Source organism: Chiloscyllium plagiosum, unplaced genomic scaffold, assembly GCF_037043375.1.
Source record: "Chiloscyllium plagiosum isolate Xiang-an unplaced genomic scaffold, Cpla_swu_hap1 HiC_scaffold_1, whole genome shotgun sequence".
Lineage (NCBI taxonomy): Eukaryota > Metazoa > Chordata > Chondrichthyes > Orectolobiformes > Hemiscylliidae > Chiloscyllium > Chiloscyllium plagiosum.
The window spans coordinates 100,621,407-100,693,495 of record NW_028270139.1 but is presented as its reverse complement, the minus strand read 5'-3'; the positions used below and the strand labels follow the sequence as shown (position 1 = coordinate 100,693,495).

At 43.7% G+C, this 72,089-nt stretch overlaps 1 protein-coding gene across 1 annotated transcript; it reads left to right on the top strand.

The window, feature by feature from the left end:
• The first annotated feature begins 27,545 nt into the window (after positions 1 to 27,545).
• On the top strand, positions 27,546 to 50,486 carry mrps30 (mitochondrial ribosomal protein S30). Its single transcript, XM_043688156.2, has 5 exons — positions 27,546 to 28,142; positions 40,982 to 41,127; positions 43,633 to 43,738; positions 43,923 to 44,099; positions 50,087 to 50,486. Exons 1-5 carry the CDS (start codon positions 27,575 to 27,577, stop codon positions 50,374 to 50,376), a joined length of 1,287 nt encoding a protein of 428 aa, XP_043544091.2. The 5' UTR covers positions 27,546 to 27,574; the 3' UTR covers positions 50,377 to 50,486.
• Positions 50,487 to 72,089: the final 21,603 nt, after the last annotated feature.

Below are 72,089 nucleotides of genomic sequence, written 5' to 3'. Positions count from 1 at the left end.
GAACTTAATGCAGGATTTAGTAGAATTTGCATGACACTGCTGCAGGTTGCATAAGCTTGAATGGAAGAGGCTGGTTATATTATCTCATCTCTGCATGGTTCCTGGGGACTGTTTGATTTCTTATTTCTTGTATTGATACTCCGATATAGTGTCTATGAATGGGAGCACACTTTCCAACCAGTCTGTCTCTGCACTAAGCAGCCTCTACTCTGAGATCTCAGTCTGTGGTCACCAAAAACCAACATCTGGACAGATATCTTAAAAGTCAAGTTTACACCTCCAGGAGCTCTGAGCATCTAACTCAAGGCCAAAAATCTGCCCTTGGCCCAATTGACTTACTTGCTTTTACAAAATCTGATCCAACAAAGCACCCTTCCTGGATGGACTGAGAACAGAAATTTCTCCCTTCCTTTCCCTTTAATCTAAATTAACTCAATTGATATTTGAGCAATTACAGTTTTAGTATCACTAAGCTACTTTTTTTTATTTATCTCAGTAATTTCCCTGAAGATTTGTTCTTCTGTTACTCCTATTATTTCTCTTACTACTTAGAGACCTAAAGACTATCCCAAGTCAGGTCATACTTTTCACTTCGCAACTCTAACCAAATAGATTCTTTCCTTGCCCCTATTTTCAACACTGAAATGTCTTGCTTAATTATTACTGACATCCACTTCACTTTTTCCCTTTTTCTGTCATGTCTAACATCTGCACCATGCTGCTAACCATCCCTTGATCCTCTCTATCTTCCCACTTCCACGCTAGATTGTATGTAGCACTCGGAGTAATCCAGAGACGACTATCCTCAAGATCTTACTTTTTAATTTCCTTCTGAAGCTTGCCACTTGCCTTTTTGCTTTCTCCATTTTTTGAACACTTTGTAAACTTGTCTATTAAGCACAAAACCCTCAACAGTTTTAAGCAATGTTTCCATTATAACTACTGCACTGTATTTCCACACTACTGTTTGTGCTTGTAGTTCATCAGTCTTATTCACCAAACTGAATGCATTTTCATAAATGCATTGTCAACCTCTCTTTGCATTTCTCATACTCTTTCTTAATCAGCTCCTATCTAATGTTGTATTACTCCTTTCTGTAGTATTATCCAACAATCTCACTTTAGTCTAACCTCGGTTGTAGGTAAAATTCTAGAATCCATAATCCATCATTAATGATGAGATTTCTAAATTATTGAAAGTGCAGGCTTGGATGAGAACATGTCAGCATGGATTTAGTAAGGGGAGGTCGTGCCTGATAAACCTGTTAGAATTCTTTGAAGAGGTAACAAGTAGGTTAGGAAACCCAGTGGATGTTATCTATGAAGACTTTCAAAAGACCTTTGATAAGATGCCTCTTGGGAGGTTGCTGAGTAAGGTGAGGGCCCATGGTGTTCAAGGTGAGCTACTGACATGGATTGGGGATTGGCTAGTCTGACAGAAGGCATAGACTTGGGATAAAAGGTTCTTTTTCAGAATGGCAGCTGGTGACAAGTGGGGTCCCGCAGGGTTCAGGTTTGGGGCTGCAGCTGTTCACTTTATATATTAATGATCTGGACAAAGGGACTGGGGACAGTCTGGTGAAGTTTGCCGATGATACAAAGTTAGGTGGACAGGCAGGTAGTACTGAGGAGGTGGGGAGGCTGCAGAAAGATTTAGACAGTTTAGGAGAGTGGTCCAGGAAAAGGCTGATGACATTCTACGTGAGCAAGTGCGAGGTCATGCACTTTGGAAAAAAGAACACAGGCATGGACTATTTTTTAAACTGTGAGAAAATTCATAAAGCCAAAGTACAAAGGGATCTGCGAGTGCTAGTCCAGGATTCTCTAAAGGTTGGTCAGGTGAATTGGCCATGCTAAATTGCCCGTACTGTTAGGTAAGGGGTAAATGTAGGGGTATGGGTGGGTTGCGCTTCGGCGGGGCGGTGTGGACTTGTTGGGCTGAAGGGCCTGTTTCCACACTGTAAGTAATCTAATCTAATCTAATCTAATCTGATTTGCAGGTTGAGTCCGTGATTAAGAAAGCAAAGATAATGTTGTAATTTATCTCAAGAGGGTTGGAATATAAAAGCAGTGATGTGCGTCTGAGACTTTATAAAGCTCTAGTTAGGCCCCATTTAGAATACTGTATCCAATTTTGGGCCCCACATCTCAGGAAGAACATACTGGCACTGGAGCGTGTCCAGCAGAGGTTCACAAGGATGATCCCTGGAATGGTAGGCCTAATATATGATGATCGGCTGAGGATCCTGGGTTGGTATTCATTACCGTTTAAAATATTGAGGGGAGTTCTAATAGAAACTTACAAGATAATTCATGGTTTAGAAAGGGTGGACGCTGGGAAGTTGTTTCCATTAGGTGGGGAGACTAGGACCCGTGAGAACAGCCTTAAGATTAGAGGGTGGTCAATTTAGAATGGAAAGGAGGAGACATTTCTTCAGCCAGAGTACGATGGGCCTGTGGAATTCATTGCCACGGAGCACAGTGGAGGTCGGAACGTTGGGTGCCTCCAAGGCAGAGATTAATAAATTCTTGATCTCGGAAGGAATTAAGCGCAACGGGGAGAGTGGGATAGTGGAATTGAAACGCCAATCAGCCATGATTAAATGGTAGAGTAGACTCAATGGGCCGAATGCCTTGCTTCCACTCCTATGTCTTATGGTCTTTAAGCACCATATTCCTCTTTCTGGGCAGCATTGGGCTCTTGTGTTGTGTTCTCAATACACCAAAGTCTGGAAAAATGGGTGGACAAAGGATTGGGCCCAGAGGTTGCCCATTCTGTCTGCTCTTCCTTTTGTTTTCATCTTTACTCACCTTTTATCCCTCTTGTTAATAGCTTGTTCTTTTCCCCTTACCTCCCAGAGAGAGCTTAGTTAGGTAGATGGCAACGGCATTCGAGTCAGGAATCAGGAGCATGGCAGTGGCTGGGGCCAGCGGGACTTTTGATGATCAGCAGAGGAGCGGCTAGTGAGCCTGGATGATGGTCACTGGCAAAGTAGATGGTGAGTCTGGTTGGCAGTCAGTAGTGAGGGACTTAGCCAAGCGTGGGGAGAGCTAGCCCTCATTGGAAAGCCCAGCATGGAGTGACTGCAGGCCCATGGCTATAGAAGAATTGTAATGTTAAACTTTTAACTTTTTTTTTATTTTTCTATTTTGTACCTAAGATTTTGTATGTAGGTACCTTTGTACCTAAGATAACACTGGGAATGCCGACTTTGTACACGTTTCACTGTACTTCTGTTCTTGAGTACATGTGAAAATAAATCTAATTCTTATTCTAATTCTATATGCTGTGCCTATCAATTTAGTTTAAACTCTTCCTGATAACATTAGTGAACCATGCCACAAGCCATTAGTCCCAGTCCTATTGAAGTTTTTAACAGGTGCCTCTGTCGCAGAACTAGTCCCAGTGGCCTAAGAATCAGAATCCCTCCCTTCTGCTTCAAGCCATGCATTGATCCTCTCTCTCTCTTCAGTCCATGTGGTACTGGGAGTAGTCCAGAAACGACTGATATTGAGGTTCTCCTCTTTAGTTTCCTTTGGGAGTCTGCTGGATCCCATATTTCAACCGTCTACTTTTAAAATCAGATTTACACAGAAATGTTGCAATAAAATAAAACAGTTACTAATAACCACCAAATTGAAGGTCAACAGATGTTTGTTTCTGTGGTAATACTAAGAGATTGTAGTTTGATTGAAATACTAAACAAATACACAATGGGAGAAGGATCCTGAGAGCAACGTGTTGTAGCAAAATTGCATCACAGAAGTTTAGAACATCAAAGGAAGCCATTTGGCCCAACTTGCCTTTGCCGTTTCTTTGTAACAACAATACATTTGGTCCAAATCTAGACCTGTACCGTAGATCTTTCACCATAGTCCAACTAAGTTGCACAATTAATTTATAATTTCGTGATACATGAGATTTGAAGGAAATGTTTCCTAGATACAAGAAGATTATATTTCAGATGAGGAAATTTAAAGATGTTCTTGCAGCCCTTTGTTGCTGTTAGTTTATATATTTGAAGATGCACAGATTAATACATTGGACACTCTCACACGACTACAGCTACAAGTCCTTTTTGTCAACAATGTTTCATGCTCTTCTTTCATTAGTCCAAAAAATGTAGTGAAACTATAATTGTTCAGCTGCTTTACTGTTCAAATGCAAACATTTTTACATGTCAGGTTCAAAAGCTTGAATCTATTTTTACTCCCATGGTACAAGTTATGACATGGGAATAATGATTATATTTCAGGCACCAGTCAATAGTATTGCACTGCTCAAATCAGGTGATTCAACCGTCCACAAACTTATCAATTCACCACCTGTGCTAATCCTTTGCTTTGATGATGATGTTGAGTTTGAGGCATTTGTAATGTTCAAAGAATTACCTTCATCGGGCTGAGAAACCAGATGTTGGTTTTAGAAGAACCTGCAGAGTGAATCATTAAATATATCTGATCCTATTTTATAAAAGAGAGCAGCTTTGTTCTTCTAACTTTCTCAGTTAAGGTTTTTCGATAATATATTTTCTGGTATTGTGTTCTCAATACACCAAAGTCTGGAAAAATGGGTGGACAAAGGATTGCAAGAAATGGCTTGAAGGCATTTATTTAAAAGAGTGACAAATTACAGTGGTTTATAGATCTCAGCAAATGTCAGCAACTAAATTGCATCATCATCACTGTGAAAGCATCAGTCACAGTCACCTTCACCTACAATCTGTCATTGGATAAATATTGTTCACTGTTGGATCAGATTCAAGATACTGGCTAAAGAGGATTTTTCTAGTAGCCTTTTGATCCTCCTTTGTCATGCAAAAGTGATCCTTTAATGCTTTATGGTAGAGTTGTTTGAGTAATGATAATAAGAAATGAAAGCTATAGACTTATCCCTAACAAACTTAATTAGCTTGTATTCTAAGAATGAGTTTCTTTGATGTTGCATGACTGCATCCAGTTGTGAGCTGGATCCGGTAGATATTCATATGTGCAAAATGCTTATGAATGATGGTGAATGCTGTAATTTACCCTCTTATTTTCTGGAACAGTTCCTGCCCAGCCATTTAAGGACATATTGCTTTCAGTGAAATATCAAAGTAAACTGATTCTTTATGGCCTGACCCTTTGCTTTATTTTCTACGTGACATTAACAATACCAGTGAAAGTTACCAAAATCATAACCGCATAATAATATCAAAGCCTAAGGTATTACAACTAACTTAGATGAGCAGAGCAACAAATCAAGGAAAAGCATGGAAAACCACAGGCTAAGGCATAGCAGTCCACAAACATGCCATTGCAGTGAGGGAGATAAGTGTGTGATGTTTTTTTCAATGAAATTTGATAACAGTCCATTATAAATGTACTTGCTGTGCTTCACGGCTATGTATTTCAGTTGCTTTCCTTGTTCTTTGTCCATATCTTTTATTTTTTCCAAACTTTATCCAAATCTATTAAAGTTGGCTCAACTTTAGTTGTTAACAATGGAAAATAAACTCCATGATCTAACAGCCTTTCAAGTGAAAAGAAAATCTTCTAATCCTCCTTTACTTATCTACATTACTCTTAAATTTAAGGTTTTTAATTATCGTTTAGCAACTTGTGAAAGTGATTTTTCATTATTATTGTTCCAAATACTTTCAGTGCTTCTATTATATGCCTGTCAATGTTCACTGCTTTAGACTGTATAGCCAAGTTTTCTCATCAGCTTAGGTTATCCATTCTGTGGATTATCTGTCAGGTTATCTGTTCGATGACAATCAATTTTAAAGATTGATACAGCATAGAAGGTCATTTCGATCACCATGTCTCTGTTGTCTTTTGATAAATGTTATTTGGCTCATATCATTCCCCAGTTGTTTGCTCATAGCTAGTTCAATTAAATTTCAATTTTGCTTTGCAAAGTTACCTTTGAATCTGTTTCCACCATCCTTTCGTGCCATTGCAGTAAAAAAAATTCCCTCATTTCTCCACACACTATTTTGCCAATTATCTCAAATCTGCATATTGTACTTATTTAGTTCACTCTGTGATTATCCCACTCAGTGAAGGTGAGAATACAATGGCAAATGTACATACTGTTGGTATTGACCCCCCTGCTAATGGAATCAACTGGTTGCTACATATCCTTTCAACACCCCATAAAACTTTGATCATTTCTATTGAAGTTCTGTTTAATTTTCTCTTCTCTAAGAAGAGAATACCCACCAGACTTTCTCTAGATTGATTCCAGAAATGAAGGCCTTGTTTCATGAAGAGAGATTGAGTGGCTTAGGCCTTCACTGTCTGGTATTTAAAAGAATGAGAGGAGATCTAGTTGAGTTACATATGATGCTAAAGGGGATTGACAAAAACAGAGATGAGGAGAAATTACTTCTCTCAAAAACTAGTTGAACTGTGGAATTCACTACTCCAAAGTGTGGTGAATGCCTAGACATTAAGTAAGCTTAAGAAGGAGATTTTTAGTTTTGAATAGTTTGAAAGATTAAGGAGAGTGAGCAGGGAAGTGGAATTGAGGCCTGCTCCTAGTTCTTATGATCTTAACTGAGGCTCCTCAGGCCTGGTATCATTCTAGAAACTTTCCTCTATACTATCACCAAGACCTTCACATCCTTCTTAAAGTGTAGCATCCAGAACTAGACCCAGGCCTAACTAATGAATAATAAAGATTTACAATTCCTTCCTTGCTTTTGTACTATGGCATTTCTTTTTTGCACAAAAAGCAAAACCATTTGAATCCAGGCTATTACTGACCCATCAGTTTACTATCAATCATTAGGGAAGACGAATAGTGTTGTTGACAATGTTATCAAGTGGCTTTTACTCACCAATAACCTATTCACCAGTTCTTGGTTTGGGACCACCAGGACTAATTGGTTGCTGACCATGTTCAGCCATGGTGCAAATATGAACGACAGAACTGAATTCCAGAGGTGAAGTGAATGTGATTCTGTTTGACATTAAAGCAATATTTGACCAAGTGTAGCATCAAGAAGTCCTAGTTAATTTGAAGACTGTGGGATTCAGAGACAAAGCTCTCCAATGATTGGAGTCATACCAGCACAAAGAAAGATGGTGATGGCTTTTGGTCTCAATTATCTCAACTGTTGAATGTCAATCATCTCAACCCAAGGACATAGTTGCATGGGTTTAGGACAGAAGGTGGCATTACCATCAGTAATATTCCTTCCATGGTAATGCTGGAATTGGGATGTACAATGATGGTTGCAGTGCTCAGTCCCATTTTCAAATCTTTAAATGATGAAGCACTCCTTGCCTGAATTACATGAGATCCGGACAATATTCAAACTTAACTAACAAGTGATAAGGAAAGGTTGCAGTGCATAAGTGCCTGGCAGTGACCATCCAAAATTAGCCAACCATCATCCCTTAACAGTCAATAATGTTACCTTCACTGAATCCCCCACTATCAACATCTTAAAGTAACTATCGTCCAGAAATGTAATTATACCTGCCGCACAATCTTATGGCTGGAAGACCTGTTTGAAAGTGGTATTCCCCATGGATCTGTGTTGGGACCCTTGCTTTTTCTGATTTACATGAATGATATGGAGATCGATATTGAGAGCAAAATCCTTAAATTTCCAGAAGATACTAAGCTAGGCAGAATAGTGAATTGCAAGGATAATGGTGAGCAACTTCAGAGGGACATTGACGAGTTGGCCAAATGAGAAAACACCTATTAGATGAATTTCAATGCAGAGAAATGTGTTGTGGTGGAAGAAACATTGAGATACAATACAGGCTCAATGCTACAACTTTCAGGGGAGTATAGGAGCAGATGGACTTCAGAGTTCACATGCATAATTCTTGGAAGGTTGCCAGACAAGATGAAACAGTTGTTAAGAAGACTTATAGGGTCATTGGATTTATACATAGAGGTGCAGAGTATAAAAGCAAGGAAGTGGGTGGCAGAGTGGCTGAGTGGTTAGCACTGCTGCCTCACAGTGCCAGGGACCCAGGTTTGATTCCAGCCTCGGGTGACTGTCTGTGTGGAGTTTGCATGTTCTCCCCGTGTCTGTGTGGGTTTCGTCCGGGTGCTCCGGTTTTCTCCCACAGTCCAAAAATATGCAGTTTAGGTGAATTGGCCATGCGAAATTGCCCATAGTGTTCAGGGATGTGCAGGTTAGGTGAATTGGCCATGTTAAATTGCCCGTAGTGTTCAGGGATGTGTAGGTTAGGTGCATTAGTCAGGGGTAAATGTAGAGTAATGGAAAATGGTTTGGGTGGGATATGCTATGGGTAGACTTGTTGAGCTGAAGGGCCTGTTTCCACACTAAAGGGATTCTATGATTCTAACTGACATTACACCTCTACACATCATCGGCCAGAGCACATTTGGAGTATGGTATTCAGTTCTTAGCACCTGATTTAAGGAAGGATGTTTAAACCCTGGAGAGAGTGCATTGAAGATTAATGAGAATGATACCAGGAATAAGGAATTTTAGATACAAAGAAAGATGAGATAAATTGGGCTTATTCTCCTTGGAGCAGACTTTATTCAGGTATTCAAAATTATGAACAATTTTGACAGGTAAAGAAGGATATTCTGTGTCCACTCAGTATGTCAGAAACTGGAGGTTGTCAAGATCGTCAACAAAGCTAAGAGTGAGATGAGGAGAGTTGCTTGGATTTGGATTGGCACGGGGAGAGTTGTGGAGGTGGATTCCATAGAAGGTTTTGAAAGAGAATTGGATGAATTCATCATATTTGAAAGTGATGAATTTAGAGGGCTAACAAGATTAAGTTAGACTATGGGACTAGCTGGGAAGTTCTTTCAGGAGCTGGTACAGATATGATGGTTCAAATGGCCTCCTTCTGTAGTGTAAAATTCTACAATTCTTATGATCTGAAGAACAGGTAAAAGTTTGGGAATTCTGCTGCAAGTAACTCACTTCCTACTCTCCAAAAGCCTGTCCTCCAACTACAAAGACACAAGTTAGGAGTGTAATGGAATACACCCTGTGATGTGTGTAGCTCCAAGAACAAACTCAATACCATCATGGTCAAGGCAGCTAACTTGATCAGCATCCCACCCACTACCTTCACTTCGACTTACACCACCACCAAGTTTATGCCATTTATAAAATATACTGCAAGGCTCCTTCAAGTGGACCATCCCAAAGTCATACACCATCCTAACTTGAATTGCTAGGTCAAAATCCTGAACTCCCTCCCAAACAGCACGATGGGTATACAACCACCAAACAGGGGCTGCAGCAACTCAAAATGCAACTCACCACTTGCAAATCATGGACAATTAAGGATAGGAAATAAATTCTGGTTTTGCTAATAATACACACAGGACATGAACACAAAAGAAAATCCAAGGCCTTAGGATCACATTCTAGTCACTGTCCATCATAGCTACCTGCTCTCACTACCTTCTGAGTTTGTCTGGAAGGTATACATACCCAGTTAAAAGTTAAATGACATCTATACTCCTCTACAAATCTTTAGCCACAGCATTCAGTGTAGCTTCAAAAACTCTTAGAGTCTAGTATTTACCTTGCTGTGACAAAATTTCATATTTTCCTTAATCACACTCTCTTAGAGTCATAGAGTCATAGAGATGTACAGCATGGAAACAGACCCTTCGGTCCAACCTGTCCATGCCGACCAGATATCCCAACCCAATCTAGTCCCACCTGCCAGCACGTGGCCCATATCCCTCCAAACCCTTCCTATTTATATACCCATCCAAATCCCTCTTAAATGTTGCAATTGTACAGCCTCCACCACATCCTCTGGCAGCTCATTCCATACACATATCACCCTCTGCATGAAAAAGTTGCCCCTTAGGTCTCTTTTATATCTTTCCCCTCTCACCCTAAACCTATGCCTTCTAGTTCTGGACTCCCCGACCCCAGGGAAAAGACTTTCTCTATTTATCCTATCCATGCCCCTCATAATTTTGTAAACCTCTGTAAGGTCACCCCTCAGCCTCCGATGCTCCAGGGAAAACAGCCCCAGACTATTCAGCCTCTCCCTATAGCTCAAATCCTCCAAACCTGGCAACATCCTTGTAAATCTTTTCTGAACCCTTTCAAGTTTCACAACATCTTTCTGACAGGAAGGAGACCAGAATTGCACACAATATTCCAACAGTGGCCTAACCAATGTTCTGTACAGCCGCAACATGACCTCTCAACTCCTGTACTCAATACTCTAACCAATAAAGGAAAGCATACCAAACTCCTTCTTCTCTATCCTATCTACCTGCGACTTCACTTTCAAGGAGCTATGAACCTGCACTCCAAGGTCTCTTTGTTCAGCAACTAGGACCTTACCATTAAGTGTCTAAGTCCTGCTAAGATTTGCTTTCCCAAAATGCAGCACCTCGCATTTATCTGAATTAAACTCCATCTGCCACTTCTCAGCCCATTGGCCCATCTGGTCCAGATCCTGTTGTAATCTGAGGTAACCCTCTTCGCTGTCCACTACACCTCCAATTTTGGTGTCATCTACAAACTTACAACCAATGCTTGTACTGCTGCAGTCAGAATTCATTATTGCTTGAAGGGATGTAGGATGACTTTAACCTGCAGAGGTTAGCTTTAAGTGGTACTAATCTCTCCTAATTTTGCACTGTGGTTCGGTTACTCAACAATTCAGCTAGTTCTGGCTGCAACCCGAAGTAATTGAAATGAATAGGTGGCACATAGTTTGTATTCTACATGCATTAAAAGCAGTAAGCATGGGCTAGATGTGTATCATGATATCTGTTTAATAAATTTTGTGGTGATCAGTGCAGATAATGAAGTTGCATGTATAATTTCTTCAGGCTTGACATTATTTAATTAGTAACACATATGCGTAATAATCTTACAAATACAAAAAATAGATTGACTAAATAGTAATTAATGTGTTTAGCTAACCTTCTTTTGTGTTAACTAATTGTTTTTTAGATTAGATTACATTACAGTGTGGAAACAGGCCCTTCAGCCCAACAAGTCCACACCGACCCGCCGAAGCACAATCCACCCATACCCCTACATTTTACCCCTTACCTAACACTACGGGCAATTTAGCATGGCCAATTCACCTTACCTGCACATCTTTGGACTGTGGGAGGAAACCGGAGCACCCGGAGGAAACCCACGCAGACACGAGAAGAACGTGCAAACTCCACACAGTCAGTCGCCTGAGGCGGGAATTGAACCCGGGTCTCTGGCGCTGTGAGGCAGCAGTGCTAACCACTGTGCCACCGTGCTGCCCACTAATTGTTCTTTGGCATCCTCCGGAGCATCCAGGCCCTTGTGTTTATTAATTATTTGCCACTGTCACTACTAGTGTAGCTCAGAGACAGATTCTAATTTCCTGGACCCTATTTTTGTATTCATTCAGCCTGTTCTGCACCTACTCATTTAATGTTTACAGCTGCTGTGCCATCTGCTGTTTGGAATGTTTGAGTTGTTCCAATTGACTTGAGTCTGCAAAGTCATCTGTAACATTTGGTGAAACAACATTACCAATCTGCCATCCACTGCCACACTCTGACACTGAATACATCAAATGATTAGCTTAGTTCTACTCAGACTCAAAATGCTTTCTCATGCATCAAATGGACTGCAACAGTTCAAAAGGCAGCTCATCACCACCTTCTCAAGGGCAACTACAGACAGGTAATAAATGCTGACCCAGTCAGTTACACCTACAAATGAATTTTAAAAATGAAACATAGGCTCACTCAAGCCCCAGGACTTTGGGACCAAAATATGGTGATGATTTATAACACCCACCCATTCACTAATTGAACATGTTCTGACTCCAGAAATGAACAATGATTCCTATAGTCACAAAAATTAAGGAGTTTAAATGATTCAAGGTTAACAGAAGGCACGATAACGCTAAAGCCTCCCTTTCCATCCGCCCGTCTGTCCGTCCATCTCTCCCCACTAAATATTCTACATATTCAATTAGTGAATGGGTGGGTGTTATAAATCATCACCATATTTTGGTCCCAAAGTCCTGGGGCTTGAGTGAGCCTATGTTTCATTTTTAAAATTCATTTGTAGGTGTAACTGGCTGGGTCAGCATTTATTATCTGTCTGCAGTTGCCCTTGAGAAGGTGGTGATGAGCTGCCTTTTGAACTGTTGCAGTCCACTTGATGGTACACACTGCTGCTATTGAGCATCTGTGGTGAAGGGAGTGAATGCTTGTGGATGCGGTGCCTATCAAATGGGCTACACTGTACTAAATGCTGTCAAGCTTCTTCAATGTTGTAAAGTTGCACTCATCCAGGCAAATGGGGTTAATTTGTCCTGTTTTTTTTTGTTCACAGGATATACCTGGGCACTTTTTGGGTGTGTGGTATGTTCTGGAACGCAGATCTTCAGTGGTATGACTGGGATGTTATCAGGGCCCACCACTTTTGCAGTATCCAGTGCATCCAGCCACTTCTTGATATCATGTGGAGTGAATTGAATTTGATGAAGACACTTCTAATGCGAGGCACCTCATGATATGGACTGTTGTGAGTTGTTCTGCCTTGTTTTTTGTAGTGATGTGCTGGGTTCCCCCATCATTGAGGACGGGGATATTTGTGAAACCTCTTTCTCCAATGAGTTACTGAATTATGCACCTGATCCAATTTGTTGACTGTGATATTATGAAATCCTTGTGAGGGTGATATCACAGACAGTAGTTCCCATTGTATGTCTCTTCAATTTCAGGTTAGGCAGGACCATTCCCAGAATGTTGAGACAGCCGTGATGGCAGGAAATTAATTGGAAGGAAGAAATTTTAACCTATTCCACTTATTGCAATGGATCAAAAGCCAATTTGACAGCATTCCCCTCACACAGAATTACACTCTCTGCTGACCTGAATGATCAGTTATATAGAGTCATGTATCAAAATGCCATGCAACCTGACTCTATCAATTTCCTGCCAAGAAAATTAGTTTAAAAATAATCTTGTTAGGTTTGACAAAAGCTGGAATTGTGCCCATGTGTAAATGGGACTTCCAGTGAAGTTACATGATTGAAGCAGGACAGTACAAGGGATATTCTGACTCTGTAACTGACACTTAAGATAACACAATCTGATTGCTTTTGGCTGCAGTTGAAACTTCAAGATAAATCATGGGGCATTCAGGAGCCATTTTGTAAGACTGATTGTGCCGAATCTGACATTGTCTGACAAGTATCATTTGCATCAAGTTTTTGAAGGTTTTTCGCCATGTGGTCTAACAAGAATTTTTTGTGTTTCCTCCCAAACTCATCTCATCAACTGCTCACTCTGCCCCTATGGCATTCCTCTAATGGCCCAACTTACCACGTGCCACATCCAGACCAACTTGCCACTCAACAAGTCAGGTATCCCTTGTGCCTATGCCATCTTTAAAAAGACCACTGTGCACTCAGAGAACCAATTGGCACTTTCCCTCACTGGCAAAGTGGCCACAAAGTCACATTGCTCACAGCATGTGGCCAGTATGGCTGACACTCTCTTGCAAGTGTAATCCCATTCCCTCACTCAACTTGCTGTTTAACCACCCAGGCACACAACTGATCTGTCCTTAGCTACAGCCCTCTCTAATCTGTCCCCAGTGCCCACTATAGATCCATATTGAGTCATTATCCACGAGGGGTACTCACATCACAGGCAAGCAATTGGACAATTCCAAAATGAGCTGTTATTTACAATCAGAAAAAGTCAACACAAACAAATAAAGTCTGCAGTTCACTCCCAAAATGCAAATAAAATGGTGATATGAGGACTATCAACTATTTACCAGTCCACAATGGTTTGCTGTACCCAGCTCTCATTTATTGGAACTAGGTGTCAATCTAGACCTGTCCGGCTTCTAGCAACTAACAAACTGAGCAAGAACTTTCTCCTTCCAAATGTCTTTGTTCTCCTCTTCGGACAACTGCTCCCATTTACCCAGCTCCACAGCATCTATCACATCACCTCATTGCCTGGTTTTGATGTGTAGAACACAGTGTACCATGATGATGCAGCCCTTTCTGTCCAGACTACACTGGAGAGACCCTTCCAAGCAGTGGAACTGGACCTTCAGCAACCTTCTCCACCAAAGCACCGGTTACAGCATGTGCACCAACTTAATGAAGGCACTGTGCTGGCTGAGTGACCAACAGCTTACATTGAAAAGGGAGTCTGCTGCACACTGACCCATTCCCATCCCTGACTCACATCAACCATTCGACTTATCACTTCATTCGGTGGAGTCCATCTGAACCCGAAGCTAGTTCGTTCTACATGTATTGCAAATGGGTGAAGAAAAAATTATAAATGAAATGGTAGCAGAAATTATGCAAACGTGTGCATCATGTATTTGCTCCTTCGGTATCCTAGAGTCCAACAGACATAGATTCTGCGCTTTCACCCATAAAGTTGACACTAAGTTCACCCATCTTGGTCATTGTTCCAGTTATTTTCCACTTGCATTTTGTAATTAGAGAATGGCAAGTGATGGTAGGGAACACAGCTTGCTGTGGACACAGTCAACACTAGGCTGTGCCAGGTCCTTGAGGTACTAACCTTTCACCCCACTCCTGCCCCACAGAGTCTCCATTGGCCCTTTCACATCACTCTAACCCAGTAGCCCATTTCCACCCATTGCTCTTGGGTAGAGACTTATGACATTGATCCTTTCCTTAACTTTCCTCCTTGCCTCTTGAGTTCTGACATTTGTTATGGACTAAGCCAGTCCCCTCAAAATACTTCAAGAAGGTAGCTCAGACCCTAACTTTTCTATTTGATTTAAGCATGTGTACAGTAGATATTCCAGGAGAAAATCAGCTGGAGAGACTACATAATTATAAACAAAACAGAATTTATTTACAAGATTACTGAATGAAACACAAAGAATGGAAAATAGAACACTGAAATAACTTATCCTACCGAACACGACAGGCTATCCCGACTTAATGATGCTGTTCCAAAATACCTGCAACAATCCCAGTAAACACCCCTTGGCACAAAAGGTTTGAAGTTAGAGAGGAAGGAGAGTGGCAGCTTCTTCACACACACACACTGTTGCTGAACTGTGAGAGCTGGTGAAATGGCCACTTGCCTTTTATTACACAAGTTTTCTTTTAAACGTGAAAGCTTTCTGCCTGAGGCACTATCTGTTAGCTGTAAACAACTGGGCCTTAAAATCTATCCAACTCTCAGACTTTGCAGAGTCTTGGCCATTTGCAACCTCACTGAAAAAAATCAAGGACAACATAACCTTGTCAGAATGAGCAGCCTCATCACACATTATACTTAATGCTGCCCACCCTGCTCTTTTACAATCCCTCCGTGGAGGCCACTGTGATGATCATTCTTAATCACTCCCCTCCCAGAGACAACCATACTGTTCCACTTGCCCCCTCATAGACTTATCACGTGATTAGTTCTCAGGTACCTTAACAGCCAAGGGCTGGAAAGAAGATACAGAGAAGTGATCGGATCTCTATCAATTTCAGAGCTATCTCTCTGTTCTTTGCAATAAGCCACTTTAAACCTGAAAAAAAAAACAGTTTTTCTTTCCTGAAGTAGTTACTGTAAGCTGTAACTTTTTATCGTTAAATCAGAGAACTTTTTAAAGTCAATTAACCACTCTGTGCCTCTTGCAAACCAATTTGGAAAATGAAAGCTGAGAAGCAAGAGCCTGCTCAACAGATCTTGAGAATAAAGAAGTACTGAACTGTTTCCCAGTTTTTCCCTTCAACTTTCATGTGTGTATGTGTTTGTGTAAAATGGTATGTTTATAGTGGATTAGAGTTTTAATTAGTATTGCTATACGTTGACAATTTATGATGGTTGAGGAGAAAGTGAGGACTGCAGATACTGGAGATCAGAGCTGAAAATGTGTTGCTGGAAAAGCGCAGCAGGTCAGGCAGCATCCAAGGAACAGGAGAATCGACGTTTCAGGCATAAGCCCTTCTTCAGAATTTATGATGGTTTACCTGTAGCTAGAATCTTATTACTTGTAATAGATAACAATTCTTGTTAAAGTACAGAAACCTGATCCATGCTTTCTATCAACATGGGTCTAAAGATCAGGTACATTAGGGAATATTTATGCATTTTTTAAAAAAATGCTTTTAACTTTTGAGACAACTCTGGGAATAGTAGAGCTTGATTTCCAGTGTGATACCTCAATGACACCTGACATTGTTCCCTTTCCCATCATTCCTGTTTTCTCTGTATCGTTGAATTTCAGTAGTCAAGGAAATAAACTGTCAGCCCTTCTAGTTCATCAAAGATCCAGACAGTCCACATTCATATCATTATCAACTTATACATCCAGCAATTTGCAATTTAAAAACATTTTCCACTGCCCGGTCAGGAAAATTTCCAACTCTTGGAGTTTGCTATAAATTTCCATTCCAGCAAATTCTGGGTTTTTGCCACACTTGACACATTTAAGATTGTTAGTTTCAGTTTACTGGAAATACATTCAAATCACCAATTATATCACTAGATTTAAAAATCTATTCCCCTAGAATATTAATTATTATATTTAATATCCAGAACAAATTATTACTAACTGATAAAACATTGGTGAGAGATAATCACGTAAATATATTCTGATCAAACATTCATGATGATTTATTTATCCACAATATATACTTAGATGCAGAAGATACTAGTTTTACTTGCCAGACAAAAACTGTGTTGCACAGTACCTCATCTCAAAAGAACTGAATAAGAAGTGGTACAATCTTAACATAACCAAATAATTAAATAATGAATTATCAAACATCAAAATAACAAAAGCTCAAGCACTATTGTGGATCATTTGGGCTGAAAGAAATGCATTGGTATCTTTGAATTACTTTTTCTCAGAGATGTCTCTTAACTCAAGCAAAGAGAGTAAGCCAAAAGAAGAGTGTCATTGCCAACTTGCAGTAAGACACACAAAGAGCAATTTTGCAAATTTCACCTGTGGTAGGCAGCACATAATTTCCCAACTATTAATATTACAAAGGCTTGATTCCGGTTCAATGAAAAGTGTGGAAGGGTGTGCCAAAGGTTTGCGTAAAGATTTGCAACTCGGGTGCCAGTTGTCATAGTTGTGGGTATGGGAAGTTGATTTGCAGATATTTCATCCATCTCTAGGTGACATCTTCAGTGCTTAGGAGCCTCCTGTGAAACACTGCTGTACTGTGTCTTCTGAAATGTATTTGGTTTTGTTCCTGCTACTTCTGGTTGCTTGTTGTAGTGGTCGGTATATTGGGTCTAGATCTATGTGCTTGTTGATGGACCAAGATCCAATATATCGCCCATTACAACGAACAACCGGAACTGGCAACTGGAAATAGCAGAAATGAAATCAAATAAATTTCAGAAGACGCAGTACAGCAGAGCTTCTGAAGATGTCACCTAGACAGGGGACAACATGTCTGTAAATCAGTTTCCCAGCTCGGCAAACATACCCATAACTACAATGGGGTGTGACAAAAGCAGGGTAGTCATAGTACTCAAAAACAATTAGGGATGGTTCATAAGCATTAGCTATAGCGTATTGAGATACAAGTATAGAATAACCTTTATTGTCACGTATATATAATGACTGTACTGGAAAGTTTATACATCACCAATTACAGCGTCGATTAGTGATGTCCATGTAAATAGTGATGTTACTCGGACAGAAATCAGTAAATCATAGAAAGAGAAACATGTGATGTAGGCTTGAGAACACTATATTAGAGAGGCATACACATATAGTGTTGTGCCTGAATGCTCTTTGCAATGCCAGGGTACATGTGAGCTCCAGCAAACAGGAGTCACAAGGCTCAACTCCACTGTCAGGCACCTGAGTTACAAGGAACAAATAGAGAAACATGGGATTTTCAGCCCTGACAGAAAAGATTTCAGAAGTGATGTTTAAGTGAACATAAAAGTGATCTCTTAATATTACTGAAAGTGGTGATAGAAGAACAGTTCCAAACTATAACGGCATGAAATAAGGATTGATTCCTGGAAATTCTACTGTTCACGGAATCACTAATGTCAGGAAAAACTTCGAACTAAAGCTGTGGAAGCAAAGCCCAACAATTGCCATTTAAAGTAATTTATTTGCTCTTGTTGTGGTAAACACTGACACAAATTCGTCAGACCAGATGGGTTGTTTATTTTAACTCCCACGCTGAATTTTTCTGGAATATAGTGAAGCACTAGGTAGTCAGAGAGTGACCTCTAGAGGTAGAATGATGAATTATGTTGGTAAATGAAGAAAAAAATAATTTAGATACACGCTCCACAGAGATTTAATGGCCATTTGAACATCTGACCACAAAATGGAACGAGGCTTATGAAACAAACTATATTACTAATAAAGCCATAAAATATTGGGAATACACAGAATACAAAACAAAATTACAGGTTATTGATTTCAGTTGGCCCTTCAACAGAACATTATGATCAGAAAAATTCTGATGGAAGCTCATAAACAGATACCTAACATACGGAATTGTGAACTGGTAAAGCAGGAATGAACTTTTCTCAACTGCTTTTCTTAAAGCAAAGCATGAAGGAAATACCAAAGGTGTAGTGCCATATTTATATTCAGAAACTTCTGACGAAAGATTTACATTCTGTCTTAATTTTCTTTTCAAATGTTGACTAATCTGCTAGAGAGTCGTAGTCATACTGAACAGTGTGTTTGTTTGAGACTTCATAATTTTCTTTTCTTTCACTTACTTTGTGTCTGACTTAGAGAGCTGAGATTTACTAACTGAGCCAAAGTTGATTTTTAGCATTAATATACAACTGTGAAAGTCATTTCTCTCAGATTATCCACCATAACTTTGATTCAAAATAGGTGTAAAGTAAAAAAATGGTATAAATATTGCAATGAAATGTTTATGGAAAAAACTCATGAAATAGATACAATAGTTGATTAGAAAAGCCAAGAAAGAATATATTAAAGTTAAAAATATAAAATATTCTGCAGGCCTGTCAACAATAAAAGAAGAATTGAGAAAAGATTGGGCTTCAGAAGGTAAATCAACAGATGATACTGAATAGTTATTTTGCCTCAGATTTTATTGAAGAAGGAAGCTTCGATAGTACAACGGCTGGTGAGTTAATACAAACAAATAGAGAAACATGGAATCTTCAGCTCTGACAGAAAAAAATTCAAAAGTGATTTTAAAGTGAACATAAAAGTGATCTCTTAAAATTACTCATAAGTGGTGATAGAAGAACAGTTTTAAACTAGAAAGGCAGGAAATTGGATTGATTCCTGGAAATTCTACTATTCACTGAATCACCAATGTCAGGAATAACTTTCAGCTAAAGTTGTGGAAACAACACTCAAGAATCGTTATTTAAAGTAATTTATTTGTTCTTGTTGTGGTAAACACTGACACATTCGCCAGCGGTGGGGAAGCTGTTGGAGATGATACTTTGAGATAGGATTTATTTACATTTGGAAGACAATGGACTTGTTAATGTTATGCAGCAGGGGTTTGTGCAGTGAAGATCATGTCTCACCAACTTGATTGAGTTTTTTGAGGAGGTGCCAGAAAGATTAATGAGGGAAAAGCCCTGGATGTTGCGTACATGGGTTTTAGTAAGGCACTTGATAAGGTACCTCTTGACAGGTTGATACAAAAGGTAGAATCTCATAGGATACGGAATGAGCTGGCTAGATGGTTATAGAACTGGCTTGATCATGGAGGACAGAGAGAGAAGGGTGCTTTTCGGAATGAAGAACAGTAAATAGTGGTAACCGCAGGGATCAGTGCTGTTTTTTGTACACATAAATGGTCTGGAGGAAAATACAGGTGGTTTGAATAGTAAGTTTGCGGATGACAACAAAATTGGCGAGTTACAGATAGTGAGAAGGATTGTCAAAGGATGCAGCAGGATATAGATAGATTATAGATTTGGGCAGAGAAATGGCAGATAGAGTTTACTTCATACAAATGCAAGGTGATGCTTTTTAGAAGATCAAACTCAGGTGCGAAGAAAGTAATAAATCGGAGAACTGTTAGGAGCATTGGCAAGCAGAGAGATCTGTGTGTCCAGGTCCATAGATCCCTGGAAGTGGCAACAGAGGTGTATAAGGTGGTCAAGAAGGCATATGACATGCTTGCCTTCATTGGAAGGGGCATCAAATATAAAAGTTGGCAATTATTTTACATCTGTACAAAACTTTAGTTGGGCCACATTAGGAATATTGCATTCTTTTCTGGTCACCACACTAGCAGAGGATTACGGGTGCTTTGGAGAGGGTGCAGATAAGGTTTACCAGAAAGTTGCCTGGTCTGGAGGATTTTAGGTATGAAGAGAGGTTGGATAAACTTGGATTGTTTTCACTGGAAAAATGGGGGCTGAGGGGAAATCTGATACAGACAGGTGTACATAGAGTGGTTAGACTTTTTCATAGAGTGGAAAGGTCAACTACAAGATGGCACAGGTTCAAGATGAGGGGGGAGATTTTAGGGGAGAAGTGCAGGGAAACTTATTCACACAAAGGGTGGTAGGCGCCCGGAACACACTGCCAGTGGGGGTGATGGAAGCAGGTACTTTAGCAACGTTTAAGGTATATCTTGATAGACACATGAACAGGAGGCAAACAGATGGGTAGAAACTGTGCATGGGCAATAAATGCTGAGTCTAAATTATTGTGTTATTGTAATGTATATTGATATGGAGCAGTCAGCTCAACACAATGGTAGTAGAAAAATAGAATCTTTGCTCAAAGATTACATAACATAACCTGTAGGAAGTGGTTAACTACAAAAGTAAAAAGTAATATCAAATATAAAGAAATAGCATATTTTTGTGCAAAGGCAGGTGGCAGGTCAGAAGATTGGACTAGGTGTAACAACAGTAAAGAATGACATAAACATTAATAAGAAGGCTGGTGTTAGAGGTACAAGACAATGCTCGCCAGAAATATCAAACTGGAATAGTGAGAGTTTCTATAAATATTTAATGATAAAAGTTAACGATATGACTGCTAGCCTAACAAAAAGTGAGTCTGAGAATTAAACAATAGCAAATGAATTGAATAGGTATTTTGGATCAGTCATCAATACAGAGGACAACAGTAACACCCCAGGAGTAATTGGGAATTATAAAACAGGGATGGACTTGGGAAAATGGCAATTACTAGATAAATGGTACTGAGTAAATTGTTGGAACTTTATTAACAAGTGCCTGGTTTCTGATGGAATACATCCCAGTGTTGTTAAAGAAGTGGATTGTGAGATATTTGATGCATTGTTCTTAATAGTCCAAAATTGTCCTAGATTTGGGGAAGGTCCCATTAGATTGGAACATAGAAAATGTAACTCCTATATTCAAAAATGGGCAGAGATGGAAAACCAAAAATTACAGACCTTTATTTAGTTGTTAATATGTCTACAGAATATTTTACTTCTAATGGGGCTAGTAACTCCTTAACTATTCACAATTTAATTAAATCACTTGGACGTTAGAATGGAAGGTATGGTTGCCAAATTATCTGTTGATCTAAAGATAGGAAGAAAACTACAAAAAATACATATAGTTAAGTGAGCGGTGAAAGATTGGAGAATGGAGTATAATGTGGGAAAAGGTGAAATTGTCCATTTGGCAAGAAGAATTTAAAAGAGGCATGTTATCTAAATAATGATGATTGCAGAGCTCTGAGGTGCAGAGAGATATAGGAATCCTAGTGCACAAGTTGCCAAAGACTAGCATGGAGAAGCAGAATATAATTAGAAAACTAATACCATATTGTCATCAGTTGTAAAGGAACTAAACACAGAGGTTGTACTTCAGTTGTGCAGAGCACAGGTGAAACCACATCTGGAGGAGTGAGGATTGTATTGGTCACCTTACAAATGAAGGATATAAATGCACTGGGAGCAATTCAGAGAAGCTTTGCCAGAATTTTGTCTTGAATTTTGTCTGCCAGTCAGAAAACATGAGGAAATGTTGGACCGATTTGGCTTGTATCTGTCAGAGTCAGAGGTGACTGTATTGAAACATTTAAAATCCTGCGGGATCTTCATGGGGTAATGTGGAGAGGTTGTTTCTTTTTAAGGGAAAATCTAGAATTTGGGGTTACGGTTTAAAAATGAAGGGATGTCCACTTATAATAGAAGTGAGGTGAATCTTTTTTCTTTCAAAAGATTGTGAGCAGCACGGTGGCACAGTGGTTAGCACTGCTGCCTAACAGCGCCAGAGACCCAGGTTCAATTCCCGCCTCAGGCGACTGACTATGTGGAGTTTGCACGTTCTCCCCGTGTCTGCGTGGGTTTCCTCCGGGTGCTCCGGTTTCCTCCCACAGTCCAAAGATGTGCAGGTTAGGTGAATTGGCCATGCTAAATTGCCCGTAGTGTTAGGTAAGGGGTAAATGTAGGGGTATGGGTGGTTGCTGGTCGGTGTAGACTTGTTGGGCCGAAAGGCCTGTTTCCACACTGTAATCTAATCTAATCTAATTGTCTTTGGAACTCTCTTCCTCAAAAGGAGGTAGAAGCGGAGTTAGTTAACTTAAATAGTTTTAAAGCAAATTTGAATAAATTGTTGGTAAGTAAGGGGTTGAAAGGTTGTCAATGGAATGTGAATCTGAGATTAAAATCAGAATAGCCAAGATCTTATAAAATAGCAGAGCAAGGTTAATGGGCCAAATGGTGTACTTGTGCTCTTTGTTTGTATATTTGTAATATAACAAAAATAGAATGGAATTTTATCAGGAAGACCATTTTCAATCAACTTTATTGAAGTCTTTGAAAACACTAATTATCATTTTCATAATGCATCACATGTTAATAGTGTGAATGTGATGTGCATGCATTTGGATGACATTTTTTCGGATGCCACGTGAGAAAAAGACAAAGGTGAGTGCAGTCAGGGCCAAGAATATGCAATAAATTTAAATATTGATAACTGGACGAAGAAAGATTAAATGAAGTGAATAAACAAAATTAAATTGTACAGAACATAGAAATACAACATTAAGGAGACTTCTCGTTCAAGGAGAAACTTGTGTCAGTTACCTCAGTTGGCCAGATAGTTAAGATTAGAGCCGTGCTGGGAAAGCAGAGCAGGTCAGGCAGCATCGGAGGAGCAGGAAAATCGGCGTTTCAGGCAAAAGCCCTTCATCAGGAATGAGGCCTTTTATTTATACACGTCACGACGCGTATTGAATTTGTTGATGCGTGGATGGAGGGGGATGAAAGTAAGGCCTTTGCTGAGGACTGATTATTCGTCCTCAGTGAGCAGGAGGTCTGGGGGACTGGTGAAAACCCGGCAGGTCTGGGAGCTAGGACCTGGTATAGGTGTGGAGCTGGGAGTGGGGGCGGAGCCTCTAATTGGAGTGGGAGTAGTAGGTGGAATGGGGGTGGATTCATTAGCAGGGGTGATGTTCCCCTCAGGGTTCTGGGAGGCTGTGATGGTAACAGTGCAATCTGTGGGGGACGTATGCAGGTGAGTGGTGTTGGTGGGGGCGGAAGTGGTGGCGATGACAGCAGTGGGGTGGGGGGGAAGGGGTGGAAGTCGCTGAATGCGTGACGTCAGTGATTACGTGAGGGGCAGAAGTGATGTCACACGTGGTGCATGTGAAATTGTTAGTGGCGGAAGTGGCTGCAGAAGCAGCGTGATGGAGGCAGAAGTGACGTCATTGATCTCTGTGGGGATGGTGACTGTACCGGCCTCGTGGCTAATGGCGGCCAAGCAGTTCCAGAGAGTGGGGAAGCTTCTGGAATGTTTGAGGAATGCTGGTTATGGAGGTAGGTATATAAAAGTTTGTTGTACTTACAGTTCTTGATGTTTGAAATGGTGTAGAAATACTGTTTGTTGAGAGTATGAATTCTTCTTATGATATAGGATATACAGAAGGGGTCCTTTGCAGCTCTGAGAGGGTGTGGCCCTCGGTTGAGGCATAGCTGACTGTAGAGAGGTTAGGTGGCGGCACTTGGCTGCGAGCGTGGAGCAGAGGATCCTGGAGAACCGTAGCTGGTGGTTTTGAATTTGTTGTCTGTACTGGTTGTCCTGTTGGATCCAAACTGTGCTGGTTTGAATGTAGTCCGGAGTCCATGTGTGATCAGTTGGTTGCGGAGGCAAGCTCTGAGAAAGCAGATATGGCTGTGGTAGTCTGTTTCAAGACATGGTTGAAGAGCTTCAGGGCAGAGGAGATGATCTGGGGGTTTGCAATGCATAATGATGTTCACAGCTTGGGCTCAATTCCCACTCTGGCTAAGGTTACTATGAACAGCTCCCACCAACTTCTCCCTGTGCCTGAGACATGGTGAGCCAATTGACTTCCTCTAATGAGAGAGCGGCCCTCTAGACTGCTAACACTGTGGCAACTTTACCTTTCACCTTGGTCATGATACAAAAGGGACATTAGCAACATGAATACAAAATTGGCTGAGTGGTAGAAACCAGGGAATAATGGCCATTGGATATTTTTTAGGCCGGTGAAAAGTTTGCAGTGGACCTCCACAGATTTGGTAATTGAGACCAATACTTTTCCTGATATATCCTAATTATCTGTGTCTTAGTGTGCAGGGACAATTTCCCAAGTTTTCAGCTGACATGAAGCTTGAAAAGATTGTAAACTGTGAATATAGCGTGCAACTCCAAACGTTGGTGGTGTGTGCACATAGGTAGTGAGTGAGGTTCAATGCAGAGGCGCCGGCGGAAGTGTGAGGTAATGCCTTTTAGTCATAAGAATACTGAAAGTCAACATAAATTTGGTGATACAATTTTAAAAGGGGTAGAGGAACAGCAGAACCTGGGTGTATGTGTGCACAGATCATTGAAAGTGGCAAAACAAGTGGAGACAGCAGGAAATAAAGCGTACATTGTTTTTGGTTTTATTAACAGGGTCATAGAGTTCAAGAGTAAAGAGGTGATGATGAACACCTTTTCAACTTTAGCTGGAGCATTGTTACATATGTGAGCATCCCATTATCGGAAAGATGCAAATGCATTTGAGAGTGCAAAAGTCATTAACAAGAATGATTCCAGGAATGAGAACCTTCAGGCATGAGGACATGTTGAAGATGTTAGTACTATTCTCCCTGCAGAGAAAACAGAGAGAAGATTTATTTAAGAGGGGCAGAGCACATAGGATGAAGCTGTTTTGTTTGCAAAAGAAACCAGAATGAGAGGGAATAGATTTAAAGTAATATGCAAATGAAGCAAGGGTGATGTTAAGGAAAACTTATTCTCATGATTAATTGGGATATCACAAAATCTCTGCAGTGTGGAAGTAGACCAATCAGCACACTAAGTTCATTCCTATGCTTCGAAAAGCATCCCACCCAGACCTATGCCTCTACCCTCTCCCTGTAACCCTGCATTTCCAGTGGGTGGTCCATGATGGAAACCCATGCAGGTATGGGGAGAATCTGCAAATTCTGCATAGACAGTCACCAAGGGTGGAATTAAACCTGGGTCCCTGCTGCCATGGGGCAGCAGTGCTAACCACTGAGCCACTGTGTTGCTCTGCCTGAAATGTGGAATGCACTGTCTGTAAATATGGTTCAATTGAGGCATCCAAGAAGGCATTGGATGGTTATTTGGATAGTGATGGTGTGCAGGAAAATGAGAAAAAGACCGGAAATTGACACTACATAACAGACTGGTGCAGGCACATTGGGCCAATTGGCCAACTTCTATTATACAGTCATGGAGATATACAGCACGGACCCAGACCTTTTGGTCCAACCAGTCTATACCAACCAGATAGCCTCAATAAATCTAGTCCTATTTGGCGCATATCCCTCTAAACCCTTCCTGTTCATATACCGTCCAGGTGCCTTTCAAACGTTGTAGTTATACCATCCTCTACCACTTCCTCTGGCACTTACTATCCTCTGCATGAAAAAGTTGTCACTTAGGTCCCTTTTAAATCTCTCCCCTCTCACCTTAAACCTATGCCCTCCAGTTTTAGACTCTCCAACCCCAGGGAACAGCTCTTGTCTATTTACCATATCCATGCCCTTCATGATTTGATAAACCTTGATAAGGTCACCTCTGAGCCTCTAACGCTCCAGGGAATATAGCACCAGTCTATTCAGCCTCTCCCTATATCTCAAACCCTGCGACATCTTGCAGCATCCTTGTAAATCTTTTCTGAACCCTTTAAATTTTCACAATATCCTTCCTACAGCAGGGAGACTAGAATTGCACAAAGTATTCCAATAGTGGTTGAACCAATATGTTGAAAAGTGGCAACACAATCTCCCAACTCCTATACTCAATGCACTGATCAATAAAGGCAAGCATACCAAATGCCTTCTTCTCTGTCCTTTCTACTTGCGACTCCTCCTTCAATTAACTATGAACCTGTACTCTAAGGTCTCTGTTCAGCAACACTCCCCAGGACCTTACCATTAAGCATGTAAGTCCTGCCCTGATTGGTCTTTCCAAAATGCAGTGCCTCACATTTCTTAACAATTCTGTATGCATTTCCACAGGTAGATATCAAAACTGCACACAGTACCGATGAAAGGTCGCTGGACTTGAAACATTAGTTGTCTTTTCTATCGACAGATGTTGCCAGAACTGCTGAATTTCTCTAACCATTTGTGTTTTTGTTGTAGACACGTGTGGCTATAATGTTCAAGTGTGAATATGTACCTCTATCACATGAGGTTACTTTTTTCATTCATTACCGTGACAAGGACGTCACTGGCTAAACCAGTATTCATTGCCCATCCCTAATTGCCCTGAAGGCAGTTAAGAGTCAACCACATTACTATGGGTCTGGAGTCACGTGTAGGCTACACCAGGTAAGGATGGCAGTTTCCTTCCCTAAAGGACATCAGTGAACCAGATGGGTTTTTCCAACAATCAACAATAAGTTTTGTGGTCATCATTAGACTCTTAATTCCAGGTTTTTTAAAAATTCAAATTCCATCTTCCATGGTGAGATTTGACCCCGGGTCCCCAGAACAATACCTGGGTTCCTGGATTAACAATCCAGCGGTAATAACTTTACTGCAATAAGGAACACACCTTCACTGTAACTTATGATTTGGAGATGCCGATGTTGGACTGGGGTGTACAAAGTTAAAAATCACACAACACCAGATTATAGTGCAACAGGTTTAATTGGAAGCACTAGCTTTCGGAGCGTCGCTCCTTCATCACCTGATGAGCGTCGATCCGAAAGCTAGCGTGCTTCCAATTAAACATGTTGGACTATCGCTCACTGTAACTTAAGAAGATTCAACAACCATCAGTAATGAGAACAACTGGGATGGACACAAATGCAGCTTTACCATCAATATCCAGAACATACAATATTTGTTTTAAATTCTTCTTTTTGTTCGGAAAAAGAAATAAAACGATAAAAAGACAATTGCATTTGTCAACCCCTTAGAAATATACAAAATCAGCAAAAGCTCTTTAACAACCTGCCATCAAGTACCAAAATCCTTTATTTTCATTGGATGGCTGTGTTTCCGTGTGAATTTCCATTGGACAATCCTGTCCCCATGTGACTCTTTATTCTTAATACTGTCCCTCTGTGAATTTTCATTGGATAGTTCTGTCACCGTCTGAATTCCCATTGGACAGCTGTGTTTCTGACGGAGATGCTAATCTGCCCTTCTCCCCAGACGGCGCTGAGGAAAGATGGCGGCGTGCACTCGGTGGCGGTTGGTGCGCGCGCTGGGTTTGAATGGCGGGCAGCAGTTGAGAGTGGGCCGCGCGGGGCTGGTCACTGAGGCGGCCCCAAACCCGACTCCCCGGTACCCGCCCGTCCTACCGTCCCGCACCGCCAAAAGTAAGTCAGCTCAAAGGCGGAGGCTGGACGAGCTTTTCCAGCGAGTTCACGGAGCCTCCTCCGTGTCCGAGAAGATCCGGCTCCTGACCCGGATCCAGCGGCTCAAGTACGTCGTGTATCCGCAGACGCTGTCTCTGGAGGCGGACCGCTGGTACCAGAGCTTCACCAAGACCGTCTTTGTGCCGGGACTGCCCGGCCGCCTGAGCGGCCCCGAGCCCGGAGCCGAGCCTGATCTCGGCCGCCTCAGGTCCCTGGTGTGCGAGGCGGTGTCGCAGGAGAACTTCTATGTGAAGAGGCGGCGGCCATTCCTGTACCGGGAAAGAGAGCAGACGGTGCTGCCGCTCCTCGGGAGCCTCGTGCCGCGGATCATTAGCTACTTGGCCGCGGAAAACCCGCTGCTCGGAGTCTCTTCCCTGGGTAAGGAGAGACATGGTCCGGCTACGCCGTCCGACCGATGTCACTGACTCCCCTTCACGCCCCGCCAGCCCGGCGCCCCCACTCTCCCCGCCAGCCCTGAACCCCCCCCCCCCTCACACTCTCTCCCCGCCAGCCCTGACCCCCCCCTCACTCTCTCTCCCCGCCAGCCCTGACCCCCCCCTCACTCTCTCTCCCCGCCAGCCCTGACCCCCCCCTCACTCTCTCTCCCCGCCAGCCCTGACCCCCCCCCCTCACTCTCTCTCCCCGCCAGCCCTGACCCCCCCCCCTCACTCTCTCTCCCCGCCAGCCCTGACCCCCCCTCACACTCTCCACGCCAAGCCCTGAGCCCCTCCTCACACTCTCCCTGCTAGCTCTGAGCCCCCACCGCCACACACACATCCCCCCCTCGCTCGCCCCGCCAGCCCGGCGATCCCCCCCTCGCTCGCCCCGCCAGCCCGGCGATCCCCCCCTCGCTCGCCCCGCCAGCCCGGCGATCCCCCCCTCGCTCGCCCCGCCAGCCCGGCGATCCCCCCCTCGCTCGCCCCGCCAGCCCGGCGATCCCCCCCTCGCTCGCCCCGCCAGCCCGGCGATCCCCCCCTCGCTCGCCCCGCCAGCCCGGCGATCCCCCCCTCGCTCGCCCCGCCAGCCCGGCGATCCCCCCCTCGCTCGCCCCGCCAGCCCGGCGATCCCCCCCTCGCTCGCCCCGCCAGCCCGGCGATCCCCCCCTCGCTCGCCCCGCCAGCCCGGCGATCCCCCCCTCGCTCGCCCCGCCAGCCCGGCGATCCCCCCCTCGCTCGCCCCGCCAGCCCGGCGATCCCCCCCTCGCTCGCCCCGCCAGCCCGGCGATCCCCCCCTCGCTCGCCCCGCCAGCCCGGCGATCCCCCCCTCGCTCGCCCCGCCAGCCCGGCGATCCCCCCCTCGCTCGCCCCGCCAGCCCGGCGATCCCCCCCTCGCTCGCCCCGCCAGCCCGGCGATCCCCCCCTCGCTCGCCCCGCCAGCCCGGCGATCCCCCCCTCGCTCGCCCCGCCAGCCCGGCGTTCCCCCCCTCGCTCGCCCCGCCAGCCCGGCGATCCCCCCCTCGCTCGCCCCGCCAGCCCGGCGATCCCCCCCTCGCTCGCCCCGCCAGCCCGGCGATCCCCCCCTCGCTCGCCCCGCCAGCCCGGCGATCCCCCCCTCGCTCGCCCCGCCAGCCCGGCGATCCCCCCCTCGCTCGCCCCGCCAGCCCGGCGATCCCCCCCTCGCTCGCCCCGCCAGCCCGGCGATCCCCCCCTCGCTCGCCCCGCCAGCCCGGCGATCCCCCCCTCGCTCGCCCCGCCAGCCCGGCGATCCCCCCCTCGCTCGCCCCGCCAGCCCGGCGATCCCCCCCTCGCTCGCCCCGCCAGCCCGGCGATCCCCCCCTCGCTCGCCCCGCCAGCCCGGCGATCCCCCCCTCGCTCGCCCCGCCAGCCCGGCGATCCCCCCCTCGCTCGCCCCGCCAGCCCGGCGATCCCCCCCCTCGCTCGCCCCGCCAGCCCGGCGATCCCCCCCTCGCTCGCCCCGCCAGCCCGGCGATCCCCCCCTCGCTCGCCCCGCCAGCCCGGCGATCCCCCCCTCGCTCGCCCCGCCAGCCCGGCGATCCCCCCCTCGCTCGCCCCGCCAGCCCGGCGATCCCCCCCTCGCTCGCCCCGCCAGCCCGGCGATCCCCCCCTCGCTCGCCCCGCCAGCCCGGCGATCCCCCCCTCGCTCGCCCCGCCAGCCCGGCGATCCCCCCCTCGCTCGCCCCGCCAGCCCGGCGATCCCCCCCTCGCTCGCCCCGCCAGCCCGGCGATCCCCCCCTCGCTCGCCCCGCCAGCCCGGCGATCCCCCCCTCGCTCGCCCCGCCAGCCCGGCGATCCCCCCCTCGCTCGCCCCGCCAGCCCGGCGATCCCCCCCTCGCTCGCCCCGCCAGCCCGGCGATCCCCCCCTCGCTCGCCCCGCCAGCCCGGCGATCCCCCCCTCGCTCGCCCCGCCAGCCCGGCGATCCCCCCCTCGCTCGCCCCGCCAGCCCGGCGATCCCCCCTCGCTCGCCCCGCCAGCCCGGCGATCCCCCCCTCGCTCGCCCCGCCAGCCCGGCGATCCCCCCCTCGCTCGCCCCGCCAGCCCGGCGATCCCCCCCTCGCTCGCCCCGCCAGCCCGGCGATCCCCCCCTCGCTCGCCCCGCCAGCCCGGCGATCCCCCCCCTCGCTCGCCCCGCCAGCCCGGCGATCCCCCCCTCGCTCGCCCCGCCAGCCCGGCGATCCCCCCCTCGCTCGCCCCGCCAGCCCGGCGATCCCCCCCTCGCTCGCCCCGCCAGCCCGGCGATCCCCCCCTCGCTCGCCCCGCCAGCCCGGCGATCCCCCCCTCGCTCGCCCCGCCAGCCCGGCGATCCCCCCCTCGCTCGCCCCGCCAGCCCGGCGATCCCCCCCTCGCTCGCCCCGCCAGCCCGGCGATCCCCCCCTCGCTCGCCCCGCCAGCCCGGCGATCCCCCCCTCGCTCGCCCCGCCAGCCCGGCGATCCCCCCCTCGCTCGCCCCGCCAGCCCGGCGATCCCCCCCTCGCTCGCCCCCGCCAGCCCGGCGATCCCCCCCTCGCTCGCCCCCGCCAGCCCGGCGATCCCCCCCTCGCTCGCCCCGCCAGCCCGGCGATCCCCCCCTCGCTCGCCCCGCCAGCCCGGCGATCCCCCCCTCGCTCGCCCCGCCAGCCCGGCGATCCCCCCCTCGCTCGCCCCGCCAGCCCGGCGATCCCCCCCTCGCTCGCCCCGCCAGCCCGGCGATCCCCCCCTCGCTCGCCCCGCCAGCCCGGCGATCCCCCCCTCGCTCGCCCCGCCAGCCCGGCGATCCCCCCCTCGCTCGCCCCGCCAGCCCGGCGATCCCCCCCTCGCTCGCCCCGCCAGCCCGGCGATCCCCCCCTCGCTCGCCCCGCCAGCCCGGCGATCCCCCCCTCGCTCGCCCCGCCAGCCCGGCGATCCCCCCTCGCTCGCCCCGCCAGCCCGGCGATCCCCCCCCTCGCTCGCCCCGCCAGCCCGGCGATCCCCCCCTCGCTCGCCCCGCCAGCCCGGCGATCCCCCCCTCGCTCGCCCCGCCAGCCCGGCGATCCCCCCCTCGCTCGCCCCGCCAGCCCGGCGATCCCCCCCTCGCTCGCCCCGCCAGCCCGGCGATCCCCCCCTCGCTCGCCCCGCCAGCCCGGCGATCCCCCCCTCGCTCGCCCCGCCAGCCCGGCGATCCCCCCCTCGCTCGCCCCGCCAGCCCGGCGATCCCCCCCTCGCTCGCCCCGCCAGCCCGGCGATCCCCCCCTCGCTCGCCCCGCCAGCCCGGCGATCCCCCCCTCGCTCGCCCCGCCAGCCCGGCGATCCCCCCCTCGCTCGCCCCGCCAGCCCGGCGATCCCCCCCTCGCTCGCCCCGCCAGCCCGGCGATCCCCCCCTCGCTCGCCCCGCCAGCCCGGCGATCCCCCCCTCGCTCGCCCCGCCAGCCCGGCGATCCCCCCCTCGCTCGCCCCGCCAGCCCGGCGATCCCCCCCTCGCTCGCCCCGCCAGCCCGGCGATCCCCCCCTCGCTCGCCCCGCCTGCCCGGCGATCCCCCCCTCGCTCGCCCCGCCTGCCCGGCGATCCCCCCCTCGCTCGCCCCGCCTGCCCGGCGATCCCCCCCTCGCTCGCCCCGCCTGCCCGGCGATCCCCCCCTCGCTCGCCCCGCCTGCCCGGCGATCCCCCCCTCGCTCGCCCCGCCTGCCCGGCGATCCCCCCCTCGCTCGCCCCGCCTGCCCGGCGATCCCCCCCTCGCTCGCCCCGCCTGCCCGGCGATCCCCCCCTCGCTCGCCCCGCCTGCCCGGCGATCCCCCCCTCGCTCGCCCCGCCTGCCCGGCGATCCCCCCCTCGCTCGCCCCGCCTGCCCGGCGATCCCCCCCTCGCTCGCCCCGCCTGCCCGGCGATCCCCCCCTCGCTCGCCCCGCCTGCCCGGCGATCCCCCCCTCGCTCGCCCCGCCTGCCCGGCGATCCCCCCCTCGCTCGCCCCGCCTGCCCGGCGATCCCCCCCTCGCTCGCCCCGCCTGCCCGGCGATCCCCCCCTCGCTCGCCCCGCCTGCCCGGCGATCCCCCCCTCGCTCGCCCCGCCTGCCCGGCGATCCCCCCCTCGCTCGCCCCGCCTGCCCGGCGATCCCCCCCTCGCTCGCCCCGCCTGCCCGGCGATCCCCCCCTCGCTCGCCCCGCCTGCCCGGCGATCCCCCCCTCGCTCGCCCCGCCTGCCCGGCGATCCCCCCCTCTCAATGCCCCCCGCGCTCTCTCCGCTAGCCCGAGAACCCACCCACTCTGTCGGCCAGTCCTGACTCTACCCCCCAACATTCCCCACAAGCTCTTACCACCACCAACCCAATACTCCCCGCCAGCCCTCACTATACTTCTTTCCCCCCCCCCGCCTTCCTTCCAGCCCTTACCACAAGGCCAGATCACTCAAAACATTCGTAAGCAGGAGCGCCCTAGACTTAACTTTGCAATTTGTTTTGGTAAGTGTACAGTGAAAATTACCCAGAATAATATTGTTGGGTTGACTACTAGATTTTAAAAGAATGAAACACAAAAGACAGAATAAAGAACCCCTACAGAACTCGGCCTATCCAACCAGACTTAATTGTGCTGTTCCGAATACACACAACATTCCCAAAAAGCAAACTCCCTTTAAAACCCAGTATAAATGGAATGCATGCTTACAGGTTGAAGGACAAAAAGAGAGAGAGAGTTTTCACACAACTCTCTGTTGGACGTTCCAGTTCATGACTGAACTGAAAACAGCTCAGCTCGGTTAAAGAGCAGAACACTCCCCTCTTTTATATAGGTCACTTCTAAAGCATGACCACTTTGGCCTGAAGTCTCACCTGTTTACAGGAACCGTAGTACTGCGTTTTCTGTCTATGGTGTGGAAAATTTCCAAATTACTTTTCGCATCTCGTGGGGCCATTTGTCCATGTCCAATAACATGGCCCAGGAAGGTGACTTGGGCTTTGGCAAATTCACGTTTACCTAGGTTTACCACCAAGCCTACCTTCCGAAATCAATTGAACAAGTCCAATCAATGCTGTAACTGTATCTTCCATGAGTGACTAAAAATCAATAGGTCATCAGTAATACACCACACTGTTGGGTAATCTGGCAATGACCTTATTAGTCAGTCTCTGAAATGTGGCTGGAGCATTTTTCATACCAAATGACATGACTTTGAACTGATTTAGTCCATTTGGCATTACGAAAGCTGAAATCGCCTTTGCTTTCTCTGACAGAGGTACTTGCCAGTAGCCTCTGAGCAAGTCCAACTTAGAAATGTAAGTTGCTTGTCCCACTTTTTCGTCACAGTCCTCTAACTGTAGAATTGGCTACGCATCAGTCTTTGTAACGGTGTTGACTTGCAATAGCCCACACATAACAGTTGGGTATCATCTGGCTTTGGCACCATGTCCATAGAACATAGAACAATACAGCACAGAACAGGCCCCTTTGGCCCACTATGTTGTGCCGAACATTTGTCCTAGCTTAAGCACCTATCCATGTACCTATCCAATTGCCGCTTAAAGGTCGCCAATGATTCTGACTCTGCCACTCCCACAGGCAGTGCATTCCATGCCCCCACCACTCTCTGGGTAAAGAACCTACCCCTGACATCCTCCCTATACCTTCCACCCTTCACCTTAAATTTATGTCTCCTTGTAACACTCTGTTGTACCCAGGGAAAAAGTCTCTGACTGTCTACTCTATCTATTCCCCTGATCATCTTATAAACCTCTATCAAGTCACCCCTCATCCTTCTCTGTTCCAATGAGAAAAAGCCTAGCACACTCAACCTATCCTCATATGACCTATTCTCCGTTCCAGGCAACATCCTGGTAAATCTTCTCTGCACCCTCTCCAAAGCTTCCACATCTTTCCTAAAATGAGGCGACCAGAACTGCACACAGTACTCCAAATGTGGCCTTACCAAGGTCCTATACAGCTGCAACATCACCTCACAACTCTTGAATTCAATTCCTCTGCTAATGAACGCTAATACACCATAGGCCTTCTTACAAGCTCTATCCACCTGAGTGGCAACTTTCAAAGATCTATGAACATAGACCCCAAGATCCCTCTGCTCCTCCACCTTACTAAAAACCCTACCGTTAACCCTGTATTCCACATTCTTATTTGTCCTTCCAAAATGGACAACCTCACACTTGACAGGGTTGAACTCCATCTGCCACTCCTCAGCCCAGCTCTGCATCATATCTAAGTCCCTTTGCAGCCGACAACAGCCCTCCTCACTATCCACAACTCCACCAATCTTCGTATCGTCTCCAAATTTACTGACCCACCCTTCGACTCTCTCTTCCAAGTCATTAATAAAAATTACAAACAGAAGAGGACCCAAAACTGATCCCTGCAGAACTCCACTTGTAACTGGGCTCCAGGCTGAATATTTACCATCTATCACCACTCTGATTTCGACCGGTTCGCCAGTTCTCTGTCCAACTGGCCAAACTTCCCACTATCCCATGCCTCCTGACTTTCCGCATAAGCCTACCATGGGCAACCTTATCAAATGCTTTACTAAAATCCATGTTCACTACATCCACTGCTCTACCCTCATCCACATGCTTGGTCACCTCCTCAAAGAATTAAATAAGACTTGTAAGGCAAGACCTACCCCTCACAAATTCGTGCTGGCTGTCCCTAATCAAGCAGTGTCTCTCCAGATACTCATAAATCCTATCCTTCAGTACCCTTTCCATTACTTTGCGTACCACCGAAGTAAGACTAACTGGCCTGTAATTCCCGGGATTATCCCTATTCCCTTTTTTGAACAGGGGCACAACATTCGCCACTCTCCAGTCCCCTGCCACCACCCCCATTGACAGTGAAGACGAAAAGATCATTGCTAACGGTTCTGCAATTTCCTCTCTTACTTCCCACATAATCCTAGGATATATCCCGTCAGGCCCGGGGGACTTGTCTATCCTCAGGTTTTTCAAAATGCCCAACACATCTTCCTTCCTAACAAGTATCTCTTCTAGCTTACCAGTCCGTTTCATACTCTCCTCTTCAACAATACGGTCCCTCTCATTTGTAAATACTGAAGAAAAGTATTCATTCAAGACCTCTCCTATCTCTTCCGACTCAATACACAGTCTCTCACTACTGTCCTTGATCGGACCTATCCTCGTTCTCGTCATTCTCGTGTTTCTCACATACGCATAAAAGGCCTTGGGGGTTATCCTTGATCCTACCCGCCAAAGATTTTTCATGCCCTCTCTTAGCTCTCCTAATTCCTTTCTTCAGCTCTCTCCTGGCTATCCTGTATCCCTCCAAGACTCTGTCTGAACCTTGTTTCTTCAACCTTATGCAAGCTTTCTTCCTCCTCACAAGACATTCAACTCCCTCGTCAACTAAGGTTCCCTCATACGACCATCTCTTTCCTGCCTGACAGGTACATACATATCAAGGCCATGTCGTATCTGTTCCTTGAAAAAGTTCCACATTTCAACGACATCCTTCCCTGACAGCCTATGCTCCCAATTTATGCTCCTCAGATCCTGTCTTGCAGCATCGTATTTACCCTTCCCCAAATTGTAAAACCTGCCCTGTTGCAGGCACCTATCTTTCTCCATAACCAAGGTGAAAGTCACAGAATTGTGGTCGCCATCACCAAAATGCTCACCCACTAACAAGCCCATCACTTGTTCCGGTTCGTTACCAAGTCCCAAATCCAATATGGCCTCCCCGCTGGTCGGACAATCTACATACTGAGTTAGAAAAGCTTCCTGGACACACTGCGCAAACACCGCCCCATCCAATCTAAAGAGCTTCCAGTCAATATTTGGGAAGTTGTAATCGCCCATGACTACTACCCTGTGGCTTCTGCACCTTTCCAAAATCTGTTTCCCAATCTGTTTCTCCACATCTCTGCTGCAATTGGGGGGCCTACAGTAAACACCCAACAAGGTGACTGCTCCTTTCCTATTTCTGACTTCAGCCCACTACTACCTCCAAAGGCAGATCCCCCTCGAACTGCCTTTCTGCAGCCGTTATACCATTTCTAATTAGCAATTTCTATGGGTGAGCTCTAGTCACTGTAACTCACTTTGATTATGCCATCCTGGGGTATGCGCTCTATCTCCTTCTGAACCTGTGCCAACTTTAGAGGGTTATGTCTATTAGGATGTTGCTTAATCGGAACAGCATCTCCTATCTCTGCATCATGCACAATTAGGTTAGTACTCTGTTTATTTCCGCATATCTCCCCATGTGATTCTTTCAGGTCGTTTCGATTTTCTTGTGGATGGTAACTCAATAATTTATCCCAATTTTTTGACAACTTCCTCATTATCCAATTTGACTTGAGGAATGTCCAATTCAGAATCCTCTGAACCTGATTCTTTCTTCCCGTGCTGTAATCATTGACACGTCCTCTTGCTTTCCTTCCTTATCAAAATATCTTTTGAGCATATTCACATGACACACTCAGAGATTTCTTCCTGTCTGGAATCCTTATCAAGTAGTTCACCTCATTCAATTTCCCCTCAATTTGATATGGTCCACTAAACCTTGCTTTTAAAGGCTCACCTGTCACTGGAAGTAACACCAATACCTTATCCCCAATTGCAAAATTGTGAATTTGAGATTTCTTATCTGCTGCTTGTTTCATTGCATGCTGTCAACTCAACTCTCCAGCTCTATTTAATCGTTCTCTAAAATTTGACATAGTCCAAATGGGTGGTCTCTGAATTCTGATTTACTAATTTCTCTTTAATCTTACCCAAAAATTAATTCAAATGGACTGAATTTGGTCAATTCATTGGTGCATCTCCGATTGCAAAAAGTGCAAATGGAATTCCCTTATCCCAATCATCTGGATAATTCCAACCATGTGCCCTCAAGATGATTCTTCAGTGTTTGATGCCATCTCTCTAGCACTCCCTGAGATTTGAATTGCTTTATTCCCAAGTTATCCATCACCTCTTTGAATAGTTTGGATGTGAAGTTTGATCCTTGATCTGAGTGGATCTTTATTGGAAGTCCGTGTCTAGTTTAAAAAAAAAAGTATATTTCTACAATCCTTTTAGCGGTGATATGTAATGGGGTTGTCTCTGAAAATCTAGTCGACGCATCCATTATTGTTAATAAATACTTATTCTCACTTTTTGTTTGAGGTAGGGGACCCAAGCAATCAATCACGACTCTTGTGAAAGGTTCCTCAAATGCTGGAATAGGTATTAAAGGTGCAGGTTTTATTACTGTCTGTAGTTTTCCAATTAGCTGACATGTATGACATGTTTGGCAAAATTCAGTTCCATCTTTGTGTAGTCCAGGCCAGTAAAAATGTCTTTGTATTTTAGCTTGTGTTTTCCTCACTTCTAAATGACCTCCAAGTAGTAGCATCACCTTTCTATACCCTACTGGCAAAACAATTTGCTGAATCTCTGCCCATTTTTCATCTGCTTGAATGTGTGATGATCTTCATTTCCTCATTAAGACATCATTTGTTACATAATAACACACAGGAATGTATTCATTTTCTTTGTAAATGCCTTTTAATATAATATGTTTTAACTCTATCTTTCTGCTGTAATTCAGTCAGCTTAGCAGAGCTAAAAATACTTGCATGTCTACCTATTTGCTCCTTCTCTGTTCCACTTACCTGATCAAAGAAAGTTTTGGATAACACTACGTCAACTTCTGTGCCTTTTGATTTCTCCTCATTTAACTGTGCCTCTGTGATCTTGTGATCACACAATCAGGGAAAATTCCTCGATAAAGGTCTTTCATTTCTCAGTTACCTGTGTCTCTACAGGCTTTTCAATTAGAGTAGGCAAAATGCCTACTGGTGAAACAGCTGTATCATTTGCAAGGACAGATTGTATTCTTGGAGCTGAGAGTTTGTCCACTACTCCTATCACAACTTCTCCACTCTTCCCTGGACTCTCTAGCCTCGCTTTACATAATTGAGTATTTTTTGTCTCACCATGAATTCCTGTTACCAGTACCTTCTCTGGCAATAGTCTCAGGAGTGCGTATCTCCTCATCCCTCAGCATTACACACTGAGAGGATCCTATGTCCTTAATATTGTAACTTCCTTACCTATTATTCCTGGCCTATGTGAATAAACTTTACTTTTGCATGTATATTTTTTAAGCAGATGAGGGGCTTGCTCCTTAATCAACCTCTGATCATCTTGTACACTGAGGCTAACTTCCCTTGTGTTTTTTGTTTCTAACTTCCAACAAAACTTCCAGGCTTGTCTGGTTTTCCTGTATCTGGCTTTCTCCGAGCCCAACAGTGTGATTTTGTGTGGCCCACTTTATTACAAAGAAAACATCAGAGCTTTTTAATTTCTTTGTCACCCTCAAGGGTTTCATTTTTACCATGTGGTAAATTATCCTTATGATCTTCACAGATCTACCTTTCCCTTTCCATGGAAGGATTTCTCTTTGCCCCAATTTCTATCCCTCACGGACTGAAACTGGAAGTCAAACTGTGTTTATGGATCAGCTCATAATCATCAGCCACTTCAGCTGCTAACCTTGCTGTTTTAACTCTCAGCTCTTCCACCTGAGTTTTCACTACTTCAGGCAGTGAATTTTTGAATTCCTCATTGAGCCTACCGTCAGCCTTTATCTCCAGCCTTTTTAAGCTGCCTTTCTATTTTAAATGTCAGCATTTGAAGTTCAAAAGCGCTCTCTTTCTCCCCGTCTTCTGCTTCTAATCATAACTAAAACCGTTTCATTTCTGCTTCCCTTTCATTATAAGAGTCCTAGAGATGTACAGCCTGGAAACAAACCCTTCGATCTAAACCGTCCATGCCGACCAGATATCCCAACCCAATCTAGTCCCACTTACCAGCACCTGGCCCATTTCCCTCCAAACCCTCCTTATTCATATACCAATCCAAATGCCTCTTAAATGTTGCAATTGTACCAGCCTCCTCCACTTCCTCTGGCAGCTCATTCCATACATCTACCACCCTCTGCGTGAAAAAGTTGCCCCATAGGTCTCTTCGAATTCAAGCTGCTTCATTTGCAATTGAATCCTTGCCATCTCCATAGATTCTTATGGTTTCTCCAGCAAATTTAAATGCTGACCTACTGCTGTAATTATCTCTCCTTTCCTCACAGAAGCAGGCAGTTCCAGTTCCAATTACTCTGCTAATTCTTGCAAGTTGGTCTTTTTGCAAAACCTCAAGTCACTGCATCCACATCCAGAAAACTTTTGGCGACTGAAAGAGCCATTACTATCTCAAGCTTTGTCTACCTAACCAAACCAACACCTGACATATAGACCCTAGCATCTACCACTCGCTGTTTAAAATCCCACAAAGAGCCCCCCAGTCTGTTATGGACTAGGCCAGACCACTTAAAACATTCTTAAGCAGGCAGCCTTAGACCTAACTTTGCAATTTGTTTCGGTAAGTGTACAATGAAAATTACCTGGAGTAAGATAGCTAGGTTGACTACTAGATTTTAAAACAGAAAAAAATTTATTCACAAAAATTACACAATGAAACACACAGAATCCCTACAGAGCTCCGCCTATTCAACTTGACTTAATTATGTTTTTCCGAATACACACAACATTCCCAACAAGCAAACTCCTTTTAAAACCCAGTATAAATGGAACACATGCTTACAGGTTGAAGGGCAGAAAGAGCGAGTGAGCTCCCTGTTGAACTTTGCAGTTCAAGACTGAACTAAAAACAGCTCTTCATACAGGTCCCTTCCAAAGCATCACCACTTTAGCCTGAAGTCTCATCTGTTTACATATAAACACAAAGCCTCTCAAAATCCTTTTCATCTCTGTGCCATACCAGACTGATCGGTGTCTGGCTGGTTTATTGCCCCTCTGGAAAAAAATCAAGGACAGAGTCTCCTTGAGACAATGAACAGCTTTTAGAAAAAGGGAACTAGCTTTGTGACACCATCATCCTCAAACTCCTTGCCATCCCTGACCCCACCCCCTCGTTCTCCCAGCCAGCCCTCTCCCACCCCCACACTCTCCCCGTCAGTCCTACCCCCACGCCCACACTTTCCCTGCCAGCCCTGAGCCCACCCCTCCCCCAACTCCCTCCTGCTGGACCCAAATCGGCGGTGACTGTCACACCCATCCACCTGCTGGCCCTGACCCCCACCCTCCAACTCCCCCTGTCAGCCCTCCCACCTCCCTCACTCTTCCCTCCCCCTCCTGACCCTCCTCTCTCACCCCACCTTCCTAGCCCCTTTCTGCTTTCTTCACCTTATTGCCCTGGCACCCCATCTCATATAGCTTACGTACTTACACTTTCACAGGAGCTGTCAAAGTAGTTTGTCATGCTAGATATTTAAATTACAGAATATGGCAACTGCTGTTTTAAAAGGAGTGTCACTTACCTTCGCAACCCCTATATATTCTGCAAAACAAGGGACCTGCCAGTCATTTAAAAAAAAAGCAGTGGAGTGGCATTTGAATGCAATTACCATTCCTTGGAAAATCTGTTAAAATGCTCTGGAAATGTTTTTAAAAAAATACTAGTCTAACTCCTGGTTAACGGCAGAACTGGCTCTGCTTCTGTATTCTCCTGAGCCCTGACTTTGACAACACGATCCAGCACCTAATTGGTGTGTTCTACATAGCAAGATCTCTATCAAGTTGTGACAACTTATCAACTAATCAGCATTCTTTTTGTCCTGTAGAAAGTTGTTTTCCCTTTATGTTGGTAATTTCTACGCAGTGTTCTGATGACTGCAAGCTAAAAAGCTTTGACAAATTGTCTTTAAACAATAATTAAGTCCTAAGCATTATTGTAAATACGTAATGCTCAGTTTGTGCTAAGGTGAAGAATTTTTATTCTTGCAGATTTTCAACCGGATGTTAACTTTTACTGGTTGCGGGGTGAACGAACTGTTCCTCGGGGTCATCGGAAAGGGCGAGTAGATCCTATTCGTTTCCAGATTGATGACAAGCCTTACTGCCAAATTCGAGTTCCTAAACAACTCCCTGAGGTAATAAATAAAAACTGAAAGAACTGTGGATACTGGAAGTCAGAAACAAAAAACTTAAATTGCTGGAAAAGCTCAGCAGGTCTGGAAGAATCTTTGGAGAGAAATCAAAGTTAACGTTCTGGATCCTCAGAACTCAGCGGAAAGGTCATTGAACTGGAAGTGTTAACTTTGATTTCTCTCCACAGATGCTGCCAGACCTGCTGAGCTTTTCCGACAAGTTTATGTCTGAGGTAATAGTTCAGTTAAGATTTCACAGGGTCGTGAAGGCTTCTCCAGTTTGGTTTTAACTGGAAGTTTCCTGTGCTTTAGTTAACTGATGTTGGCATCAAGCACATGAGTTAACTGATACAAAGTATAGGTAACGTTCCTTCTATTCTGTTCTAATAATGTACCTTAACAGGCCACTTCATTTTCTTTTGATTTATGATCATTAATATGAGTTTTTTTGGAAAATTGTAATTAAGGAGTTAAGTTTTTCTTCAGTTCTTTTATGGAATGTTGGCAAGGCTTGTATTTGTTGCCCATGCTTAATTTCCCTTTAACTAAGTGGTTTTGTGAGGCCATTTCAGAGGTCATTGAGTCAACAGCATTGCTCTGTCGTATGCAGGCCAATCAGGTAAGGATGGAAGTTTTCTTTCCTGAAAGGACATTGGTGAACCAGATACCAGAGGTTATGTTTGTTGCTTAAAGCCACCCAAATGAGAAATGGATATGGAATTTTTATCTATTGCATATTAAGAGCTGGCACATTGACTACTTCAGGTTCGTCTCATGGTCAATGTCCAAATAAAGCAAGACCTGGAGTACATCCAGGTTTGGGCAGATAAACAGGAAGTAACATTGCCTGACACTGGTGCGAGAATGTAGTTCATGCCATGAGAAAATCCAATCATTTGTCCATGTGATTGAATGGTATTACTATTGAATCCCCTTTCATCAATACCTTGAATGTACTGTTGACCAGGACCTGCCTGTAAATACTGTGATTGCAAGAACAGGTTAGAGGCTGGGAGTTCTGTGGTGACCAACTCTCCTCCCTTCTCTCAAAGTCTGTATGTCACTGAAAATGCACAAGTCGGGATGTAATATCCTCCACTAGTTTGGATGAATGCAGCTTCAACAAAGCTCAGTTTTACATTATCCAAGACACAGTAGCCTACTTGATTGGACTCCATCCACTATCTCCAACATTGACTCCATTCATGCACCATGGCACAGTGTGATTAGTGCAGTATATCACCAAGGTAGCTCATCATCAGAGTATTGAGTACAGGAGTTGGGAGGTCATGTTGCGACTGTACAGAATATTGGTTAAGCCACTGTTGGGATATTGCGTGCGATTCTGGTCTCCTTCCTATCGGAAAGATGTTGTGAAACTTGAAAGGGTTCAGAAAAGATTTACAAGGATTTTGCCAGGGTTGGAGGATTTGAGCTCTAGGGAGAAGCTGAACAGGCTGGGGCTGTTTTCCCTGGAGCGCTGGAGGCTGACGGGTGACTTTATAGAGGTTTACAAAATTATGAGGGGCATAGATAGGATGAATAGACAAAGTCTTTTCCCTGGGGTTGGGGAGTCCAGAACTAGAGGGCATAGGTTTAGGGGAAAGATATAAAAGAGATCTAAGGGGCAACTTTTTCGTGCAGAGGGTGGTACGTGTATGGAATGAGCTGCCAGAGGATGTGGTGGAGGCTGATACAATTGCAACATTTAAGAGGCATTTGGATGGGTATATGAATAGGAAGGGTTTGGAGGAATATGGGTCGGGTGCTGGCATGTGGGACTAGATTGGGTTGGGATATTTGATCGACGTGTACAGTTTGGACCGAAGAGTCTGTTTCCATGTACATCTCTATGACTCTATCTTTGACAGCACTATACAAACCTGTGATCTTTGCCATCTAAAATGACAAAGGCAGCAGAAAGATGAGAACACCTACACATTTCTCTCCAAGACCCTGCCATCCTCACTCCAATACTTTTCATGTCTCAGTATCCTGGAACCCCTGTCCTTACAGCACTGGATGATCCTACAGTCCAGAGATTGCAATGGTTCGACAGGGCAACCCATCACCTCCTGGGTGATTAGGTTTGGGAAATAAATGCTGCCCTTGTCAATGTCGCCCACATCCCGTGAACAAATATAACAAAAACTGAGGAACTCTTTTAAAATATTCTTTAGCCTGTTATCCTTTAGTTTTTCTCTTTATTGCTCCAGAATCAGAAAATTCATTGGTGCTGATATCTTTAAACTGTTTTCTGATTTTATTAATATTTACACAGCCTTTAAAGTTGTGTAGTTATTCATTGCTAAAATGCTAACTCAAGTTATTGCTATTAAGCTAGTTTATTTTTTTCAATGCTTTATTGTCAGTCTGTCTTAGATTCGACAGCAAGAAATTAATGTTGTAACTTGGCATCTGGTCAATGCTAAATTTTTTTTTATTAACCCCTAAAAGTTAGTAGTAACCTTGAAATAAGCAATTTTAAAATTAAGCCTTTTTTCCTAGTTTGTGCCCTTAGAACATTCAGTTCTTGAAGATGTTCCTGTTATTCATGTCGAACCATGCCGACTTCCATTATTTCAACGGCAGTATGACAACAATATTTTCATTGGTAAGTGAAAATGGATTTGTGGATGCATTGCATATTTGAATAATTCAATATTTTATTAAACTGTATACCAAACCATGGTTGTTTGATAAGGTACTGGAAAATAGAATTTAACTGAATTGTTATGTTGTGTTGCATTCCCTGTCTGACTGATCTGGAATTGCACTTGCACGTATTCTGTTAACAGGTTCAAAGATTTCTGATTCTTCCTGTTATGGACACACCCAATTTCATTTTGCTTCTGAGAAATTGAGGAGAGAAAAACTAATAAAAGACGACCTACCTGACCAGATTGAAGTGCGTTTGCGTGCCAATGGTATTGCAAGTTTGTTTGCTTGGACTGGAGCACAGGCAATGTATCAAGGTTAGTGTGTGCTAATTCGTCAAAGATTAAATACAGTCAGTTCTGCTATAACGTGGTAGTCCTGTTCTTGTGCAACCTTGTGTTGTAAGAAAATCACGTAATAGCAGAACTAATAGGGCTGGAATCGCGTTATAATCAACACACACTTTTAAAGGTTTGTGCTTTAGAAAGTGTTCTCAATTCCTCAGTCGTGTCATAGCGAATTGGCATTAACGAAACACGGGTCATAGCAGAATGACTTTACCTTGTTTTTGAATTATGTTGCCTTAATTTGTTCTCTCTGAACCCACCTTCATTTACTTCACTCATTCCGCTCATTTTGTATTTTATTTGAAGAAGCAGTCTGATTGCTCCGGGTCTTTTCTGACTATTAAGGAACAATATAAGAAGAACTGATGAAGACTTGCCCCTTTCAATTTGTGTACTCCCTCATTGAAAAACAACTGGGCAGGCCAATTTACTGCTTTAAAGTCAGCTTTATTGTCACTTGCAGGAGTTTTGTTTTGGAAAGGCATTGGTGGGAGAGGCTCAATGTTAGGATAAGAATAAGTTATGGGGCTGTGGTTTTAACATTTTAATAAATTAGGTGTAGAAACAAATGCACATCTTTGTTCCATTATCTGAAGTTTTGATGGTATAATGTTGCTATTCAAGCAATTCATTTAATTGATTTTTAATGTACATCAAATGTCTGAAATGCTTCAGTACTGACAATATGATATCTAAATAATTTTAATGACTAGCATTTCACTACTGGAGGGTTTTTCAAATGATAAATTGTCTTATTGAGGAAATTCAGTCAGTTCACTGAGTCATTGCAAGCCTGATGTTTTGCTAGTAATCATTTAATAATTTTGAAACTAATTTTAAATTAACCACCAGAGAATTTGACTATTCTGTCAACCGAGTCTATTTGTCATTTAAACATGGCTGATATGTTTCTTAACTTTATTCTGCTGCTTTTTCCTCATTATCCTCAATCCCCTTGCTAATGGAGAATCTACTTATTACTGTAATAAATACCCTCCATACTTGGTCTCCACAGCCTTCTGCAGCAATGAATTCTATAAATTCACAACCCTTTTGCTGAAGTAATTCCTCATCTCATTTATAAAGAGTTGTCCCTTCACTCTGAAGCTGCGCCCTCAGGTCCTAGTCTTGTATCAGTGGAAACAAGCCTGACATTGCTGGTGGTCAGGTTGTTGGAGGGAATCTTGTGGGACAGGATTTACATGTATTTAAAAAGGCAGGGACTGATTAGCGACCATGGACGTGGCTTTGAGCCTGGGAAATCATATCTCACTAACTTGAGTTTTTTTGAAGAAGTAACAAAAAGGATTGATGAAGGCAGAGCGGTGGACATGATCTGTATGGACTTTAGGAAGGTGCTCAACAAGGTTCCTCATGGTAGACTGGTTAACAAGGTTAGGTCACACGGGATAGAGAGAGAACTGGCTTGAAGGTAGAAGACAGAGGGTGATGGAGGGTTGTTTTTCAGATTGGAGGCCTGTGATTAGTAGTGCCCCACAAGGATTGGTGCTGGGTCCACTGCTTTTTGTTATTTGTATAAATAATTTGAATGTGAACACAGGATAGAACATAGAATAGAAGAATACAGCGCAGTACAGGCCCTTCGGCACTCGATGTTGCGCCGATCCAAGCCCACCTAACCTAAACTAGCCCACTATCCTCCATATGCCTATCCAATGCCCATAATAAGGGAGAGTCCACCACTGCTACTGGTAGGGTATTCCATGAACTCACGACTCGCTGAGTAAAGAACCTACCCCTAACATCTGTCCTATACCTACCCCCCCTTAATTTAAAGCTATGCCCCCTTGTAATAGCTGACTCCATACGTGGAAAAAGATTCTCACTGTCAACCCTATCTAAACCCCTAATCATCATGTACACCTCTATCAAATCACCCCAAACGTTCTTTTCTCCAATGAAAACAACCCCAAGTGCCTCAGCCTTTCCTCATACGATCTTCCTACCATACCAGGCAACATCCTGGTAAACCTCCTCTGCACCCGTTCCAGTGCCTCCACATCCTTCCTATAGTGTGGCGACCAAAACTGCACACAATACTCCAGATGTGGCTGCACCCTAGTCTTGTACAACTGCAACATGACCTCAGGACTCTGGAACTCAATTCCTCTACCAATAAAAGCCAGTACGCCATATGCCGCCTTCACCGCACTATTTACCTGGATGGCAACTTTCAAAGATCTGTGTACATGGACACCAAGATCCCTCTGCTCATCCACCCTACCAAGTATCCGACCATTAGCCCAGTACCCCATCTTTTTGTTACTCTTACCAAAGTGAATCACTTCACACTTACCTACATTGAACTCCATTTGCCACCTTTCTGCCCAGCTCTGCAGCTTATCTATATCCCGCTGTAACCTGCCACATCCTTCCTCACTGTCTACAACTCCTCCGACTTTTGTATCATCCGCAAACTTGCTCACCCAACCTTCCAACCAGGTCATTTATAAAAATGACAAACAGCAATGGTCCCAAAACAGATCCTTGTGGAACACCGCTCGTGACGGCACTCCAAGATAAACCTTTGCCATCAACTACTACCCTCTGTCTTCTTCCAGCCAGCCAATTCCTAATCCAAACCTCCAACTCACCCTCGATGCCATACCTCCGTATTGTTTGCAGTAGTCTACCATGGGGAACCTTATCAAACGCCTTACTAAAATCCATATACACCACATCTACCGCTTTCCCCTCATCCACCTCCTTAGTCACCTTCTCAAAGAATTCAATAAGGTTTGTGAGGCACGACCTGCCCTTCACAAAACCCTGCTGACTATCCTTGATCACATTATTCCTGTCCAGATGTTCATAAATCCTATCCCTTACAATTCTCTCTAAGACTTTGCCCACAACAGAAGTGAGACTCACCGGCCTATAGTTACTAGGGTTATCCCTACTCCCCTTGAACAAGGGAACCACATTTGCTAGCCTCCAATCTCCTGGCACTACTCCTGTAGACAACAAGGACATAAAAATCAAGGCCAATGGCTCTGCAATCTCCTCCCTTGCTTCCCCGAGAATCCTCGGATGAATGCCATCAGGCCCAGGGGACTTATCTATTTTCACCCTTTCCAGAATTTCCAACACCTCTTCTCTACATACCTCAAAGCCATCCATTCTACTTAATTGTGACTCAGTACTCACATTGACAACAATGTCCTGTTCCTGATTGAGTACTGTCAAAAAGTATTCATTCAGTGTCTCCCCAATCTCTTCAGCCTCCACACACAACTTCCCACTACTATCCTTGACTGGACCTATTCCTAGCCTAGTCATTCTTTTATTACTGACATACCTATAGAAAGCCTTGGGGTTTTCCCTAATCCTACCAACTAAGGACCTTTCATGTCCCCTCCTTGCTGCTCTTAGCTCTCTCTTCAGGTCCTTCCTGGCTACCTTATAACTCTCAATCGCCCCAATTGAACCTTCACGCCTCATCTTTACATAGGCCGCCCTCTTCCATTTAACAAGGGATTCCAATTCCTTATTAAACCACGGCTCCCTCACACGACCCTTTCCTCCCTGCCTGACGGGTACATACTTATCAAGGACACTCAATAGTTGCTCCTTGAACAAGCTCCACATATCAATTACGCCCTTGCCTTGAAGCTTACTTTTCCAAGCCACACATCCTAAGTCATGCCTCACCGCATCATAATTTTCCTGCCCCCAGCTATAACTCTTGCCCTGCAGTGCACACTTATCCCTCTCCATCACTAAAGTAAAAGTCACCGAATTGTGGTCACTGTCCCCAAATTGCTCACCTACCTCCAATTCTAACACCTGGCCTGGTTCGTTACCCAGAACCAAATCCAGTATGGCCTCACCTCTTGTTGGCCTATCTACATATTGTGTCAGGAAACCCTCCTGCACACATTAGACAAACACTGACCCATCTAACGAACTTGAGCTATAGCTTTCCCAATCAATATCAGTAAAGTTAAAGTCCCCCATAACAACCACCCTATTACTTTCACTCTTCTCTTGAATCATCCTCGCAATCCTTTCTTCTACGATTCTTGGACTATTAGGCGGCCTGTAAAAGACTCCTAACAGGGTGAGCTCACCTTTCCTATTCCTAACCTCAGCCCAAACTACCTCAGATGGTGAGTCTTCATCCATCGTCCTTTCCACCGCTGTAATACTATCTTTGACAAGCAATGCCACACCTCTCCCTCTTTTACCCCGACCTCTGACCCTACTAAAACATTTAAACCCTGGGACCTGCAACAGCCAATCCTGTCCCTGTTCTACCCATGTCTCCGTAATAGCCAATATGGTTAGTAAGTTTGCAGAAGGCACCAAAGTTGGAGGTATAGTGGACAGCGAAGGAGGTTACTTCAGAGTACAATGAGATCTTGATTAGATGGGCCAATGGGTCAAGGAGTGACAGAGTTTAATTTAGATAAATGTGAGGTGCTGCATTTTGGAAAGGCAAATCAGAGCAAGACTTGTACACTTAATGGTAAGATCTTTGGGAGTGTTACTTATCAAAGAGTTTGTGCTTTAGAAACAGTGTTCCCAATTTGTCAGTCATGTTCTAGCAAATTTGCATTAACAAAACTTATTGTAGCAGAATGACTTTGTGCCTTGTTTTTGAATTATGTTTCCTTAATTTGTTCTCTCTGAACCCACATTCATTTACTTCACTCTTTCCTCACATTTTGTATTTCATTCAAAAAAGCAGTCTGGTTGCTCCAGGTCTCTTCTAACTATTAAGGAACAATATAAGAAGAACTGGTGAGGAATGAATCTAAAGAGTAAGTGATTGAATGAATCTAAAGATTGATTCATTGAATGAATGTATGCGTGAACGAATGAATGATTGGAGTGCAGGTTTATAATTTCTTGAAAGTGGAGTCACAGGTAGCTAGCATAGTGAAGACAACATTTGGTGTTCTTGCCTTTATTGGTCAGTGATTGAGTATAGGAGTAGTGAGGTGATTTTCTGGCTGTACATGTCATTGGTTAGGCCACTTTTGGAATATTGTATGGAACACTGGTCTCTCTGCTATAGGAAGGACGTTATGGAACTTGGAAGGGTTCAGAAAAGATTTACGAGCATGTTGCCAGGGTTGGAAGGTTTGAGCCAAAGGGAGAGGCTGAATAGACTGCAGGCAGCTATTTTCCCGGGAGCGTCAGAGGCCGAAGGGTGACCTTCATAGAGATTTATAAAATCATGAGGGGTAAATAGACAGGTCTTTTCCCTGGAGTGGGGGAGTCCAAAACTAGATGGCATATGTTTAGGCTAAGAGGGGAAAGGTTTAAAAGGGACCTAATGGGCAAGTTTTTCTCATTTATCGTTTTTTAAAAAAACTTTACATGTCAGGCTGTGTCTCTCTCTGGATCTCTTCTTCCTGACTGTGCAAAGCTTATGGATCGTGTGCTTTCAACAGGCCCTCTCTCAAATAACAAAGTTATGATTAAATTATGCTTCTAAATAGTTAAATTATATCTCTAATTTGGTCATGATTATTGAAGATTTATAAATATCCTAGATGTGATTGCAAAAATACTTTTCAGGAATAAGGCAGTTTGATCTGTTCATTTAGAAAGTCGCAAAAAAAATCCATTTAACGAGCAGTAGGATTCCCATTGAGTGACAGCACCACTCTATCTCCAAGTGAAGCTAGCCCAGGCGTGCTCCTGTCTGATCATGTTCACAGCTCCTTTTGGTATGTGACAGAATTTACCAAAAGATTTAGTTTTGTACTGTAAAACCTTCTTTCCAAAGTTAATTGAATTCAGTAATTAATTGGTACACTTTTTCTAATCCAGAATGTTCAAACAGTTTCATATTCTAGTTCCTATATCTTAAAACATAAATAATTTTGAACAGTGAAAAATATTTTCAGTTGAGCTTTTACTGAAGGTAATAAAAAATTTAACGTTCAAAATGAGTCTTCTAAAATTGATGTGTTTTGTTATTTCAGGATTCTGGAGTGAGGCAGATGTAACCCGACCATTTGTTTCTCAAGCTGTGATTACAGATGGAATTTATTTCTCTTTCTTTTGCTATCAATTGAACACCCTAGCTCTGACTGTCAGTGCAGACCAGCATAATAACCGCAAAAACATTTGCTGGGGGACAGAAAGTATGCGCCTGTATGAGGCTGTTGAAGGCGACAATGTGATAGGGTTCAACGATGAAGTCCTGAGCCTACTTGTTCGCTTCTTACTCAATAGACCAGAATCAGTGAAAAGTAACCTAAGTGGAATGTAACATTTTGAACGTTTGTAAGTACTTTAAAAATTGTAACATATGTTGAAAATACATATATCTAAGCATTTCAATTTTAAGTGCTTAAAATACATTATTCAGAAATGCCCCAGCATTGTTTTCTTGTGAAGTTTTTTATGAAATGAATGGGAATTTTCTGTATCACATATATATCCCTAATGTTTGTTTAAAGTCCATTCCAACTTGTTAACCACACATTTTAAGTGTTAAGATAATTGAATAGAAGACTTGCGATAGTTGGGTCAGATTTGATGCGGTCTAATAAAACTGTTATTTGCATGATTGGTTACAATCAGGATGTACTGAATAGGAAAGGCAATGGAGGTGTTCAGGCATCTGAAATATAAAGTAAATAGTCCCTAGGGCAAAGCATCAAAAGAAAAGTGTGCAAAGATGGAAAATAACTGAGCAGCTTCTAAAGTGTAAGGAAGGTGTGTATAAACAAATCATGTTAATCTAATGTAAACTTGCACGTATTCTTGCCTAATCTGTATCAAAAAATGAGAAGTAGTCAAGAAAATATTGGGAATAAATGTAGTGGCAAGTGGCCAGTAAAATTATTAAACTAACATCCAGTTATCTTTAGAAGGGTTAATTTCATAGGAAAACATCTAAACAAATTGACCTAGTGGAGATGCATGAGGGACTGTTGGGAAAGGGTGTAATAATGAGTACAGTAAACCTCGAAGAATCGGATGCTTTTGATATGCGATTTTTGAATATTCAAGAAAAGAACCGGATGAGCATTTCAACTTGTAATGAACAAATGAGAATATGAAGTGAAATAAGGAAAGCTTTCAAAACCTGTAAATGGAAATGCAGCACATGCAACAGCTGTTTCAGCTTCATTATATGGATGCCTATGAAATGCATTGCCATTTGAAGAGCCTCACTGCTAGAACTCTGAGCCCCACGTCTTCAGAACATGGTCACCCACTCCAGCTGTGGTCAAAACATTTTCATCCATTGTGCACATTATTTACAGTATAATGGAAGGCAACAGTGGTTGCTCCTGAAGCAGAGTCTTTGCACTTCCCCCAGTCCCAACCCAACCTGTCCACTGAAGTTTTCATCTGCCGATTTTACAGCCCCAGTGCAGGCATATGAAGTAAATGTGCTAGATCTCATAGTTCACTTCTCTGTGGAAATTAGTGTGCTGCTTACAGGTGATGAACCCCCTCCTGTGTGATTTCTTTCCCTCCTGTGTTCTATCATATCCTTCCATTATATTATTAAGTTGCCACCACTTCAGTGATCCCCTCTGCATTCTAGCTTTCTGATTCCAATGTATACGTTATTTTCAGTCTCTCTTCCTACAGCAATTGGAGCCTATAATTCCTCAACTTTTTATGGTTTGACCCCTAGGATTGATTATGGTCCATTCTCTTGAGCAACTTGAAAACAAAAACAAGTTGCTGGAAGAGCTCAGCAAGTCTGGTAGATCAATGAAGAGAAATGAGAGTTAACGTTTTAGGTCTGGTGACCCTGACTGGTAGCTGTTCAGCTCCCTGATTGACTTGCTGTGTAATTCTGCAGACTAGTTGCACTGGACCCACAGGTATGGTAATGGCACCCTCCCCAAACTGTAGAAAGAGACTCCTTGACCCTGACCACCCAAGTGACCTACTGACTGTGCTTTTGCCCCAGAATAAATTTAGAGGCTGGCTTTGATTTAATTGTGTCATCAGTATGGTGAGAAATAGCCATTTGATTGATGTACATGCAGTGTTTGGTGCATACATGGTTCAGATGTGAGATTGACCAAACAACTCTGACATTCTGCAAAAAGACCACCCCTTAGACTGATGATTTCTGGCAAGCTACTTGGCTTTGCGTGTCAAACTGCAAGACCAGTCAGAAGCCGTGTGAGCCTTTAAGATGTGGCTGAGGAGATAAAGTGTTAAAATGCAAGGCAAGATGGATGTGGTGAACATGAGGTAGATGTGGAGTGAATGCATGCTAACAAGGGAGTTACAAAGCGAATGGTCTTTGCAGAATGCTGATAGGGATGGGGACGGAAGTATATCTTTGGTAGGGTCTCCTGATAGTCGGTGGCAGCAATGTCACCACTGTGTGTGCAACTCTTGCCAAAGGATGTTGATACCTGGTGTTCAACACGAAGGTCTGAAGAAATAAACGGTCAACTGGTGTCATGAGTTTTTGGTTTCTAATGTCTATCCAGAAGATGTGAGAATGGGAGCCTAAATTTAATGAGGTGAGGACAAAAATGAGGGTAATAATGAGCAAAAGTCCCTGTTAATCGGCCGCTCGTTAGTAAACATGGCAGATGGAATATAATGTGGGGAAATGTGAAGTTATGTATGTTGGCAGGAAGAGGATCTGGATATTGTTTTAACTGAGAAAGACTGCAAAAAAAACTTATGGAATAGAGATTCGGGACACCAAGTCCATGAATCACAAGCTAGCATTCCCCTTCAGTGGGTAATAGGGAAGACAAATGGAATCTGGGCTTTATTTCAAAGCTAATGAAGTATGCAAGTAAGGAGGTTTTGCTAAAACAATACAAGGCGCTAGTCAACTTTGCTGTGATACTGTGAACAGTTTTGGGCCCTGTATCTAAGAAAAGATAAACTGGTATTGGTGGCAGTCCAGAGAAGGTTCAGTATGCTGATACCAAGTATGGACGGACTGTTTTATACAAAGAAGTCGAAGATTGGGCCAGTACTTGTTTCGAGCTACAAGAATGAGAGTTGATCTTATTGAAACATGCAAAATTCTTGAAGGGCTTCATAGGGTAGATGAAGAAAGGTGGTTTTCTCATGGGAGAATCTGGGACCAGAGGACATAATCTCAGAATAAGGGGTTGCACTCTTTGGTAGGAAACCGAGAAGGAAATGGGCCAAACACAGGGAAATGAGACTAGTTTAGGAAACCTGGTTGGCATGGGCGAATTGGCCGTGAATGGTTTCATGGTCATCAGTAGATTCTTAATTCCAGATTCTTTTCAAAATTCAAATTCTACCATTTACCATGGTGGGATTTGACCTTGGTTCCCCAGAACATTGAATGAGTTTCTGGATTAGTAGTCTAGCAATATTACCACTAGGCTATCACCTTACCTTACCTATATGGCAGAACAGAGTTGAAAGGCCTACCTTTGCTCCTGTTATGTCAAGAGTCTTGTCTCAACATCTGGTCTTCGCTCGAAAATGTGACTTGCTCTTAATATTGAGAAAGGCCTTGCTCGACATCTCTCAATTCTACCAAATTATTTCTCTAGTCCATATCATCCAGAGCCTTGAAAGATTAAGAACTGTTCAAGGGTTTTTCCTCCAATGCAATAATTATTAAAATTGCACTTGTGAAGTGATGATAACAGATAAATTACCTTAAGTTGTTCGGTTTACAAAGGGGAATATTAGTTTTGTTTGATAATTGAAAAGCAAGTAAATAAGCAGCTGCAAGTATGCAAACTTGCAAAAGCAATGAATGTACCACTACATTAGAAAATGCAGGTGCCACCTGATTTTGATGTCAAACCACATTCTTCATGTTTATGCTGTAGGAATATAGCAACATTGATTTGGTGACTAAAGCATGACTATTCAATTAGACTGTGCTGGTTTTACTTTGTTAATATTTGCTTATCATTGATCAATTGTGTTATAGGGCAAGGTACAATCGGTTGCATTGGTGGAAAAAAATTGCAAATTGTATTTTAAAGTACAATGAGAATATGCATGGTTTATTTGTCAACTTGATTTAAAAAAATCATTTTAATGCAAGTTGAGAACTTTTATTTGCTGACCTTATGGTTGGTATTTGTTAGAATGGTTTGGTACCTAAGCAGAAAAATGCATTTTCAATTTCATGTTATTCGCAATTGAAATTCCTTTCCTTTTGTTTTGCTAATTCATTTTTCACAATTATAATACTGTACTGATTTCCACTACACAGGTGAATGAAATCTATGAAAAGGCTTTTATTTTTACTGTGGAGACTGACATTCACCTTTTTCTAATTCCACTGGATACATTAATCCAAATACAGTTCTGAAACTGCTGGACATTTTTTTTTTAAATCCAACATATATTTGGGTCAGTGTTAAGGTCTGTTGACTCACCTCTAAAATAGTGCATTGTTATTTAATGTTCAGTCATTGCTGTGTTCGAGTGCAGCAATTTGCTGTCATATTCAGGCAGTAGGCCCAGAATCTCCATAGTGCAGAAAGAGGCCATTGGTCCATCCCTGACCCTCCAAAGAACATCTCACCCAGATTTCTACCTTATCCCTGTCATCTCTCTCATGCTGTGGCTAATCCATCTAGTCTGTATATCCCTGGACATTATGGATAAATTAGCATGGCCAACCCACTTAATTTACATGTGCTTGACAGTGGGAGGACACCAGAGCACCCAGCAGAAACCCACACAGATATGGCGGAGAATATACAAGCTCCACACAGACCGTAACCAAAGGCTGGAACTGAACCTGGGAGGCTGGTACTGAGGCAGCAGTGTTGACCACTGAGCCAGCATGCTGCCCTGTAGGTAGGTAAGATATTAAATATAGGTCATGGAAAATGTAGGCAATACCTTATTTACAATTCTAGGATAGTACAAGTCAGTGTGTGCTGAAGTGAGGACAACCGGTAAATGTGTGACTTTCTTTGTACTCCTTCAGCCTAAACTAAAACTGAGTTGCTACTCTTCTGGGTGCCCTGGCTGCCACTAAGATTGAGTCCCTCCCTGTGGAAATAGCTTCTGGTCGAGCACCAAAATAGCAATTCCCAGAGTGGGGATTTCTTTTCCAACAGCTATGAGATAATTATTTTTGAAATCATAGAGGAGATTTGCAGCCTCAAGTGACCACTGTTTCTGATGGCATTGCTGAGGCAGGTGCCATTTTAAATAGGACAGTAACCCTGGAGTTTAGTTACATAATTGGCTGAGACCCATAAAATTGTGGGAGGGAGGAATACTGGTGGCTACCAATGAGTGCCCATGATCAGATTTTCTGGCTGACATCAAGGTGTCTGGTCAGTCATCAAAACTTTTAGTAACAGTAATTCATTCTTCTTGACTCTAAAGCCAGTGATTAAAATCAAAATTTGTAAAGGGATACTTGGCTTTGAATCTTAACCCTTAGGTATGATTATACCACAATTTTTAAATTGATTTTATAACGCAATTGTGCATAAGGTCTTGGGAGTATTCTAATCTGCTTTAAAACCAAATACTGCATATGTTGGAAATCTGAAATAGAAACAGAAATTTGAAGTCAGGCAGCATCTCTAACGGAAATAATGATCTTTTTAAATCTTTCATCAGCTTGATGTCCAAAATGTAAGGAATAAATGATCAAATATCCAATGAAATAACTGCTGTCTGATCCTCTTTTTTTATTATCATTGCATGGGTTGTAGGTGTTGTTGACAAGGCCAAATATTGTGCCTATAATCTATTTGAACTGAGTGGTTTGCTGCACCATTACAGAGGATATTTACATTACTATGGGTCTGGATTCACACATAGACCAGACTGGGTAAGGACAACAAATGTCTCTACATAAAAGACAATAGTGAACAAGATGGGTTTTTAATGACAATAAATGAATATTTTCACCGTCACCTTCACTGACAGTAGCTTTCAATTTCAGATTTTTTAATTGAATTTGAATTCCACCCCATTACTGTGGTGAGAATTGAATCCATGTGTCCGAACATTAGTCTGGGCTGTGGGTTTACCGATCAATTGAATTCATCACTGTCTCCCAAAAGCATTGGTATTTGTGACTCATGCTAATGTGGAGCTTGTCCTCTCAACTGTTAGTTATTCAAGTGTTGGTCACAACATTCTCCTTAAATCCTACACCAGACACATTTATGCACTTCTCACTGCGTTATCTTGCAATTTGAATCTAAATTAAACGTAAAATCCTGATTTTTAAATCTGTTAAACTCATTTTGATAGAGTAAGTAATTGAGGTAAAAAAGTTGGGTAAATGGAGTACATTGTGAGGAAATGTGAAGATGTTCATGTTGGAAGGAAGATCAAAAGAACATATTTAAATAGAAAACATTCAGAAAGCTACAACATTAAGAGACTTGTGCACAAAACAAAACTAGGACACAGGTACAGCTTAGGAAGGCTAATGGAATGATGGCCTTTATTTCAAGGACATTGGATACAAGAATTGGGATTTCTTTCTGCAACTCTACAAGGTGCTGGTGAGTCTACATCTGGAGGACTACATCTTGGTCCGCATTTAAGGAAAGATACTATTTCATCTGATTTATTTCAGAGAAAATTATTCTTATGATTTCTGGTATGGAAGGATTGTCTTATGAGCAAAGGCTAAATAGATTGGGGCGCATTGAAACATTGATTCTTAAGGGGCTTGATGGTAAATAATCAGGATGTTTCACCTCATGGAGAGAGTCTAGGACTAGAGGGCATCATCTCAGAATAAAGGATAGCAATTTAAGACTTGAAGAAACATTTCTTCTCTCTGAGGATTCAGACTTTGGAACTCCTTGATACATACAGCTGTAGGGTAGAGTCCTTGTGCATGTTTAAGGCTGAGACAGATAAATTCTTGATCAATAAGATGATTGAGGGTTCCGGAGAAAATGTAGGAAAGTGGATATGAGGATTATCTGATCAGCCATGATCTAATTGAAAGTTGAATAGCCTCAGGGCTCAATGGCCTACTCCAGTTCCTCCTACTTATGACTTTTGGTCTTTTGCTCTTGTGTTCTTATGGTTTATAACTGCCTTATCATCTTGACTCCAAATCGAAACTGATGATTCACATATATTAAATGCATGACATGTAGTATGTAGCCAGAAAAGCTGTTGCTGGTACTGCTTCCTGCAGCAAACTGCTAAAGTAACAGATCTATTAGTTGCTGTTCTAATATAATTACTACTTCAAAGCTGATGCCATATACTTAATTAATGATACAAATTAATGGAAGATACAGTGACAGGAAAGAGTGCAGCAGAGTCATTAAGTCATTGGAAGAGTATTAGAAAGTCCAACTTACTCATTCGTTACCAGGCTATTGTGGCTTTCAAATTGTAGTTATTTTAACCTGACTTACTACAACAGATATATACTGTACTGCACTCCTAATAATTGCTCTTTGCATCAACGAGTAAATAACTAGTTAACATTCATTGCTCCAATATAGCTTAACATGGAGTATAATTCTGCCCAACTTCTGAGCATTTAATGCGAAATAAAACTAATTTGCTTTGTAGAATAAATTACTAAATCAGTTCTGCAAAACTGATTGATTGTAACTGCAACGAGAAACAAAATGCCCGTTCTATGTCACGGGCAGTTCATTGATCACAATCCCCATTAAACTATATACTTCAGCTTCTGAGTGTACTTATTTATCTTTGAAATCTGATGAGAGAAATCGGTTAAATGTAATCAAATTGGGGACAGCAGTTTACTTGTTTGAAGATCAAGAATTGAAAGTAACTAAGAAATTGGCAAGCAATCAAAAGAATTTTATCTAGAGGAAAGCTTAAGAAAAAAAAACTCATTAGGAATCAAGTTTCTATTATGACAGATGATGCTTCAAAACTTTGTACTACAAATAGAATTACAATCAAGGCACTTATTTGTTTGAAAATCTTTTGGTGATGAAACAGCATAACCTTAAAGTAATTTGCTACAGTTAAACTTTGTTTTTTAGCATCACAACTTTCTAAACCGAGTAACCATTTGATGTTTAATAATGCCAAAATGTATGCTTTCAAGCATCGTTATTTTATGTTCAATACCTCTCATAATTAGACGTAGAGTCAGATGTACAGCATGGAAACCGACCCTTCGGTCCAACCTGTTCACGCCGACCAGATATCCCAACCCAATCCAGTCCCACCTGCCAGTACCCGGCCCATATCCCTCCAAACCCTTCCTATTCATATACCCATCCAAATGCCTCTCAAATGTTGCAATTGTACCATCCTCCACCACATCCTCTGGCAGCTCATTCCATACACGTACCACCCTCTGCGTGAAAAGTTGCCCCTTAGATCTCTTTTTATATCTTTCCCCTAAACCTATGCCCTCTAGTTCTGGACTCCCCAACCCCAGGGAAAAGACTTTGTCTATTTATCCTATCCTTGCCCCTCATAATTTTGTAAACCTCTATAAGGTCACCGATCAGCCTCTGACGCTCCAGGGAAAACAGTCCCAGCCTATTCAGCCTCTCCCTGTAGCTCAGATCCTCCAACCCTGGCAACATCCTTGTAAATCTTTTCTGAAACCTTTCAAGTTTCACAACATCTTTCCGATAGGAAGGAGACCAGAAATGCACACAATATTCCAACAGTGGCCTAACCAATGTCCTGTACAGCGGCAACATGACCTCCCAACTCCTGTACTCAATACTCTGATCGATAAAGGAAAGCATACCAAATGCAGCCTTCACTATCCTGTCTACTTGCAACTCCACTTTCAAGGAGCTATGAACCTGCACTCCAAGGTCTCTTTGTTCAGCAATACTCCCTTGGACCTTACCATTAAGTGTATAATTCCTGCTAAGATTTGCTTTCCCAAAATCCAGCACCTTGCATTTATCTGAATTAAACTCCATCAGCCACTTCTCAGCCCATTGGCCCATCTGGTCCAGATCCTGTCCACTACACCTCCAATTTTGGTGTCATCTGCAAACTTATGCTCACATCAAAATCATTTATGTAAATGACAAAAAGTAGAGAACCCAGCACCGATCCTTGTGGCACTCCATTGGTTACAGGCCTCCAACTGAAAAACAACCCTCCACCACACCCTCTGTCTTCTACCTTTGAGCCAGTTCTGTATCCAAATGGCTAGTCCTTGCTGTATTCCATGAGATCTAACCTTGCTAATCAGTCTCCCATGGGGAACCTTGTCGAATGCCTTACTGAAGCCCATATAGATCATATCTACTGCTCTATCCTCATAAATCTTCTTTGTTACTTCAAAAAACTCAATCAAGTTTGTGAGACATGATTTCCCACGCACAAAGCCGTGTTGACTATCCCTCATCAGTCCTTGCCTTTCCAAATACATGTACATCCTGTCCCTCAGGATTTCATCCAACAACTTGCTCACCACTGAGGTCAGGCTCACCGGTCTATAGTTCCCTGGCTTGTCTTTACCGCCCTTCCTAAACCGTGGCACCACGTTTGCCAATCTCCAGTCTTCTGGCACCTGTGACTATCGATGATACAAATATCTCAGCAAGAGGCCCAGCAATCACTTCTCTAGCTTTCCACCAAGTTCTCAGGTACACCTGATCAAGTCCTGGGGATTTATCCACCTTTATCTAATTCAAGACATCCAGCACTTCCTCCTCTGTCATCTGGACATTTTGCAAGATGTCACCATCTATTTCCCTAAAGGATCTTCCATATCCTTTTCCACAGTAAATACTGATGCAAAATATTAATTTAGTATCTTCCCCCGTTTTCTGCAGCTCCACACAAAGGCCGCTTTGCTATCTTTGAGGGGCATTATTCTCTCCCTTGTTACCCTTTTGTCCTTAATATATTTGTAAAAACCCTTAATTCTATTTGCCAAAGCTATCTCCTGTCCCCTTTTTGTTCTCCTGATTTCCCTCTTAAGTATACTCCTACTTCCTTTATACTCTTCCTGACATATGCTTGCTGCTTTTTATTAATCAAACCCTCGATTTCTTTAGTCATCCAGCATTCCCTATACCTACCAGCCTTCCCTTTCACCCTGACAGGAATATACTTTCTCTGGACTCTCGTTATCTCATTTCTGAAGGCTTCCCATTTTCCAGCCGTCCCTTTACCTGCGAACGTCTGCCTCCAATCAGCTTTTGAAAGTTCTTGCCTAATACCGTCAAAATTGGCCTTTCTCCAGTTTAGAACTTCAACTTTTAGATCTGGTCTATCCTTTTCCATCACTATTTTAAAACAAATAGAATTATGGTTGCTGGCCCCAAAGTGCTCCTCCACTGACACCTCAGTCACCTGCCCTGCCTTATTTCCCAAGAGTAGGTCAAGTTTTGCACCTTCTCTAGTAGGTACATCCACATACCGAATCAGCAAGTTGTCTTGTGTGCACTTAAGAAATTCCTCTCCATCTAAACCCTTAACACTATGGCAGTCTCAGCCTGTTTGGAAAGTTAAAATCCCCCTACCATAGCCACCCTATTAGTCTTACAGATAGCTGAGATCTCCTTACAAGTTTGTTTCTCAATTTCACTCTGGCTATTAGGGAGTCTATAATACAATCCCAATAAGGTGATCATCCCATTCTTATTTCTCAGTTCCACCCAAATAACTTCCCTGGATGTATTTCCGGGAACATCCTCCCTCAGCACAGTTGTAATGCTATCCCTTATCAAAAATGCCACTCCCCCTCCTCTCTTGCCTCCCTTACTATCCTTCTTGTAGCATTTGTATCCTGGAACATTAAGCTGCCAGTCCTGCCCATCCCTGAGCCATGTTTCTGTAATTGCTATGATATCCCAGTCCCATGTTCCTAACCATGCCCTGAGTTCATCTGCCTTCCCTGTTCGGACTCTTGCATTGGAAATAAATGCAGTTTAATTTATTAGTCCTACCTTGTCCCTGCCTGCCCTGACTGTTTGACTCAATTCTGTTCTCAGCTGTACCTGTCTCAGATCGATCTCTTTCCTCACTATCTCCCTGGGTTTCTCCCCCCCCTTACTAGTTTACATCATACTGAGCAGTTCTAGCAAATTTCCCTGCCAGTATCTTAGTCCCTTTGCAATTAGCTGCAAGCCGTCCTTCTTGTACAGGTCACTTCTACCCCAAAAGAGATTCTAATGATCCAAAAATGTGAATCGTTCTCCCATACACCAGCTCCTCAGCCATGCATGCTCTATCCTCTTATTCCTGCCCTCACTAGCTCGTAGCATTGGGAGTAATCCAAATATTACTACCCTTGAGGACCTCCTTTTTAAATTTCTGCCTAACTCTCTGTAATCTCCCTTCAGAATCTCAACCTTTTCCCTTCCTATGTCGTTGATTCCAATGTGGACAATGACCTCTTGCTGGCCCCTCTCCCCTGTGAGAACATTCTGCACCCTCTCTGAGACATCCTTGATCCTGGCACCAGGGAAACAATACACCATTCTGCTTTTTCTCTACTGGCCACAGAAACGTCTGTCTGTACCTCAGACTACAGAATCCCCTAACACAATAGATCTCTTGGAGCCGACATATTCCTCATTGCATTAGAGCCAGTCTTAATACCAGAAACTTGGCTGTTCGTGGTCCGTTCCCCTGAGAATCCATCACCCCTACATTTTCCAAAACAGCATACCTGTTTGAAATGGGTATATCCACAAAAGACTCCTGCACTAGCTGCCTACCTCTCTCTTAAGTTTAATCAAGAGACTCATCTCCAAAAACATATAATCAAGAAAGAACCTATTGTACTCACTTAATACAGCCTTTCTCTTGGACAGACTTAAAACAACAATTAACTTATCTGATTGTGTTGTGAACTTCGCCCAAACCAGTTCCTCCAAGATTAGTTGTGAAATTCTCTGTTCATTTTCCCAGTTGCCCTCCGATGTCCAGCGATCTCGCTTGCTCGCTCTCTCGCGCTTGCTCGCTCTCTCGCGCTTGCTCGCTCTCTCGCGCTCGCTCTCTCTCTCACGCTCGCTTTCTCTCTCGCGCTCGCTCTTTCTCTCTCTCTCTCTCGCGCTCGCTCTCTCTCTCGCGCTGGCTCTCCCCTGCACTGTCCTCACCATGTGCTTCCTTTGTCAGTTCTTCTCCCTTTTAAAACAGCTGTTGTTTTGACTTTTTTTTCCCCAAAATTCCAAAACAATGCAACAGCAGGTAAAACAGTATTTGCTGCTCCTGGAGTTTGAGGAAATCACCTCCAGCACCTAAAATACCTCAAAGAAAGGAGCAGCTCTTACAGCCAGGAATTTTTCCCATCCACCATTTTGGATTACCTAGAATCATTCTTGATTAAGTATTATTTTTTCATCATGAGCATATGGGCATTGCTGGCTGGGTCAGCATTGAAAGCCCAGCCCTCATGAGAGTGTTTGAGGGTGAGCTACCTTCTTGAATCACTGAAGTCCATTTATGTGGGTGTGTCGACAATGATGTTAAGGAAGAATTTCCAGGATTTTGACCCAGTCACATGGAAGGAACACATATCAGAAGAATACATGGCTTGGAGGGGAGATGGCGGTGTTACGGTCTGCTGCCTTGTCCTTCTAGATTGCAATGGTTGGGTGTTTGGAAGGTGCTGTTAAGGAACCTCGGTGAACTTTTGCAATGCATCTGGAAAATCTACCCACTTATACATCATTGTTTGAATAAGATATAAATATCTTAGTCAGTTTCTTTCAGCTCTTACTGGGTTTTTAAAGAATTTAAATGATAAAACCAGGAATAGACAACACAGACCCTAAGATTGCTCTGCTACCCAGGATAGATAACAAGAGGTTGTTTCCCCTTATCAGAGAATCTAAAACATGATGCACAGTCTCAGTAAAGGGCTGGTCATTTCAGACTGAGGTAAGAAATTTCTTCAGTCGATGAGTTGTGAATCTTCGGAATTCTCTGCATCAGAAAGTAGCAATAGTGATATTGAATAATTTTAAGGTGGAAGTAAATAGATTCTTGTTCAGCAAAAGAATCAAAGGTTATTGAGGGCAGAGAGAATGTGGAACTTGACACACAGCAGTTCAGCCATCATTTTATTGAATGGCTGAGCAGGCTTGAATGGTCTACTTTTTCCTCTATATTCTATGTGTATTTATATGCACTGTTGTGAGACCATCATTTTTCATCAAAATTTTGTCCATGATTTGAGAGTTATAGTACTACTAATAAGCTATTTATTTCACATATAGAGTACAAAACTTGCGAGCAGATGAGAAAGATTCATTAAAGAAACAACCTCAGATAAACAGCAAAAAACAAAACAAAGGAACAAAAACATTTTGTAAGTTATAGCATTTAGAAGCTAAGTGGGATATCTTGTGGGTTTCATCAGTTAGCTGTCACGATTTTTTATAATTTAAATGTGGAGATTTTCCATTTACTTTCACTATCAATTTACTTTTTGTGTTTGAATTTACTTTTTGTGAATATCTAGAATAATCCAGCTGTTAGCAGCAGGGGGCAGTGTGTACATGCAAGCTTCATAAAAGCAATGTTGAATTGTAGAATAACCACACGTGCAGTCATAAGCATCACTGAATCTTTGCCGTCAGCACAAAGACTTGAACATCTAGCAAGTAATGGCAGGTATGTCAGGAGAAAGTGAGGTCTGCAGATGCTGGAGATCAAAGTTGAAACTTTATTGCTGGAACAGCACAGCAGGTCAGGCAGCATCCAGGGAACAGGAGATTCGACGTTTCGGGCACAGGCCCTTCTTCAGGAATGTCAGGAAGAAATATAGATTTGAATTTATGTGGTCAGACTTACTCGCACATACTGTGTGGAGTTTGCACATTCTCCCCGTGTCTGCATGGGTTTCCTCCCGGTGCTCCGGTTTCCTCCCACAATCCAAAAATGTGCAGGTTAGGTGAATTGGCCATGCTAAATTGCCCGTAGTGTTAGGTGAAGGGGTAAATGTAGGAGTATGGGTCTGGGTGGTATACGCTTCGAGGGGTCGGTGTGGACTTGTTGGGCCGAAGGGCCTGTTTCCACACTGTAAGTAATCTAATCTAATCTAATCTAATCTACCATATTCATACAACTATTCAACCACATGCTCTCACTCAAGCCAATTGCTGTTTTTGACAAGAACATTGACAAAGAAGTTCTAATTTAATAACTTCCAATTTTTTTAATCAGTATGAGCCCCAGCAACAACTTTTGATTCCGCTAAGGTTCAGGTTGCTGGAAGATACAATTAGATTAGATTAGATTAGATTACTTACAGTGTGGAAACAGGCCCTTCGGCCCAACAAGTCCACACCGACCCTCTGCCAAAAAAGCTATACTCTCTTAACTCTCACTTTTCTCTTCACTAGCACCTGCATGTGTTTATCTTCTGTTCCCTTTTATTGCTTCATGAGCTTCACCTTTGCTATTTTTCTCTCTCCAACATCATTTCTGTTTATCAAAAAATTAACCTATTATTTTCTGTATTATCCATTGTCAAGGGTAGATGGATATGTGGCTCCAATGATTTATAAAATGAAGATGTCTTAAAAATAGTTCCTTGAAGTTTCAGAATTTTACTTGAAGATATGAATGGTAAATAATTTTTATCCTGGCTCCTCCATTGAAATTTAGTTTCCATAACTTAATTACCTTATTCTTCTCTTCATCTCAGACTTTAAAATATTTCAGTCTCTTGCCTGCTGTCAGATGTTTTCGCTTCTCATTATGGTTCCTTAGTTTCCAGCACTTAGCTGCTTTCAGTCAGTGCTGTTAGACCCCAGAAGCCTTCAATACCCCATCAATGCTCAGGATCTAGCCCCAAACATGTCAGTCAGCTCGTTCCTTCTCAGAAACCAAAGAGTGATTTTTTTTATGTAACAGTAGTCTTCTGAATTCTGCAAAATTCCAATGATCTTGAACATTTAATGCTGTGGGAGAAACCTGATGAACCATTGAGTCTTATTTGCCTGCCATTTTTGAATGTTCATAATCCTGAAGATTTGTGCTCCTGAAGCCCACAGTCAAGCTGTTTCAGTACAGTTATAATACTGGTAACTATCTAGCAATATGAACATATGAATTAAGAGCAGAAGGAACCATCCAGCCCCACATCCAATCTTACCATTCAATAAGATCAATTAAACTAACTCTGCAGGGGCATGGGAACCTAGACTGTAGCTTTAGGGTACAGGACCTGGAGTGTAGGGAGGTTAGGAACATGGCATCAATCTCAAAGGAGGTGCCTGTAAACAGGAAAGTGGCTTGAAGTGTGTATACTTCAATGCAAGAAGTATACAAAATAAGGTAGGTGAACTTGCAGCGTGGGTTGGTACCTGGGATTTCGATGTTGTGACTATTACGGAGACATGGATAGAACAGGGACAGGATTGGCTGTTGCAGGTTCCAGGGTTTAAATGTTTTAGTAGGATCAGAGGTGGGGGTAAAAGAGGGGGAGGTGTGGCATTGCTTGTCAAAGTTGGTATTACAGTGGTGGAAAGGACGATGGATGAAGACTCGCCATCTGAGGTAGTTTGGGCTGAGGTTAGGAATAGGAAAGGTGAGGTCACCGTTAGGAGTTTTCTATAGGCCTCCTAATAGTCCTAGAGACGTAGAAGAAAGGATTACGAGGATGATTCAGGAGAAGAAAGTAATAGGGTGGTTGTTATGGGGGACTTTAACTTTCCAGATATTGACTGGGAAAGCTATAGCTCGAGTTCGTTAGATGGGTCGGTGTTTGTCCAATGTGTGCAGGAGGGTTTCCTGACACAATATGTAGATAGGCCAACAAGAGGTGAGGCCATACTGGATTTGGTTCTGGGTAACGAACCAGGCCAGGTGTTAGAATTGGAGGTAGGTGAGCACTTTGGGGGCAGTGACCACAATTTGGTGACTTTTACTTTAGTGATGGAGAGGGATAAGTGTGCACTGCAGGGCAAGAGTTATAGCTGGGGGCAGGGAAATTATGATGCGGTGAGGCACGACTTAGGATGCGTGGCTTGGAAAAGTAGGCTTCAAGGGAAGGGTGCAATTGATATGTGGAGCTTGTTCAAGGAGCAACTATTGAGTGTCCTTGATAAGTATGTAGCTGTCAGGCAGGGAGGAAATGGTCATGTGAGGGAGCCGTGGTTTAATAAGGAATTGTAATTCCTTGTTAAAGGGAAGAGGGCGGCCTATGTAAAGATGAGGCGTGAAGGTTCAATTGGGGCGATTGAGAGTTATAAGGTAGCCAGGAAAGATCTGAAGAGAGAGCTAAGAGTAGCAAGGAGGGGACATGAAAAGTCCTTAGTTGGTAGGATTAGGGAAAACCCTAAGGCTTTCTATAGGTATGTCAGAAATAAAAGAATGACTAGGGTAGGAATAGGTCCAGTCAAGGTTAGTAGTGGGAAGTTGTGTGTGGAGGCTGAAGAGATTGGGGAGACACTGAATGAATACTTTTTGTCAGTATTCACTCAGGAACAGGACATTGTTGCTGATGTGAATACTGAGTCACGATTAATTAGAATGGATGGCTTTGAGGTATGTAGGGAAGAGGTGTTGTAAATTCTGGAAAGGGTGAAAATAGATAAGTCCTCTGGCCTGATGGCATTTATCCTAGGATTCTCTGGGAAGCAAGGGAGGAGATTGCAGAGCCATTGGCCTTGATTTTTATGTTCTCGTCTACAGGAATAGTGCCAGAAGACTGGAGGATAGCAAATGTGGTTCCCTTGTTCAAGAAGGGGAGGAGGGATAACCCTAGTAACTATAGGCCAGTGAGTCTCACTTCTGTTGTGGGCAAAGTCTTAGAGAGAATTGTAAGGGATAGGATTTATGAACATCTGGATAGGAATAATGTGATCAAGGATAGTCAGCATGGTTTTGTGAAGGGCAGGTCGTGCCTCACAAACCTTATTGAATTCTTTGAGAAGGTGACTAAGGAGGTGGACGAGGGTAAAGTGGTAGATGTGGTGTATGTGGATTTTAGTAAGGCATTTGATAAGGTTCCCCATGGTAGGCTACTGCAAAAAAATACGGAGGTCTGGCATTGAGGGTGAGTTGGAGGTTTAGATTAGGAATTGGCTGGCTGGAAGAAGACAGAGGGTAGTAGTTGATGGTAAAGGTTCATCTTGGAGCGCAGTTACTAGCGGTGTTCCGCAAGGATCTGTTTTGGGACCATTGCTGTTTGTCATTTTTATAAATGACCTGGAGGAGGGGCTAGAAGGATGGGTGAGCAAGTTTGCGGATGTTATGAAAGTCGGTGGAGTTGTTGACAGCGAGGAAGGATGTGTCAGGTTACAGCGGGATATAGATAATCTGCAGAGCTGGGCAGAAAGGTGGCAAATGGAGTTCAATGTAGGTAAGTGTGAAGTGATTCACTTTGGTAAGATTAACAAGAAGATGGGGTAGTGGGCTAATGGTCGGATACTTGGTAGTGTGGATGAGCAGAGGGATCTTGGTGTCCATGTACACAGATCTCTGAAAGTTGCCATCCAGGTAAATAATGCTGTGAAGAAGGCATATGGCGTACTGTCTTTTATTGGTAGAGGAATTGAGTTCTGGAGTCCTAAGGTCATGTTGCAGTTGTATAAGACTCTGGTGCGGCCGCATCTGGAGTATTGTGTGCAGTTTTGGTCACCATACTATAGGAAGGATGTGGAGGCACTGGAACGGGTGCAGAGGAGGTTTACCAGGATGTTGCCTGGTATGGTAGGAAGATCGTATGAGGAAAGGCTGAGGCACTTGGGGCTGTTTTCATTGGTAGAGGAATTGAGTTCCGGAGTCCTGAGGTCATGTTGCAGTTGTATAAGACTCTGGTGAGGCCGCATCTGGAGTATTGTGTGCAGTTTTGGTTGCCATATTGGTCTGCTGTGTTTTTCCAGCACCACATTTTTCAACTCTGATCTCCTGCATCTGCAGTCCTCACTTTCTCCTAGTTCTGCCTAACTCACTCAGCTTCTCACCTTATTACTGCCTTGGTCCAATATAGAAAAAAGAGCTATCCTTAAGATGGGAAATTAGAGAGGCCTTCCTTGACAACTCATCCCCCTTTGACTGAATCTGGCATCAAAGTATCCTAACAAAAACTAAAGTCAATTGGAATCAGGGAAAACTCCCAATTGTTAGACTCATACCTATAATGAAGAAAGATGGTTGCGTTGTTGGAGATCATTCATCTCAGCTCCAGGGCGTCTCTTCATGGGTTACTTTGGGTAGTGCATAAGGCTCAACTTCAGCTGCTTCATCGGTGACCTCCTCTCCATCATGAGACCAGAAGTGAGATTGTTCACTAATGTTTGCATAATATTCAGCACCACTCATGACTCCTTAGATACTGAGGCAGTCCATGCCCAAGTACAACAAGAATTGGACAGCATTCAGGTTTGGACTAAGAAGAGGCAAGTAATATTTGTGCCACACAGATGCCGTGAAATGACCATTTTCACCAAGAGATAATCCATTCATCATCCCTCAACTCACACTGTCAATATCCAGGGAGTTATCACTGACCAAAAACTGAACTAGAATAGCCATGTAAATACAATGGCTGTAAGAACAGGCTTGAGGCCAGGTATCCTACAGCAAGTACTCGCCTTCTGACTCTTCAGAGCCTGTCTACCATGTACAAGGCACAAGTCAGGAGTGTGAAGGAATATTCCACACTTGCCTGGATAGGTGTAGTTCATATACACTCAAGAAGTTCAACATTGTCAAGGACAATCATCCCACTTGATTGACATCAAATCCAGCACTTTCAATTATCATTTCCAGTAGCCCACAATGACAGCGGTCTGTATCATCTACAAGATGCTCTGTAATTCATCAAAGGACCTTCCGTCGACAGTTCCCTTTTATTTCTCACTCGCCATTCTACTTTCAAGTATATCAACTGTTGTTTATTGAAGTGCTGGAACTCCCTGCCCCCACAACTCTGTAGGCACACCTACCACCCTGGAAGTGTAACAATTCACCACCAGCATCTGAAGGGCAGTTAGGGATGGGCAATAAATGGTAGCCAAGCTATCAATATCCACATCCTGTGAAAGATAAAAAAAGTTAAATCCCTAATTAAAATAAGAGCAGGTCTATTCAGTGTCTATTTCAGTGGAGGCTCATTTATGATTATCACATTCTGTGAACAATGTGGACCAATTCATGATATTATCTTTCACATTGCAAAAGTATTATGCAAATGTTTTGTACATTCATTAAACAGCATTTCTGTTTTGACCATGTTTAGTTTTAGTTATGAGAGTATCAAATGTCTTCTTTATCAATCTTACATTTTAGAGGGTTTGTATAGTATCATCATGTATAGTATTGGCCCATCATGTCTATGCTGACCAATAAATACCTAACTATTCTAATCCCATTGACCTGCACTTGGTCTTCACTATGCCATGGCATTTTAAGTACTCATCCAGATGTTTCTTACACATTGTGACAGTACATCCCCACCATCTTCTCAGGCAGAGCGTTCCATATTTCTACTCCACCCCAGGTGAAAAAATGTTCCCTCACATAATCTCTAAACCACTTACTCTCACCTTAAACATATGGCCTCTGGCCTTACACATGTCTGCTATGCGGAAAAGATTCTCAGGAGCTCCCCTATCTATGCCTCTCAATTTTGTATCCCTCAATCAGATCTCCTCCTGCTTCCTCTGCTCCAGGGAAACAAATCTAGGCAATCCATTTTCTCCTTATAACTGACATTCTGGTGAATCTCCTGTGCACCCTTTCTCATACAGTCTTAACCTTCTGATAATGTGGCAACTAGAACTGCATATTCCATCTGTGATCTAACTAGCATTCTATAAAGTTGCAATAAGACTTCCCTATTTCTATATGCTATGTCCTGGCTAAAGAAGACAAGCATCCTGTACACCTTCATCCTAACAACGTGGGCTGACACTTTACAAATCTATAGACTTGTACAGCAAGGTCACGTTGTCCCTCAATAATCCCTAGGCACCTACTATTTATTGTGTAAACCTTTCCCCTACTAGACCTCCAATGCATCATCTTTTTGAACTACTCCAGTCCTTGGAGTATAGCTACACCCATCATGTTGTTCAGAAGGGAGTACCAGGATTTTCATGCAGCAACCATTAAATAAAGGTGATAAAGTACCAAGTCATGATGGTGTGTCAGGCATGGAGGTGGTGATGTACCTGCTTCATGTCTTTATATGTGGTACAGTTTGTACATATAGAAGGTGTTTTTTTCTAGTTGCTGCAGTGCATCTGGGAAATAAAACAGACTATTGCCACAATGCATTGGTGGTGGAGAGTGAACAATAAAGGCAGTGGATGTGATGCCAATTTAAAGGGATGATTGTCCTTGATGGTGTTGAGCTTCTGGTTGTAGGTTTGCTCACTGAGTTAGAAGGTTGGTTTTCAGACGTTTCATCACCATACTAGGTAACATCTTCAGTGAGTCTCCGGATGAAGCACTGGTGGCGTGGCCCGCTTTCTATTGGTTTCCTTAGGTTGGTGATGTCATTTCCTGTGGTGATGTCAGATCCTGTTCTTTTTATAGGGGGGTGGTAAATGGAATTCAAGTCAATGTGTTTGTTGATAGAGTTCCGGTTGGGATGCCATGCTTCTAGGATTTCTCATGAGTGTCTCTGTCCTAGGATGATGTGTTGTCCTTCCTCATCTGTGTGTAAGGATGCTAGTGAGAATGGGTCATGCCTTTTTGTGACTAGTTGATGTTCATGTATCCTGGTGGCTAGTTTTCTGCCTGTTTGTCCAATGTAGTGTTTGTTACAGTTCTTGCAAGGTATTTTGTAAATGACATGAGTTTTGTTTGTTGTTTTTGATGTTAAGCTTCTTGAGGATTGTTGAATTGTATTCATCCAAACAAGTGCGGAATATTCCATCACATTGCTGATTTGTGTCTTGTAGATGGTGGACAGGCTTTGAAAAGTCAGGAAATGAGTTACTTACTGCAGAATTCCAAGACCCTTATTTGCTTTTATAGCGAGAATACTTAAATAGTTCTTGTTGATGATAGTCACCAGGATTTTGATAGTTCAGGATTCAGGATAGTTCAGGATTCAGTGATGGCAATGCCATTGAACATCAATGCAATGTGGGTTTCTTTGAGGGTGTCACTAGCTAAGTCAGCATTTATTGCCCTTCCCTAATTACCCAGAGGGCAGTTAAGAGTAGGCCACATTGCTCTGGGTCTGGAGTCACACATAGGCCAGACCAGGTAAAGACGGCACTTTCTTTCCATAAAGGACATGGATGAATCAGATGGGTTTTCCTGATAATTGAAAATGGATTCATGATCATCGTTAGACTCTTGATTCCAGATATTTATTGAATTCGAATTCCATAATCTGCCATGGCAAAATTCAAACCCTGGTTCCCAGGGCATTACCTTGGTCTCTGCATTAACAATGCTCATTATTGATGAAGGGTTTTTGCCCGAAATGTCGATTCTCCTGCTCCTCAGATGATGCCTGACCTACTGTGCTTTTCCAGCACCACACTGTCATCTCTGGATTAACACTCCAGCGATAATACCACTAGGCCATCACCTTCCCTAGTTAGATTCTCATTTTCACAGGTGACCATTGGTTGGCACTGTGGTTCGATTGTTACTTGTTCTCAATATCGTGAGAGGAATGGACAGAGTAGATAGGGAGAAACGATACCACTCAGAAATGGATCACAAAGAAGAGGCACAGATTTTGAGTGATTTGCAAACAAATTAAATATGATTTGTGAAGGAACTTTTTCTCACTGTGAGTGATTCAGATTTGGAATGCATTGCCTGGAAGGCATTCAAGAGGGCACTGGATCATCATTTAACTAGAAATAATGTATGGAGTTATAGGGGAAGAGTTGGTGGTTGACACTAAGACCTGACGCTCATTTGGAGAGCCAGTGTATAAATTGCTTTATATCAATTCCTGTTTCATAACATTCTGTGATTCTGTGACTCACACTTAAATCATCTCTAGATGCATGTTTTTGTCTCTTTTTTAAACCCCATTACCATTTCCTTTTATTTTACACCATCAATCTACTTGTCATTTAATTACTCCTGACTTTCCTCATCACAGATGTTTTTCTTTCTTCTCCTCCCCTCAAACCTACTATTTCCATA

Excerpts from the sequence above, each read along its gene's own strand:
- mrps30 (XM_043688156.2), top strand. The coding sequence starts at position 27,575 with ATGGCGGCGTGCACTCGGTGGCGGTTGGTGCGCGCGCTGGGTTTGAAT. Across the intron at positions 28,143-40,981 it reads GCTCGGAGTCTCTTCCCTGG|ATTTTCAACCGGATGTTAAC; the intron begins GTAAGGAGAGAC and ends TTATTCTTGCAG. Across the intron at positions 44,100-50,086 it reads AGCACAGGCAATGTATCAAG|GATTCTGGAGTGAGGCAGAT; the intron begins GTTAGTGTGTGC and ends TTGTTATTTCAG.